The sequence below is a fragment of the Lepisma saccharinum genome, chromosome 29 (genome assembly GCF_977018435.1).
Source record: "Lepisma saccharinum chromosome 29, izLepSacc3.1, whole genome shotgun sequence".
NCBI classification, from domain to species: domain Eukaryota; kingdom Metazoa; phylum Arthropoda; class Insecta; order Zygentoma; family Lepismatidae; genus Lepisma; species Lepisma saccharinum.
In genome coordinates, this window is record NC_139257.1 from 24674857 (window position 1) to 24746945 (window position 72089).

General features: G+C 36.9%; 1 long non-coding RNA gene across 1 annotated transcript; it reads left to right on the forward strand.

Annotated features, from left to right (window-relative positions):
• The first annotated feature begins 1489 nt into the window (after positions 1-1489).
• On the forward strand, positions 1490-33834 carry LOC145981225 (uncharacterized). Its single transcript, XR_014440939.1, has 8 exons — positions 1490-1535; positions 3262-3277; positions 7593-7616; positions 8251-8286; positions 11749-11766; positions 15825-15855; positions 29695-29717; positions 33812-33834. It is a non-coding gene; the product is annotated as an uncharacterized LOC145981225 (long non-coding RNA).
• Positions 33835-72089: the final 38255 nt, after the last annotated feature.

Below are 72089 nucleotides of genomic sequence, written 5' to 3' on the forward strand. Positions count from 1 at the left end.
AGTAAAGTACTTAAAACCAAATCGGGAATGCCCTCCAATTCAGCGAATTCCTCTTTACCCTCAAACGAAACTCAAATGCGGTTGCCTCTTAAGAATTTTGCTAGAGAGTGTGACAGACATCGCATATCTGACAGAAGTGCAGCTAACATTGCTAGTGCAGTTCTTCAAGATATAGGTGTTATTAGTGATGCAGATGTTTCTAAAGTGACAGATGGGAGCAAGGTTAGAAGGGAAAGAAGTAAAGTCAGGAAAACAGCTGCTGATAGTTTGCATACTCTGACTGGATTGTATTTTGATGGCAGGAAGGACCAGAGAAGAATTAATGAGAAGAGAGGAGTGAAGAATTATGCGAAAAACAACCTCTTGTGCAATTCTATCCAATAAATGTTCCTTCTTCTTGTCAGGTTGTTGGGAATGTTAACTTTGAAGACTTAATTACTGATCAGCGGTATCTCTATAATTGGTGTATTTGTGTAACAAATGGACATTGCAATTATGAGATGAATTAGCGAATCTCAAACCAGGCCCATTAAACCATTCTAGGTGGCTAACAACAGCTGCAAGACTGCTAAGGTTGTATGTATCGACTGATAAACCCTCAAATAATTTTACAACTCGTGTGACCTTTGTTGTGATGGTATATACTCCAATTCAAAGAGATGGGTTTATCTTTTCAACTATCAAGTCAAGAGCACTGATGAAACATTTCACACTAAGAAAGATTATAAGTTGTAAAAGTAATTAGCAATACGATATTGGGCTATATGTAAATGTAAAAGTTTAACATTATTACAAATTTTGGGTACTAATGGGTACTTGGGTAGTTTATTATATGTATTTCGGTAGCACAACTTTATGGTTGTATTCAAATATCTATTTAGTGCACTTGTTTACTTAGGAAACAGGATATTCTGTGTTTCAGTTCAGGAAAATAAATAAAAAGTTATAATTTTCGGTGAGTAAATGCTGATTTTCAATATGAAATCTTCAGTGACTTTGGGGCACCACTAACAATCATTTTTTTCTGAAATAGTTAGGGTTAATTAAATGTATAATAACACAGCTTTTCACACTACAGGCATCTTAATTTTTTGAAAAAAATATTGCCCTATATTTTCACTTCACCTTAATATACACATCATATTTTGTCTATATGTGTGTGTGTGTGTGTGTGTGTGTGTGTGTGTATGTGCATACACACATGTATTTACACATATACGTTTTGTAATCCTACTCTTCATTTCAGGGTACTGAAAATACCACAGAAGATCTGGTTATCTAAAATATTCATCAGGGATGACTAATATGCCGGTTCGCTTTTGAATACGATTTTGACATTATTTAATTAGACCAATAAATAATTGAAAAACATATACTAAAGAATAATAAGACAAGTTTAAATCAACCTCATACTTAAACTCCATTACGTGTTATACTATAGAGATATTCATAAGTAAACTTGTACTGATCCAACATTATCAAATATTGTAAATTCTAATGTGTTACTTTCAGATGAGAAAGAGTATTATGATAAAGTGAGTATTGTAAGACACAGTACATTCTAAGTGTGAACATGGAACAGTATGTACAGCAAAATATTAAATATTTATTAAGGAAATAAATTATTTTGAATGGTCTCTGAATACCGGAATTCAAAAACAAGGTTCCTTCTTAGTAAGTTAAGAGTAAGCTTCTAGCATAAGAAACTGTATAACCTCTTAGAGCTGACTGAAAAAAAACTTCGAAAAGTGTTGGTGGGGTATTCTGGGAAGGTGTTCTTAATGATGAACATGACATTGATGGCGATGTTGCCTAACACTGATGATAGGCCGACACGTCATAACAGTCCATATACAAAGAATTGTAATATTTCTTCAAAATGATTGTTAATAAAATTGTACCAAGTTTGATTCCGTTAGTAATTATTAGTTACTGTAAGACATGTTGGACGATATGCTTATTTCGTCGGTAGCATCAATGTATCAATGGTATGCTAGAGGAATCTATGTAAAAATTTATTATTTTTGAAATATTAAGCAGAAGATTTATTTTTAGAAAAGCAAAATATTATTTTTAAAGGGGTTATATAATCAGTTAGATTATACTACTCCTTAATGTTGCTAAGAATGTATATGTATAGCAGAAAATTATTTCAAATAAGATCTGGAAACAATTGGTTTGTTCGTAATTGAAGACAGTGAGCTTCGTGTCTTAAACGTTCCTTCATAAACATTTTTTTCATCCGTGCAAAACTGCATAAGCTAAAGTTAATACCTGTGTTTATATAGTAAAAAAAATGCATTAATGGTCTGTTCACCATAGGCTGTCACTAGTATTTTTCCTCACCGTGTATATTCCTAGGTGAGCTATTTGTACAGTTTTGTTTGAATATTACATTAATTCACAGCAAATCCGTTGCAAATTCCCAACGAAAATAAATATAGAAAAAGTTAAATACATAGCAAATATGCAAAACCCGACATGACTAGCAAACAAACAAGAGCTGATATAGTTGAGGTTGACAAATTGATAAAATGGCGTTGCTAGTACAGGAGGAGTTGGTGGTTTGCTTACCGCTTCCCTTTGCTTTTTAGCATGTGGTTCACAGCTTTTCTGAATGAACGCCAAATGCTGGCAAATATGTCAAAATATAGGACTGACTATTCGAAGAAAATCCCACTCCTTTACTGTTACGTGTTAATTGCATAACTGGGCTTAGAAAAGTCCTTGTAAGCGCTTCCTTCACCAAAAATGGTAGTCACAGGGCACTGACAGGATCACAACCTTGTGCATGTGCAACGACTCCTGTAAAAGGTTCTGCGATGAATCAGTGACAAACCTGCTCAGTTGTCCCTAAATTGATATGCCATCTAAATACCTAATATTTTCAACAAATTACCATCTCTATCATTGCTATTTTTTGTAAAGATTATAATACACAGTGGGCACACATCAATTAAGTATACTAGTGATAAATATTGCACGCAAGAATGGTTTAAAATATAATTTACTACATCGAAACGTTACATGTGTTCTTTCTTGCAGAAAATCAGTTTGATATAAATGAATCTACAAATTGACTAACAGCAAATAACGTATTATTGTTGACTAGAAGTCAAGACTAAAAAATGCTTTACATATAACACTTGTTTCAAAGAAGTTGATACAGTACATATGTATTGTAATCGTAATTTCACTTCCATTTAATTTAAAATATACAAGAAATTGAAAATCCAAAACATTCTCAAATTTTTGTTTCAGCTAGTGAATCGTACGAGTAAGATATTTTATTTACACTACCTCTCAACTGCTATTTTCTGTGCTATCCGTACATGTAATTGCTAAATCTGTAGAAAATATCATTATAAGTTACAATTTTGGTAAACTATTTTTCAATATTTTTTTTCTACCATCATAAAATGTACAGATTTAAGGATTAGGTCCATGCTGGTAATACGAATCGTGCTTAAAAAACTGTGGCAGGTATAAGCTCTGCTCTACACTTGTCACCCGCAATAGTAGCTGGTATTTTTTTTACGAACGCTGTAACACCAATGAGTCAATTAGTAATTTTTCCAGCTTCATTGTAATATTTTTTTATTAAACAAATATTTTGGGTAATATGATTTAAGCAGAGATATTTTCGAAATTTTGGTACTTCTTCTGGCATTTTTAATGCATATTTTGCTTTTCTGCGACATATACTTTCTGTATCCAATAATTTATTTAATTTTCTGTGAAAGTCATATGTATTATTCACATTTGATTAGCGGAACATTATTTTCATGTTTCCTATAACCTGCTTATAACCACTGTTTATATATCACCTCCGAAATAACTCGATATTACGTACTACTGTCTGGTGTGAAACAGTTGCTTTAAAACTTGACTTAAGTTTTCGGTACATTTCATTACAAGATGTTTCCGTATGCAGCTGCTCCCAAAATAAAAAAAGTTAGTTAATTGAACTGCATGAAATAGATTGGGGAAGAATCATTAAATTAATGAGAATTATCTTTGGAGAAATGCTGAATCTAAATATTATAAAACTATCTCTTCCAAGAACAATTATTTTCTTCTTAAGTACGTTTATATTTAAACTATATATGTGTAACTTATCCATAATTAACCAGTTTCCCGCTAGTGTCTGCATCTAGTTAACATAGTGTGTGTGTAGTGTGTTTGGTACTATTACTGGGACGGGAAATGATGAGCCCCCCTCAGGCAGATTTGGCTACACATAAAACTAACTCAAGATGTGCATATGAGCTTATTGCTCAAGTGTGGTACTCTGTCTAACCCAAGATTTTTGTAAAAATGCCCTCGGGAATTTCCCGTGAAATGAAGAGCCCCCTCAGATTGATTTGCCTACACTTACAAAAGCCACATCTGTGAGATTGTTGTCCATAAGCTTGTCAGAAATATGCCCCTCTTGATATTTTTTTTGGCTACACCTAAAACTAAGCCAAGATGCTCATAAAACCCACACCCACCCACACACACCCACACACACACATACACACACACATACACACACACACATGTTTACTTCTGGTTTATTTCTCTTGCATCATGTTGTGCAACAAATTATTACCCAATATTATGCAACAAATTATAAGGAAAGAGCTCTTGCTCTTAATCTTACAAAGATTAATTTAAAAAAATCATAAACTTGAAGTAAATAAGGAAATAATAATCAAATTTGTCGTACGTGCAGGTGATCAAAAGAAAGTCGCCCTCTTGTGACACTGTAGATATTCTCTCGTGTGTGTGTGTGTGTGTGTGTGTTTGTATATATATATAGACACACATTGTCATGGGATGGCGAACAATCCAAAGTTTAACTCAAGAACACTGACCCAGCGACAATAACAAAATTCCTCAGGCTAGAGATAATCCAGCTTGCAACTACAGAATTGCTCTTCCTGATCGAGAGAGGGAAGTAGTGGCACGGTAGGTTGCAAGCTCGTCAGAAACACAGCACGAGGCGAATCGGATAAGTAACCCGGTTCTTTGGAAACATCAAGAGGGTGCAAAGGTTCCCGTGGCCGCCGTTCAGTTGCTGACAAAACGGCTCCATGGAACTTGCGCCGGTGTAACTTCCGCCGACAAGAAAAACTGCGGAAACACCGTGATGAATGGCGAAGTTGCGCCGAAGACTCATTGTTGCCAACCTGAAATCGTATACCCCAAATCGTCGAATGCGATCATATTTGTTGCTTATATTTCCAAGTTACGTACCTTAGAAATCTTAATTGTTAACATAATTTCGTTGCATAACATTGATCATTAGTGATTCGACAATTACAGAAAGTACATTACATTCTACCTTATACAGAAAGTACATTATGAAACATATCACAAACATTATCCAACTCTTTCAACATACCCCAAGCTTCGAAGGCATCTCCTCAAGTCCTCTGATTTTTCATAATCCTGTAGAATGTTCCTTATCCTTTGATGAAAACTGACGGCACAATTTCATCTCTTTCCTCGAACTCCTCCTAACTAAATGTCCTTTAGTAAAGTCGTCTGATGGCATGCATCTTTTTTCAACTTACCAAGCAAAATAAAAAAGGTAGGCTGTCTCCTACCAATGGAAGAATTTAATTTTCGATGCCATTCCTTAACACTGTTGTTAGTTCTGTGGCGTTGTTTGTGGCAATTCGACAGAGAATTTTTTTGTTTGTCAAGCCATGTATCAACTAAATAATCGTTGAACTGTGTAATCTTGTGGTTTTGCGGCGAATCCTCCATGATTGCAACGAACCCAGCATCGACATCAGTAACTGGGAGATATGCCTATGGAGCGCACATCTTGACATGTCGTCTAATATCTTCGTTCTCTGTGTACTCTCCGCTTACACCCACTCTCTGAACTGTCCCCCACAGCGCTTGGTTCAGGTGGAAATTACATCCCTTTATATCCACTGCAGGCCAAGCATCCTGTGCTGCGGAAAATGCTGCAGATTCAAACTCCATCATTATGATCTTGGGATTAAACCCCGGACACCACTCTTTGCTAAATTAAAAGGTCTTGCATAAGTGCAACCTTTCGTATCTGGCAGAAGAGCGTACACTGCTGGTATAACACAAGTCACCTCGTCAGTACTCCCTGCATCTACGTGAATAGTGTACAACTGAGTGAACTGTTTTGAAGAACTGTCGAAAGTTCCGCCGTCAAAGGCACAAATGGTATTTTCCATAAAATTCCTTACGTCCTCTGTAACAAACATGAGAATTCTGGAGCCACCAATGGAATCAACCAGCAGAAAACTTCATTTGTTCTTCCGGGATGAAAATGTCCTCTGCCTTCTCGGGTTCATGCCTGACACCCAGAGAGGCTTTCAGTAGCTTCTTCAAGCCCGACTTTACCGACGAATGCAGGGGAAGTTCGGTAACCATTTCGTAACTGCTTTCATTTCTTGCGAGAACACTTCTGGAACAGGTACACCTACATCTTCCGGTACTCTCTTCCTACAAACAGTCAGTGCCTTCCTTACTTCAGCTGCTGCTATATTTGGTACATAGGTATGGTCCTTCTGCAAAATAATTTTTTCTCCATTTGTTGATATTGTCGCCGAACAACCCCTCTTCTCGATCAGGCAGGCCTGAAATAACATAAAAAATGCTTTTATGATGTACGGTTTCTATTAATTAATTATTAATTATATTAATTACAACTAAACAAGAAAAAGATTATTATTACAATTTTTAAAGAGATTTACCCATAGCCATGATGAGAAGAACAAGTAAAGGAGTGTAAGTGTGATTGGCAACACTTAACGCAAAATCCATCCCGGCGCAAATTCTACGTGGCGCAAATTCCACCGGCGCAAAATCCCCGCACCCGACACAACCGACGCCTGCTATTCGGGTTGGTTGCCTTGCTCGTGCCGTGGTCGTCACCAGAGTCCGAGACGTCAGAGGGGTTGCTGCCCGATTAGGTGAGTCTGCTTTGCTCGTCCGCCTTCCTTACCTCTTCACCGAGTCAAGGAGGGCTACCCACAACCTTTAAAAACCAGCTGAACATTGTTTTACTGCTACGTCCCTAAGTAACATCCTTCGTATATCGTCTAACTATTGGCACACAACAAAAAATTATCCCGTTCGCCCTTCCGCAAAGATTTTTACATATTTCCCCCTGTTAGGAAAATATTGAAAATTAAATCAATTCAGATTTGAAGATTTGAAGTTCGCCTTCTTTTAGAAGAAGTGAATGTCTTTCTATGTAAAATTATCTCCACTTTCTTAACTTTCTTGTCTCGTTTTACATTAAAATACATCGTTTCAGTTTGACTGAATTTTCCTGCCTTTTTAAATACTTTTTTATGGATGTTGCATGTCACTATTATGGAGATTTGCGAAAGTACTCTTCTAATGTTTATGTGAACATTGATGTGTTCTTTACATAGAGAGAGCTTGTGCTGCACTTAATTCCCATTTCCACTTTCTTTTCGTACTTCGCTCTAAGTAAAGTTGTACAATACCCGATGCACCACCCTGGATAAGGAATGCATTGTAGTTGCAAAAATATGCAGAAATAACATGAAAGGTATCTAACAATATTATTTCTTCGTTTTCTTTAATAGTAATCGTGGATATTTTGGACTTAGGTAAGTTGTAACATATTTCTTCTTTTAAGATGTACTTGTTAATGTTGATTAGTTTCTTTAATATTCTAATTTCAGATATTAAAATTAGTGAGATATGAAATGTGATTTAACGGGAGAGGGAGGGACGCTATGGAAAGGCCCCAAACAAACCTAAACGTCAATGGAAACAGAGGTAGATTTGTGCAAGGTTATTAAAATTCCATAAGGTTGAGTCGTTTCCTTGTGTATTCAAAAATGCATACAATATGATGACGTAAAGTTGGCTCATATGAACATAACGTACGTAAATTCATATGGGAATGTTGCTGTTGTTGTTGAGTTGCTGTTTTAAGTCCACTTTATGCACAGATTCGGAATCATTTGTTGCAAAATGAAGCAATAATTGGTGAATATATAACAGCGGGACAGTGAACCCTGTCAAAAATTATAATATCTTCTGAACGGTAAATAAGATACAAAAATGTTCAAGTTCACTACATGGAAATTCATAGGTCGAATCGAATGTTTGTGTATCGAAAATGCATTGTTTTCACAGGTGTTTCAATCCAAAAAAGGTCTCCCACTTGACAATAAGACGCCATAACTGCTGTATCGTGGATAGAAATAACAAAGCATATATTTTATTTTATTTCAGACATTAAAACCTACAGCGGATGTACGGAATTTTGTAGTAAGTAAATATTGATTTGTAGCTTCAACATCTTGTTAAGTACATTGTTATGTCATCTGCTTTACCCGAACAGTCGCAATGTTTATTCTTGTGTTAACATTGTATATTGCATAGTTCATATTTAACATAGTAATCATGTTGTTTGCTGTCGCGAGTGCTTATTATTCTTATTACCGATAATCCAGAAAGAGTCTTGAGTCAGATATTCCATCAACTATATACTTAACATCTTTCAACCTACGGCATTTGAGTAAGATATATTGGGTAATTCTATCTACATAGGTAGGTATGACTTGTGTGGTTCGATATGGTGTATAGTTGTCTATAGGGTACTAATACGCTGGGATTGGTGTATTTAAGTTAGGTTATATCTCTTGTGTCAATAATCTGCATCTCAGAACTACAAATACTAAATTTGGTTGACATCTAGGAATTCAGAGCAAAACATTAAGTCGTAAGACATAACAATAGATCAAAAGTGACTTGTCTGCATTTCGGAAATTAACTAATGCAAACGTCTAACATTTTTCGAAATATACGTAGCATAATTTATGTCGCACAAATTATTTCCATTAGCCTATCCATCTGTCTAGTGCAGTGAAATAATAGAGAGTTAACAAGTGATCTACTTTTAATAAGGCGATATCTACGAAACTACTTTGGTTAGAACCTGGTGAGTTGTGAGACCAACGAACTATCAGCTTGATGGGATATGCATATTCTCACACGCGATTTTCTGATTCCTCTATTAGTTTGCAGCCCTTGTGACACGTACTGATTCCTCGAAAACGTACACAGAATGAGGAACTACGTGTTTGTTTCTGATTAGTACCAGTGGTGAACAAACAGTAGCTCTATATTGTCCTTATATTATGTGATTGTAAATGTTACATAATTTTGTACAAATCAATGTATCCTCTTAGATCGTCACTGACATTCATAGAGCATGAATTGTGCGCTTCCTACACATTCTTCCACATAGATAGAGACGTCAGGTATTATCGAGACATAAATAAATCAACATCTTTACAACATGACGTTATGAAAAGAACTATCTTTCAAACGGCGTAATTTCGTACAGATTTTGGCATATTCTAATGTGCCCTGCAAAATCCGTGGCGAGTGACAACACGAAAATTATACGTAAGGAACACTTTGTTCTTTATAAATGTACTGATGGAATACCAAAGAAATTCTAAAATATTAGGGGGGAGCAAATACATCAGCATATTAGTGACGAAGTTACCCCAGGAAATGGGGTAACTTCGTCATCTCTGCTTACGTTCCTAGCAGGTCGAAATTACCCCCCTGAAGAGCTAAGATTGTCGGTCACGCTTCCGCGACCGTTTCTCCCTTTCCGATCAGTCGTAAACCCTCCTGCACCTGATCGGAGGTATAGTTCTGATATTTCCGACCACAAACTACCCTCGTATATGTTCTTGGCATTGTGCACGAGAAATTGCTGCAAACAGCGCCAAAGCACAATGCACTTGTTGCACACAACACACTTCCTCCCTTGATGTCCGCTCCACAACTGCACGTGTGTGGCTTCACACGCCCTTTGTTCCACCAGCATGTTGATTGATTGATTTGATTGATTTAGTTTTATTTTACTTCGCGTTTTAAGCCTCTTGGCTAATTTGCGAAGATGGGGATGAGTGATGAAATGATGAAATTGATGAATGGACATTCACAAACAACCAAGCCCGACCGGGATTCGAACCAGGGACCCTTGGCGTCGCAGCGCGATGTGCTAACCACTCGGCCACAGGGTCGGGCTCCACCAGCATGTGACTCCTTCTAACATCTATCGGTCTCATCAGAAAGTTACCCTCCAAGACGAAGTTATCCCGTTTGACGGCATTTATTGAAATGAATGAGAGTTCGAAGAAAATGAAATAGCCGTACAAAACTTGTGATCTTTGGAAGATTATCATCTTTTTATTGTCTTTCTATTCCAAGACAAAAACAATTGGTATTTAATGGGAGACATTGTCCAGACTAGGTGACATTTACAGCACCTAACAAGGGGGCTTTAGTGAATACGAAAATATGTGACAAGAATCTGAAAACGATAGGTGCCCAAGATTGTGGTCATGGAAAATGGCGACCGACATTTAACACAATTTATCTCGAATTTGATTAATCAGATTTCGATCTTTGAAACAAATGTGGAAAGATAAAACTTTCATTTTAATTAAAAATTACCTTCTTGAATAATCAGAACTTACCTGCCTCAATTTTCATCTCGATCATCAATTATGGAGCCTCATTTTGGGCTAAATCCCTTAGAAAGATAACATGTGCAGGAGCTCTACGGTCATCAAAAAGAGAGGTAATCAATTCTGAGAGCCACGAAAGCCTTTGGAACTAATCCAAAGCTAGCTCTGCTAATCATAACAGACCTTCTACCAATAGATTATCAAGTTAACCTGACTGAATTATATTGAATTAACAGGAAATTTCTTCCCAGAAATAAGAAAAGCTACATCAACCGGAATGGAATGAGTTAAAGAGGGGTTGGAGGCTCTATCAAATTTAATCCTAATATATAGGAATATATAATGCAAGCAAACTTTCAACGAATGTCAATCCAGCCGGTGGAGTTTTTAGAAAACACAATTAATCCCATAACTCCATTCTGTAGAGCAAATAAACCACCTCTCATAATGAATTTGTGCAACTTCTTTTATATCACGATAGTATAACACATTTCGGAAAATGATATAAAAAATAATGCCTTAAGATTCAAAACAGTGGCCTTTATCTACTAAATGGAGGATATAAATTCTATGATGGCCATTGTGGACAGTCATCTACATCTTCAAGGACGCTGAATTAAATAGGACCAGCTAAAATGTTTAGTTTTTATTATTCTTGTGTGTGAAAATATATTATTGTATTCAGTGGTGTACAAGTGCTGTTGGGGAATTTTCTCTCTTGGGTATGAGGGTAGGAAACTCTATTATACATGCATAATATGCAAATTTCTAGGTAGGAATCTGTTGGATTAAGTAGTCTAGAAAGCAAAACAATGGCTAATATGAGTACGAGGAGTCCAATATTTATCTATCTGCAGTGTAGATTTGCTTGCTATAATGTATATAAATTGGCTCCTTGCGTCTAAATATCATCTATGCGATTGACAAAAACTGCATTATGTTTCTTAGAAATTCAATGTTAAAATGAACGCAGTGTACAACAATTTTCCAAGAGGAAAAGTAGGAGTGTATTCATAAGTCGAGCCATTAATTAAATAATAAATATTTTTATTTTATTTTACGTTTGTATTAACTGTCAAAAAATATTCAAAAATACGTCAATGGATAAAGTTTCAAAATGCAGAAGCGTTATGTGAATATGTCGAACAACTTTAATTTTAGACGGACTTATTATGGTTGTGCGGTTTGTGAAACACCGTAAAACCTTATATCAAATTCTCATGTTCTATGTTTCCTCTAGATAGGCAATCTAAGCGCAGTAAGTAAACTTTCAGTCGTAGTTTTGATATTCTGGTAATATATTTTATTGTGAATTTTCCCATCGTTTTCTATAAGAGTTTAATTGATGAAATACATATATCGAAGATGCGTTGGAGCAAATGAAAGAAATAATTTCCCCTAAATAAGTGTGGAAGCAAACTCATCAAGAGGAAGTTGATGCAAAGTTATGCGCTAATAAATATGTGAATTTTAGTGGAACCACAAAGCCACAACGACGCCAAGAGAGATTAATTAGATACTAAATTCCAAAACTTTTTTTACAATTTATTTGATTTTATGATTTACGATTTAGTTTTACTTATTGTACCTAGTTTATAAGTTTAACAATTTTAATAACATTTTTTGTTTTCATTATGTCATATTTACGACATATAATCAAGTTATTTATTATATGAAGTTTTGTGTTTCAAGTTGTGTATTTAATTAGGAGTTTTAGGCCTGAATCCTTTTCATAAAACATTCTCAAATTTAGAAACATTTTAGTTGTTACTTGTTTACTCTCAAAAAGGCTTATTTTGTTAAGATCTGTCATGAAAGTACGGAAAAATTCATTAAGAATTGCGTTTGTTCCATTGTAATACGTCAAGTAGTTCTCAAGTAATTGTAACCTGTAGTTGACGCTTGAAACAAACATTCTTACAAGTTGATTCGCATGTCGTAACTTGCATATCCCCATTTTGACGCCATTCGTGTATCGTAACAAACATGTTACTCTTCTGCATACTATGCGTTGTCCTTAGGAAAGTTGTTACGTTCCAACAACTGCGGCTTACAATAAAGGGTGTTGTTTGTACATGAGTAAGTTTTGACAAATTATCTAAAAGGTTTTCCGATACATCTTTCTGAGTTAACAAATATTTGTTAATTAAAAAGTATAAATTTTAAACATTCCGCCATCAGTTACATACATTAACATCTTTCAAATTGATTTTTAATTGGCGTTCATTCATTTACGTATATACATATATACATATATATATATATACATATATATATATATGTATATATATATATATATACCTATTATAATGTATTATGGTGGTCCAAATTATTTAGTAAAAGGCTGAAGTAGCTCAAAAAATTCTCTCAGGAAATATTCCCAAGTTATTGTGAAAAAACGAAGTAATTTAAAACATTTTTACACACAGGTTATTTTTATTCTCTAGTGCCGACTAACTTCATGAATTCTTGGAGCTCGCACTTAAATAAACATCTCTACGACGCCACATGTCTTAATTCTAAAATCCCAGCATGAGCATGGGTGTTATTCGTGACTGTCCCTTCATTAATTTCATCATATCATCACCCATCGTCATCTTCCATCCCCCTCGACGTCTGCAGATCACAGGTGAAGTGGACAATCCGAAGTTAGCGAAGCAAATCACAGAAGAAAGTTTCCAATTCCATCAGAAGCAAATTTAATGACTTATGTTCCTTAATGTGCAGCTCTTAATTAAGATGTACAACTTAATTATATAAAAGTGTATATTGGGGCGGCCTAACCTCCAAATATTGTTTGTTTGAAGATAAATTTGGAATGTTTTTAAATATCCATGTGAAGAGAAGAAACTCGTGTATTTGTGGACCGCTCTAATACATATATGTATACATATACATACATTAATACACACACACATATATACACACACCTACTCACTAAAGTTGAGACTAAATATACAGACAATAAGTTGATTAGGCATATGGGTAGGACCAAATGAATGGTAGTTGCAGTTTTATGCATTGAACACAGGACAAGTTTGGAGCTTAAAAAAGAAATAATAAACACTAGAATGACAAATCATTTTTGTAATGAATCTCAAATTGTTTTGTATCATAGAATGCCTGGTCCATTAACCAAAGTTGTAATGTTTTAAACATTTCAGGGAACTCATGTTATGCAGTCACTAGGACCTTTGTCTGTGGGTGACGGCATGCTGACACGAAGGTGTGAAAAAATCGATTATCATCTTGACATTCTCGGTGCGACAAAAGAAGCACACACAGAAGTGTACTGAATCAAGACATGAAGTATATAATTTTATTTCGAAAGTTCGTTGGCGCTTATATGTTCTTGTGAACCTAACCGAACAATTTGAAATTCATCACATATTTCGTATCACAACCTGCAGCTTTACATGCAAGTAGTAGGTACCTACAACAATCGGCAGGCGCACTTCTCTGTACCGTGGCAAGGATCCTACCAATAAATTTCTAGAGACGATCGTACAACTCTTGAGACTATTAACTCACACTGTATGTGGACATTCCAATTACACCACCTACACCATAAGAGCAACAAAACTAAAAGAGAGATCGAGAAACACGAGAAATTTGTTTCTCGGATAATGCCTATTGAGTATACTATCTTAACCACAACACAGTAGTGGAGCTCTCGGCGCAATAAGTGCCATTTCCAGATTCGAAACTCAGAACAGATCCCTGTGTTCATCTACGATCTTGAAGGGTATGATGCCTGTTTCATCATCAATGAACGTGGATGAGATGAAAATCTCGTTGATCATCTTACACGCAACCAGGAAAAATACATTTCGTTGAGGAATTTGATGTACATCAAGGGAAGTCGTCCAATAAAATCCGATCATTCGATCTATACAATTTCCAATCGCAAAGCTTAGCCAAAATCACAGACCAACTTGCAGATGGAGATCTTTACGCGACCAACATTGGCAATATTTTGACAACGAAAACCCATTCTTGTTAAGACGCCCTATAGTATATGGACGATTTAGCCAACTTCAGCATCACCGCTTTTTCCACGAGAATCATTAACATCCGGCTTACGGATAGGGATTGCTCTGAGGAGAATTATCAACAATCTAAAAATGTTCCAAAAAACCTTCAACTTTAACACCATGAGTGACTACCACAATCTCCACCTAAAGCTGGATGTGACGCTGTTGGCTTCTGTAGTCATAGCAAGCAATACTAAAGATCAGTCGACCTGAATTGGATGTTCTCACTAACATCGACCATTTACTTTTCAAATAGATAGCTATTTTAGTTGATATTGTTCAATATCCTTTGCGTTTTGTCAAAGCAAACAAGTAAACGGCTAACGAATATGATCCCAGTAAGCACACTTCTTACATAGCATACTAGGACATGAACAATGCGACTTCACAATACTAAACCCACTAATGGTTCTTGCTGGATGACGTGGGAATATCGTAATAACAAAGAGAGTTTCAAGTGCTACCATGAGAGGCGGAGTTATGTGGAAGTGTACTTGTTATGTTCTTCAGAGGCTCACAATATCCACGATAGCTCCTGTTCTTGAGTCATCCCCCGAAGCTCGTATTTGTAATTGACGATTATGTATTTGAGGCGACGGCAAATTATGCAGCACCCTACAGAATCCTCTAATTTTACTTGCGACACAGTTCGAAACTCAAACATGTTCATCACGTTTTAAATTTTAGACAGTGCAAGTAGTTCAAGCCTCACCTCAGCCCAAAGAGCAGGTCGTCACTTGGATATTGTTCCAAATAATGTGAAGCGATTTTCCACAACCGATATCACTTGTTGTTTCCTTTCTGCTGGCGATACTGCTCTTTTCCTTTCTCTGTTGGGAAGGAGAAAACTAAGATCACTTTCGATTCCAAATATCATCGTCTGCTCATAATCAGTATGCGCTACAAGACAGGAAGGCGGTAAACGGGTTGTTATTTGATCATGATGTTCATTCTTGAGTAGTGATTACCCGTTGACATTTCACAACTAATAATGATATTTTTGTGACGGATAACGTCAACACAGCAGTAATTGTACCGCACTCCGCACATTGGCGAGTATAGATTGCATTTATTTGCATGTAAAGATTACCCAATACAGTGACATCATTTCCAACACTTATTGTACCCAAGTCACATTACTCTCATGGTGCGTTTCCCGTGGATACAATTTTAAACTTAATGCACTCTATTTTATATTGTTTAAATACGGTTTAGAGTATATGCAAGGGAGACAATGTGAGATTATAGTTTCAACAATTTTAACAATTTTTTTTTGTTGCAGATACGAAACCAAGGAAGTAGCAAGGAGTGGAGTAAGTTATCATGTTTCCTTTCATTATTCCTAGAATAAAATTACTACTTATTTATTATCATAAAGTCGGTATATACGTCCATGTGTGTGTGGTGGGAGGGGTGTACACGCGTGTGTGTGAGAGGGAAGGATAGGAAAAGAGAGTGGAGAGGGAGTGAGCAAATGAAGGAGAGAAAAAGATAATAATTATTGCCATACATCCTACAAATTCTTCTTCTTTCGAGGCAGGTTAAAGGATGATGTAGATGGAAAAAAGTACTTTATTCAGTGCATAATCATAATGTTCTTCCAATGTGTGGAAAATTCGAGTTTCTTTCAAGTAAATCTTATGCGCAGATAGGTTAATGTGGACTCGATCTACAGATTAAAGAAAGAACCAAAACACTACGTGCCTCCACGTATATCAAACCAAGAACTACTTGATTTCAAAGCGACGACGCTGACACTACTCCCTCAGGAAGGCCTTCCTAAAAACTTGAGTTTGACTCTAACTGTATAGTGATTAATAGAGCTGTGATGAAATTTTAAATTACGTAATTATTCTGACTTTTTGCATATTAGGCAGTCCAGTCGTTGAATTGAGGCATTACACTGAAGCCCAAAGCTAAATTAATATTTGGTCAAGACAATAGACAATATCAATGTGGTAACTAACTTCTAATTATCTGGAATGCCTGGCATTGCCACTGACTATAATTCTTTATTACGTGGCTTATATAATTATAATTTTGGGCCATCCTAGAATTAATTTTCTCCAGTTAGCACTACCCCGAAACATTTCAAGATCATTTCTACTCGAAGACAGAGGAAACTTTAGAAATACTTGGGTCATTCCACGTCAATTCATCCAGGCCATGTCACCCACCATCCTCGATTTTGATGAAATTCGGTATGCTTATAGAACTTTTAATGCTGATTACGCCTCCGCCAGTGGTGATGTTTGATGTGGTGGCCAGAAGCTCGAGCTATCTGTTTGCATCGCAGTTTCCACTGCAGCAAGCTGATGCGAAGTACAGTGACATCCAGTATCTTCAACTCCTTCCGGCAGGCTTTCCAGAGACCGTCCACGGTTCGCGGTCATCTGCATCCAAGGGAATTTTTTCAATAACTGAAATGCACAGAAATCCATTGGCGATGAATCAGGTGATTTAACAGGGATGTCGCTGTAAGATATAGAATGCATTCTTGTTTCTCTCTTAATATCCTCCAAGAATTGACGGGTTGTAGCAAACGTATGGCTTGAAGCGTTATCCTGATGCAGTCAGACCTTAGTGTAATCTGCACCATAGGGGGCTGGAATTTCTGTGTGAATACTGGGGAGCAGGAGAGATGGAGTTGACTTTCACATTTGTAGCTACACGGTGAAGTGGTTACCGTTGTAGCTATATCCTACGATGACCATGAAACCCTTGGAGAAACTTTCCTTCGTCTCTCTATACCATCTTACAAACCCATTTCGACCACGTGGCTCGTAATATATAGCCTTTTTTTCCAGTCACTTAGATACACATATGACTCATCTAACGTGACAACAAACATCAACTTTTCACTGGCCAAGTAACGTTAGTAGTGCATATTATGCGCTTCAACTCGCTCCTTTTGGTCGTTTCCCATCCTTTTGGTCGTTTTCCATTTTCTTGGTCGAAATGAAACGCTACTTTTGTTTTTTACGATCTTTTAAGGGCTAAGTTAACCTACAAGGGTTGTTTTTGTCACCGTATTTTTTCTTATGACCTTTTACGATCTTATGTTATATAACTTAACCTATTCGCTTGTTTTTACGATCCTTCACTAGTTAGAAAACATACACATTCATTGACCTACTTGTGTAGTAGTGTGAAACGGTATGAGCTGGAGACATCCTTTGACCTAATTCTGTAGTAGGTGAAATGCTTCTTGCTGTATGCACCCTTTGACCTACTTTTGATTTTACGACCTTTTACGTGTGAAGCTAACCTATAAAGAGAAAAAATATACGGCCAAACCTTTTTCACCTCTTGCAAACTTGCACCATGTTTCTTCTTAAGCTTAACCCTCCTTTTGACCTATTTCTGTTTTTACGATCTTTTACGAACTAAACTAACATACATGACCTAGTCCTTGTTAATTCAGAAACAGATTTTGACCAAATGTAACCGTTTCCGAGATCCGGTTGTAATTATGAAGGGAGACGATGCTAACGCAGAAAAACCCATGTTTCTACGAAAGTTATGACATAAAAAAAAGGTGTGGACCAAAACCCACTCCCCCTTGAACTTAGGTGTCCCAAATTTTGTACCCGTACTCTGCATCATGAAAATCGACAAGCAAAATTTTTCGCCCTATCTCTCACCGTTTTCGAGATATACGCAATTATAAGAATTTTAAAATTTTATTGCGATTTTGTTTCTAGAAATGATATAAATTAAACATTTCTACGTAGTTAGTTTTTAAAACTGTTCCGTGACCCTCTGGTACTTGACATCTTGGACAAACAACTTCTCTGCCACCAGGATGACGCTGCACACGGTGTCGTCGGGGAGTGAATTGTGAAATTAGCACACTATTTTGATGTTGGTGCGATCGTTGACAACAACGAACATGGGTGTGTGAGCCTTGAATTCGCTTGGAGTGTAGTATACATCTATTTTTTCCGTTGGTCACTCTTTTGTAAGCTGAGTACGCTTCGTATAATTTAAGAAATTCATCTTGTGCTATGTCGAGGTTGTAATTTTCGCGCGGGAAAACTTCGTTCCTTCCGTTCTTGAGGTATGCGTTCTTGATCTTGTAGTTGTCAAATTTGCTGGAATCTTTCTCCGGCTCGTTGTCTCTCCCGGTTTGGACGAGGACTGTAACGAAATGTGGCATGTCGAACTGTATGTTGTTGAATTGCGTCGTGAACTCGAATTCGTAATGGTTACCGGAAGCGAGTTTCTGTTAGCATTGGGGTACCCACTGAATGGGTACCTGTGGATTTTTCAAAATATCCGCTTTGTAATTGAGAGCGTGGTTGGTTTCGTATTCCACCACTGGGATTCTCAACTTCTTGGTTCGAACGATGCATTTTGCTGCTTTGGGCAGGGTGTTTGGAGCGGAGTGATTCCGTTCGGACCCAAGTTACTGTATCGCATCAAAACATTGTTGTCGTTCGAGGATCTGCAAAAAGAGATTCTCAAACCTTCTTTCCACGTGATTTTCTTGTAGTCTGTGGAAAAATCCGGATAGTACAGTGTGACTTTTGGTTGATATTTTCGTCCCTGCTTCGAATCCTCCTGCTTGGTAGTAAGCGGCATCTGTTTTTGAAAGTTTCAACGTTCCCAATACCGTGGTAGTGATTCCTGGATAATCGACTCTATCGATGACCGTTCCGTGATTTATAACTTCAACCTGCAAGAACAAGTAGGGAACGAAGTTGCGCACGAGTTTCTAATTTGCGTTTGGCTGGAATACTTCTCAGTTTTATTTTTTCACCACTTCGAATTTAACATACAGGTCTAATCTGTAAGATTGCAATTCGTAACTCTCGATTTGCTCCATGATTTTTTATTTATTATATGTTGATCTCCACGATGGCCGTGGAAGTTGCTCCTGCGACATCCACAACCTCATCTTTTTCGTTGATAAGCACTAATTCCATTTGGTCGATATGGGAAAGTAGATCGGTTCCATGAATTCCGAATTTGGTTTGAAAGTCGCTATGATTCCCGATTGTTTGTGACAGCCGATATTGTCTGCTTTTGTGATCATGCCTTCCGCCACGTTGCAGTGAACGTTCAGAGTCTCGATGGCCAGAAATTTTGGAATGTTTGAGCCGAAATGTTTTCATTCCAAGTTCGAGTTTTGTGTTGTTATCAAAACCCAAAAGTTCTCGGATCGTACCCAGGTACACGGTTTCTGTTGCGGACACCAACTCAACTCTGTGGGTCACGGAATTTTGAGAGAGAAGTACACCTCTAGGAAATTGGGCTTACAAAGTGGACAAGTTGTACTATCCCGGCATGATGCTGATTTTTTCGTTTCCTACTTTGATGGTATTATTGTGTTCGGTTACGATGGGAATCACGTACATGCTCTAGAATGCACGAATGGCGATGGATTTAGGATAGAGGATATCATCGTGCAACGTGTGTTTCAAGACCGAACTTTCGCTTGTGAGATGGAACACTCCCATGATAATGTTTCAGGTTCCACAATGCTTTCTGGGTTATTTATTCGAAACAAAAAGCGTGCATTGAAACGCAAAGATGACCGCGGTTCACTTCCTCGAAACCTTGGATTCTTTCGTCGTTGTAGTATAGGTTGGAAGCTTTGAGATATTTTACTAAACTCAACGGTGGAATACCACCAAAAGAATCGAAAACGAAAGCGTTATTGTTTCAATTTTTGAGATAACATATCCAATGCGTGCCTGGATTTTGGTAATTGTCCAAGTTGACGACTCCACACCCATTTTCTCTTACGGGAGAGGGTAAAGAATCTGACATGAAAGTTCCTCTGAAGTTTTTGATCCCCAACGGTTCGATAAGAGATTAAATGTCGCGGTTACTGAGCGGTTCTTCTTTTTTTAAACTTGTTCAAAGCGTTCTTCTTGACGCCTTTACCTTTTTTCTCCATTTCCAGGTTGTGACGTTTCTGTACTTCCAAATCCGCCTTGTTCTTTTTCTAGTCGATTACGGTTTTTGCTTTGGCGGCACTACCACCTGCTACACTTCCCACTGCTCCCAAAGCTGCTAGAATTGCTGGAATTCTGAATATAAAACCTTCCGTGTAAGATTTTTTCCTAGAACGTTGCCATATTTTCAATTGAGGAGTGCTGATTAACAATTTCATTCCGTGACCTTTGGACAAGCAAGAACGTCTCACGTTGTTTCTTGGTGAGCAACCAATCGAGGACAAACAGATTTTTGAGATTCGAGTACGGTACTTGGTAAACGACACCCTTGGGCTTCATGATGATGCTATATTATTTATATATATATTATGGGGCAAAAGACTTTTTTGTCTCACTCAACGCGATAATATTATTGTTATGTCTATGAGATTCACGTGGTATTTTTTTTTCAATAGGTTATTTATATATCGTGGGGAAAGAAGAAAAAAGTTTGTTCTTGGGACAACGCGATGAGCTGCATGATTATGCTAGCTGTTTCCACGTTGGACCTGTTCCAATCGTTGGTGTATCGTCATATTCCTTGTCTAGCCTTCTGAAGCTCGTCCAACTTATTGTTCCATTTCTTCTCCTGCAGCTTGAAACATGACGTCGAGATCTTGCAAACTCTTCGTGCCGCATATTATCCGAAGGTGGTCCATGAGAACTATCTTGCACGTTGCACGAAATTCCGACGTTATTTTGATCAAGTCGATGTTCCAATCATCTTCATCGAACGTGATCGTAAATATGTTATGCAGCAATTCGATAGGAAATTCTGTTATGTGAAGCTGCGCCATCTTTTTACTGGGTGTTATTTATAGACCCAATCACAATTTTCGTTTCGTGTTCATGGCGATGCTCGTACTCAAAACTGCAACCCGTTCTCCGAGAGAAATGTCCCTGATGATGAATCTCCCGAATGCTTCATGTTCCAATTTTCTATCTGCTTCGTGACGTGCATCTAGATTTGTTTGAGTGTTGAAAGCGATGTCGTGATCTTTTCATGCGGCATCCAACGGATTCACTCACTTCTCTTTTTTTGTGTTGTTTATTTTGATCAGGTATCGTATTCCGTTACTGTCGTTCACGATGAAGTTGGAAAGTTTGGTAATGATCATGTCCACGATTCCTACTTTCTCGTTGTAATATTTACGGTTACCTGCATTTTCTTTGCCTGTTATGACAAGTAAACTATCCCCGAGTATCCTAACATCGTCAACCCATACGAATTCCTTCGGCAACGTGTTGTAGTGTTTGACGCCGCTTCTAATTTTTATATCGTTCCAAAGAAGTTTGATGAGATTAATGTATTTCTCTTCGCCGCTGGATTTGACTCGATTCTGAGTAGCGTCGTTGTTTTGGTACAGAGCATCCGACAATATTAAAATGTCTGTGTAACTTTGATAATCTTCGTCCGTGTAATCTTTGGGATATTTTTGGTGATGAATTCCCACAATCCCACGGTACCGGGATACCTGGCCCAACTATTTTTTTTCGCTTAAAGTAACTTTTACGTCGTCTCCTTCGAATGTGACTTTCGTTTTTCCAATTTTCCAAATGACGCCTTCTTTAGTTTCCATGCTCGGATATAATCCGAATACCTCGTTCTTGTCGAATTTCCCGGTACTCAGGTAATCTCTTGCTAATGGACCCAACCAGATCTTATCCGAAGAAGATGAAATGCTTCCTATGAGTTGATGTTTCGGCGGTTGCCTGAGTTCGATAGGAATGTGTATACTAGGGAGAGGCGTTGGGGGATAATCTTCATAATTGCGAGCGGCACGAAGTACGAGTTCCGTTATGAGATCCTCGTTCTGTTCTGTGACATTTTTTATCTCCTTACCGAGACAGCTTATAGCGTCGATGATAGGTTGACCTTCTCGCTTGTTCTCTTCCTAGAATCCACGATTCTCGGATTTCCAACCTTTGAATAGCTTCGCAAGGTAATCGCAGAATTTCAAGTTGTCACCGAATTTTCGTTATGTCATTTTTTGATATGGCGTTATTTTAAACGTCGTGGTCGTGTGACGTTTCAACATTTACAAAGTCGTTGATTTGATTCTGTATTTTCCGTCGCTGGGTTTCCGTGTCATTGCGATTGTGGCGAATCCGAAATCGTCACTGTTCCAACAAGAAGAGCAGAATTTTGAAAATTGATTGTTGTTTAAATCTCCTCCTACGTAGTCATCGTAGAAATATTCGAGATTGGTGTGATCTTGACCAAACAAACAAATAAAATTAGCATTGTCGCGTAGTAACTGCTTTGAAATTTTGAAAAAGTTTGAGCTAGGTAAAAGCAATCCATTCTCCTGTGACGACCTTGAGTAAAGAAGTTGAGAATTTAATTTTGATTCTCTAAATTTACATCGTCGAACACCACGACAGAATTTTCGTGACAGCGGTTGAGTGGTTTTACTTCGGATGCGAAAGTTGCTATATCCAGTCCCTCGTACAAATTAATGAGTTGCTGGTATTTTGTTGCTCCAAACTTTTTAAAAAACCGTACAGGTGTCTGTTCTTCCAATCTAACCAATTCGGTGCAAGGAGAAAATTGTCCATCAGTAACGTGTTTTTTTCCACAATCGGAAGGCCCAACGATAAGACAACGAATGTTATCGGGTAGCAACTCGCCATTCTTTTTGTTAGCTTGACATTTAAAATCTGGTAAACGCTTCACCACGTTCCAGGTACTCATAGAATCACTTCGTTTGCATTGATCCAACTCTTTTCCGGAAGTCCCAGCCATTTGACGAACAGTTTGTTATCTTTTCTGCGCAATACTTTCTCGATGAGATACGTGTCGGGGTATTTAGTTTTAGAGAGTTCCTCTTCGTAAAACCTTCCTTTCAAAATTTCATCGCGACTATTCTTTATTATAAACGTGTGACGGTTTCCGGGTAGAACTCGAACCACGGTAAAAAGTTCCGTGCTCCAATTTTATTGTGAATCCCTTCTGGAACGTTCGTTTGAATTTGCTGATCCTCACCTGGTCTCCTAGTTTGTACTATTTAGGTTTCTTGGACGTGAGTCGATACTTTGGACAGTTTAAAGTAGAAATTAAACGCCGCTCGTCAGATTTTGTAACGTCGATGGGTTTAATGCGTATCGTGCTGTAAACTGTGTGATTGTAATCGTTTACGAGTTCCTGCAGGATGTCGATCCATTTGTAATTTCCCTGAACCGTGAACCGATTCCACATGTGTGTTTTCAAGGTTCGATTGAAACGTTCCACTATGCTGGCTTTTATGTGACTGAAAGTTGAATAATGATGAATGGTGTGTTTTTGAATTAAATGCCGAAATAAGGAAGGTGAGTTTGTTCGCAGCTGTATTTTTGCCCACTCCTTTAGCTTTCTTCGTGACGCTACTCTCTGTTCTTATCGCATACATTTTTGAACGCAAGCCAGCAAACTCAACAATAATATCACCATTGCTACCATTACCGAGAACCTTCTTGTTGTGGGAAGGAATTCCAAATTTGTTCGGTTCGGGGTAAGAAGAAGTATTAAAATAATCAAAATTGTCAGGGTGTTTCAGGTCTTCGTAGAGGTTTGGTGTTTGTATTGAATAAATAAAACTCTCTGTGTCTGTGTCCTAAAGTGGTATATTATCATTGTAGAATGGTTTCATTACGTCATAATAAAATTAAAACATGTGAAGTTTCAATACGTTTAAAACCGCAGCTCAAACGTACATCGGTTTTCTGAATTTTTTTAATTCTATTTCGAGATTAAAAAGTGCTAAATTCTCGTTGTGAATTTTTCGTGACTTGAATCTAGGATCATCCACCCACTTTCTACATTTATTTTTATCTGAAATTAATTTTATGTCTAAGCCAAGCGTCAAGCTAAGTTTGCAACGGGTTTTATGTATCAACCCGCGCAAGAACTGAGCTCAGAATCTTCCGTGCCAGTCTTGCCACAACCGCCGAGCTGCTTACATCGTAGACACTGAGAAAATCCACAGTATTGCCAACCGCACAACACATCAAAACCCGCATGCATGTCAAGCAGAAGGTATTTTTGCTTATTTTTGTCTCCTCAAACATAAAATTTTACAAGTACTTTCTGCGCATAGATTATTTAATAAATGAGGCATTACTTAATATAAATGAGACCATGTGCGTATATTTCGAGTACGCAAAAAGAAAAATAAACAAAAATAAAGGTAAACAACGATAGGCCCAACTTGAATTTAATTACAAATTATTGTTTTTGGTTTAGAAAGAAATACATTTATGAAAAACTGGGTTGCTTCGTTCGCAACACATCCGTTACTGTAAGACACACGCACTTCAAGTTATACCAGCAAAAAAAAGCATGATTTGTTATTGCTGACACTCAGGTGCATTGTCTGCTGCTATTACTCTGGTTTCAATTTATGAATCACTTCACTAAACCAGGAGTCAAATCTTGGTCTGTCCATTTCTTGCTGATAATCACCCTTTCTTTGCACGGAACAGTAAATATTCGCCTTCAACAAAGACGTCATTGCCGCCAGTGGGTGAAACAATAAGCCTCCTTCTTCCCCTCTTCTTTTCTCGTCGGTTTCTTCAGCCCTGGCGGTGGTTTTGCACGGTGGTGTTCTTCAATGTTTGGTTCAATGTATGCTCCCCGCCCCCTCCGAGTTAAAGCAGGTCTCTTAGTTGGTTGGTTGATTTAGTATTTTAAGTCCACTTTATGCACAGTAAGGCTAATCGGGACTGGACCTACAGTTTAAAGTGGAATCCGAACCACTATGTGCCTCCACCGGGTATCGAACCCGGGACCCCTTGATTACAAGGCGACAACGCTACCACTGCGCCATCGGGGAGGCCCTTAAAGCAGGTCTCGTCCAAATAATAAACATGTTTCTTATCACGGCGATATCTTTTAATAACGCGGCGATTCTTTTGTCGTCAAACAACAAACAATTGTGTTCTCTTCCTAAACTTAAACCGCAAATCATTCAGCACCCGTGATACAGTTCGTGCGCACATTGATGGCAAATCACATCACGCCCTGTTTTACTTTGATCATGTTGTCGTAAGGAGGATTATGCATTGAAAACAACAAGCTTGATTTGAAGAGCTTTTCCCTTCGGTGAAGCCCAAAATAACACTCTGGTAAAACCGCGCTCTGAACAGGAGACCTCGATTCAGCCATTCTCGCCACTGTATACCACCATTATTAATCAATCACAATAAACATAGGGTTAAAATAGTCGGATGTACAACATAAGTATTCCACGCGCTCTGCAACGTATTCAGTCTTGCTCGACTCACCCTTGATGTTCAGCGATTCTTCAGCGCAATAAAAACTCCAGTTGAAGAATCTGCACAGTGAATCTGCACTGTTTCTTCTGCACAGTGATTCCAACCGATTAAGTGTATACCTGCTAATGGATGTATTATTTGGTCTGTATTTTACAAATTAAATAACTGTTTTCTTCCAAGTATGCAGTTGTGTAGGAATAGAACCGGTCTTAGTGGAACTATATTCTGCGCGCACGTTTGGATCTACATATGCAAAAATCTGCTGCAAAGTTGACTTGACGCTTGGCTTATATACTTTCTAACATTCTCCATTGATTTTCCATATACCGCGTTATTCATCAGCTTGAAGAAATCTTTGTCTAAATATGAAGTGGCGGCGGTGCGATGTTTGGTGTTAACGTCGATATGTGGACGCAACCATGGAGAATGTTTAACTTGAGAACTCTTCGGATTTGCACTATATGAATTCCGTTTCCCATTAAATATCTCAGATTCTTGTAGTGGACGACGTATCTTTTTAGATTGAAGTGTCATCAGAAGCATCTTTTCTTTTGAGTCGGGTGGATATTTGATTTCGCTAGTCGGAGGTAAATCCGAAAACATGCAGTGAAGACGGTGGGGAATTCGAGGTTCACCTCTGCGAAGAAACCACATTCCCTATCGTCGAAATTTTGTATACCTATTGAAGTGGGATCAACCCATTGAAAACCACCGTAGGGAAGTTTCTGTATCATTGAATAACCATACAAATTATTCAAATCAAGATAAAATATGTAATTGGATGGTTAATTTGGGTCGTATTGATTCTCAGACATATGAATGTTGTTTGCCTTTGCGTGTCTCTGTGAACATTGAACCATTCCACCCCGTATCCCTCTTTCTGTGAGGAAAAGCATGTCAACGTCCGAAATAAGTTCGAGTTTGGAACAACATGGCCGACCACGCCAAACCAGGAATACTGTAAAAATGTGCAGGATCCAACTTGTATATATTCCCTGACGTTTTCCTCAATGCTTGAAAAACATCGGCGAGTATTTTTACGTCTAATTTTAAGTATGCGTTGTGATAATTACCGAGAGTATTGCATTTCAATTCATTCCACATTAATTTCGCGTGCTCATATTCTTCATCTGTAAGATCTGAACCTTTGAGTCGACTGTAGAATTCGCTTTGAGGAGGGAGAGTGTTGTCATTAAATTTAGATTCATCAGTTATACATTCATATGGATAAATCCCTTCACGTCTAATAAGTTCTATATCTACGTTGACAAACCTAGCTCTAGTTATTTTGAATTGTTCGTCTGAAAGTTTACTCGCGAGAGCGTCCAAGCTGTCAGAGAGAAATCATAAGATAAGGATTTCATGCTTAATTGATAAGTTGTACAATAAGGAGTACCAATGTGGTGAAGTTCAATTTGGAGCAATTTTTAACAACTTAAAGATTATTTTCAAGAAACAACCAAGCAATAACTGAGAGACCTTAATTAAAGAACTAAAAAATAATAACTGGTTAGTGTAAATGGAATACGAAACATATATGAAGATAAAAATGCTAAATGAGGAGTGTGTCACAATATATTATTGGAACAGTGGGCTTCCAATAACAACCACTCGAAATTTCATCGCGAAAGTTCACAAATTCTCCTAGATGTGACAAAAAGGTAACAACTATCTGCAGAGAGTTCGAAACATGTTACAGTTGCAGTTTTGTGAAGTGTAATTAAGAATTGTATCCTAAAATATTAGAAATATTAAGATTGATTGATTCATTGCTTTGGTGTTTTAAGTCAAATTTATGTACAGTAAGGCTAATCGGGACGGGACCTACAGTTTAAAGTAGGATCTGAACCCCTATGTCCCTCCACTGGGTGTCGAACCCGGGGACCTCTTCATTACAAAGCGGGGAAATAAGAAAAAAATAAATGAAAGTAATGTAGCCTTTTTGCTGCACCGTACTGTGGAAAGGAAAGGCAACTAGGGTAGCGTATATGGAACATCATTCCTTAAACATTAATTGATCAACCAATAATCTGACAAATATTGTGCTCTCAACTCAATCCTCTTCTGCTTGTTTCCCAATATGGCTATATTGGACACTTGCATTTTTTTTAACACACAATGTGACAAAGGAGGATTAAAATACGACTATTCGTTAAAGAGACTAATAGAATTACAATATTAAGGTACTATTCCGGTATAAATATTCACAAAATATACCAATAGGATGCGTTACCTGAGCGGAGAAATTAATGTGACGTTTTTGTTCTGTTCTTCGGCCTTCCCCTGTTTAAAGTGACACCAAGGAAACACAGAAGCAACTAACTTTCAGCGACTCGAATATATAAAATATGATGGCCTTGCAGGTTCTACGGCAAACCCCCAAAATATGGAGAATGGATCATATTAGGTTCACCAACCATACACATTGTTGGAGGCACATAATGGTTCGGATCTCACTTTAAACTGTAGGTCCAGTCCGGATTAGCCTTACTCTGCGTAAAGTGGGCTTAAAACATCAAATCAATCCAATCCAATTCAATCCATACATATTGTGCTAAAAGGTAGTTTCATTTTTCGACACTGCTGTTTTCAAATGCGATATGCGTGCCGCTTGTGTGAGTTTGACGTCTTCTATCAAATCTGGTTAATAGTTGATCCTGTTCCGGGAATTTCTGCAGCAAGCAAAAGAAAGCAAGTCTCTGTGCCAGTAGCACAAAGGTGCAGTGAGTACATGAAGGGAGGAAAAGAACTGCAATTACCAGCTGCTAGCAGCAGCGTGTACTGCTTCGCTCCACCCTCTCGTTTGCTCCCCTTCTCTACTCCTATCCGCCGTCTTTCTCCAATGTTTTTCCAGGGACAGAGTATAATTACAAATAAACAAACCTCTACCGTACACCTTACTAGGTCACATGCATGGTACAAAAAATGATATCCTATAATTCTAATTTCCTGGTTTATTAAAACAAAGATTTATTTGAAATTCATAGCGTAAATATGGCTGATTTTGACGAACTTCCCCAACTAGTAATTTTGTTTCATAGAATATAAAACTCATTTTTTTACAGAGACCCTCACTAAGTAACCTTTATGGTGTATGTATCAAATTACTATTAGGTCCGCACCAGAAACATTAGGGCTCAAATTTCTTTTAAAAAAACGAAAAGAAAACGAGAATTTATAACTAAAAGAGGAGATCACTAACAGAGCTGAAATATTTTCTGCTAAAACATTGGGTGTATATTTTCCCTCTCAAAAAATTTAGAGATTCAAATCTGTAACTGTGATATTCCATTTATTATTGCTAAAATGTTTATAAACTTTGATGTTTATTTCAAATAGAATATCAGATTTGGCTCAACATTTCAGCATATTCAATTAGAGATTGTAAAGAATACAGAACATAAAAAGTAGCTTGGAATGTAAAGAAAAGAATGTGATTACCCCAGATTTCTATTAATTTTTTTAGTTGAGTTTTCATAATTATCGTAACTGCCTGGAAAAGGACAAAAATAGCTGAAAACATGAAGAAAAGTGGCCGAAAATGTTAAAACAAAAGTCAATCTTTAGAGAACTAATTCTTGTTTTGGATAGGGGGTAGAACAGCAAAAATATGTTGTTGTTTTCTAAATGTTCAAGCAAACAGTTCTGGACAATTTCATGGAATGTCCCTCTATAGATCTAATCTTTATTTTACTGTAACATAAATACCACGAAAGATCTGATTCTTGTGTTTATCAGGGAAGAGCAATACGACAATTCTGTTTGGAGTATGGTCTTCACTTTCTATAAACAGACGAATGATGAAAAACATGATATGCAAATCCTGATAATAATTTATAACATTCCCGATCTTACGTTACATTACTTGTCATGATGTAGTGATATTTTTAACTGTACATGTTATATTTACTGATCCAACATTAACAAATATTGTAATTTCAAATATGTTTCTTTCAGGTACCGTCGCTTGGGAAATAGAAGTAAGTATTGTAAGAAACAATGCATTTGAAATATTCTCATTTCGTATACTCATATTTGGATGACTAATAGATACATACAAGAGTGACATTCCACAAAACACTTATAAACTGTGCAATTCCTAATCCACAGTATTTGGAATATTTCATTTGTGAACCTAACCTTACAGTTGGATATATATTGTTATCATATTTGAGAAATGTGGCATAACAATTTAGTAAGACATTTTTGTATTAACCCTCGGATGCATGTCACTTTTTTTTTACAACTTTACATATGTGGGGTCAATTTGACCCCAATGCAATTATGCATTGAAATAAGTACGACAGAGTAAATAGTTTAGCTAATGTGGTTTGTTGATCAATAATTTATCTGAATATACCATAGGAAACAATTACCCTTTTATTATTATTATTATTATTATTATTTAAGACCCCCCCAAAAAATAACAGTGTATTGGCAATTCACTGTTCTACATAATAATGGTAGTTACACTTCGCTCGCAATTATCAGAACTTCAATTGACCTGAGAAACAGTATTTTAGAGATAACACAATACAGCACTAAATATTATTTTATCTAGAACAAATAAATTTTAAAAAAATAATAAAAGAGAAATAAAAAGAAGAATGTGCCGGCCTCTCATGGCAATTAAATACACCTCACTCGCATTCTGAGCACACCACAGTCACACTGCTGTGGACCTGCACACAGGTTTCCCACATCTTCGGCAACGTTTCGTCGTCTTCCTGTCCTCTTGTCTTGTGCAGACCTGGAAATCTTACTCTTTTCTTTGAAGATCTTTCCTCCAGTCTCTGTACCTGCCTTACTTTACTATGCCGCAAAGTTTCATTGCCTCGGTTACTGGTTTCTTCATGTTCAAGCTTTGGCACCTGCCCCGCATGTGAGGAAAAATCAACTCATTCGCCAACTCGATAAGGAACATACGGCGTCTGTGACTGACGCCTGATTGGTAATCAGAATGCTGTGACAAGTAGCATGTGTATGCATTGAGAACGCCTACATTGATTACATTATAGAAGAGGGCCATTGGCCATCGAAGTGTCTTGTGTTCTGCAGGTGTACGTTTGAAGCAGTTTGTCCATGGCGTCTACTCCACTCTTTGTTTGGTTGTAAAACTTTATGATTTGTGGCTTCTCCTTAGAATCATCATCGTCAGTGTGTATGTCATGATGCATGGTGCTGAGTAGAATGACATTCTTGTTTTTCTTCGGCACGTAGCTTACCAGGGTCTCATTTTCATGGAAGGCGAATTGTGATGTGCAAGGCTGTCTTGTCTTGATATTGGATAGTGCAGGTGGGATTTCACGCTTGTTTTTCTTTACTGTTCCGACACTGGTTACATTTTGTAACAGGAGATCGTTAGCCAAGTCATGACTTGTGAAGAATTGGTCAGATGTGATATTTCTTCCAGAATTCCGCAGTGTGTAGCACAGTTTCTTCACGACGTTGCTGACGAGGTTCTTTGAACTGGCTCTCCTGGCTGTCGTCCCAAGTAGATTAGATCGTCTTTGGCGTAAAAGTTATCAGCATCGCACAACCAGAAGATCTTGATGCCTATTTGGCAGGTTTACGTGGTATGTATTGCACGAACTTGCATCTCCCACGGAAAGGCACTAACTGTTCATCAGTCGTAAGAAAGAAGCCGGGTACCATGATTCTGCGACAGTTTTTGATAAAAAGTGTCCAGATATATCGAAATGCAGCCATGTGATCAGTCTCCAGACGTGCAGCGCCAGTATGTGTCATCAGATCAGAGCAGTCTTCTGATGTCATCGAAACGATTTACTCCAAAGGTTGCTTTGTACTTCGGGTTGGAGAATTAATTGAGAAAAAGCTCACGAACAGGAACATCCCAACTTCTCTCAGTTGGCCTCGATACGCGCCAAATACATCTGCGCATGCGCACTTTGCAGTGAGTCATGGCAGGGTGGGTGGTTGACCTTGAGATGATTTAGTTTAGTTTGGCCATAATTGATCATAATATGTAGGATCAATTTTCCTTTACGAATGTTTTCCTGCTGTTTTCAGGTTGGGGTCAAAATGACCCCACACATGGAAAGGAGGGGTATTGTTAAAAAAAACGTTAAAAATATAATTTAAAATAAATTGTAAGAAATTTATTTATACATGTTCCTATAGCTGAAGTAGCATGGTAAGATGTCACAGAAAATCAGAATTTTTTATTTAGATTTTATTATAATACCAGGAAATAAACAGACTGTGGGGTCAAAATGACCCCACACATGCATCCGAGGGTTAATAATGTTTTTAAAATAATGTACAGAAGGTAACGAAAGAAATATGTACGTTTATGTACAGTGCACAGATATGGGGAAAACTGCTCAAAGCGGTAATCCCAAATAAGAGTAAGTAAAAAATAAAAACATTCCTAGCATAAGGAATTGTGTAATCTCTGAGAGCGGACTAAAAATAAAACCATCAAAAATGTTGGTTGCATGCTCTTACCGAAAGTGTTATTAGGTAACATGACACTATTCGTGATGTTGTTAAACAATTTATAGTTAGCATATTATAATCGTGAGAGCAAAAACAAGGTCAAGAGAGAGAACAACAGACAAGACAAAGTGCTTTTTATTAAAGAAATGAATAAATTCATTAAAATGTCCAAGCAAGTTATCGTCAGTTCTTGATAAATGTTTCACATAAGAAATACGACAATGATTTTTACTTATACTCTTTTCGGGTTTCCTTAGCCTGCCAGTTTGTCAACCCCTGATATGATGTATTCATTCAAATTATAATGTTAAACTAAAATTTAAAGCCAGATAAAACAGAATGTTTTAATTTTATTGTCCATAAAGATTAGCCATTTTCATCTATTTTTCTCACTTGTATTTATTACATTTTTCATACCAATCCCAAAGAACGTGAGGCCACTAAAAACCTAAGGCCCCGGGTAGTCGTTCACTTCGCCCACCCCTTCCTACGCCACTGTCTGGCGACCATCTGCAATTATCTTTGCTTACCAGGTCCGTTTAAAACACTGGAAGGAGGATGGCCGAAAGTGAAGGTGGAAGAGAGACTTGTTTTCAAAGCCTGAGACGGTTCTCTTATTGTACTTTTCATTCCGTAACTTTTTAATAAATAGAACATTGAGTTAATCTTGACGCCCACTAGCAACAGAACATCTGTTGTCTGCTTCTATTGAAAAATGGTGTAAGGTCCACTATAGGGAAAAGCACGGAACGGAAGCCGAAATTTTCGTGCCAGGTTATCTTAAGAGTTATCGACCACTGAGTGCCCGGAAGGTGGTCTGTTGAGTTAAGTTGCCGCGTTTCCGGCATCCCAGTTGACGTCAAGCTTTACATACCATGAAGTTTGTTTGCCAGGGTAACGGAAATCGTATACCTTTTCAAAATAGTTCTGCGAACCTGTTTGTGTTACAGCATTCTTTGCATCAATACTATCATGGTTAACATTTTCAACCATTGATAGTACTTGTGTTCTTCCTCAAATGACAAATCATTTCACACAAGAGCATTTCATATGTCATTTTAATTTCAATGAAGATAAAGGTGAAACTCCCCTTTATGCAGTCCTTTGGTGTGAGACTTACCTACGCTGTGAACATTTCCGTTTTTTATCACATGAAAAAATAATTACTTAGCCTCGATCAAACATTTAGCAATCGTAGTAATTTCAGAACGAAAATCATTCTTGTTTTCTGCCAGGCGATCGTAACGTATAAGATTGAAAGCTGTACTGTCATTACGGTTTGAAGGGTCAGAGGAAAAAAAACACGTAACTCAACTCATCAAACCCCAGAGAAATGAAATTTTAATTTCAAAACGTTACTGGAAATGAAAAATGAGAAGTTACAAAACTCACATGCTTTGAATAATGGAAGTGTCAAATGTGTGAAACAAAAGAACGCATGTTGTAAAGCCCAGTTCAGCATCCACATGGCACGAAATTACACCACTACTTCGCTTGGGACAGAAAATTGAAATTACCTGCCCCCCACCGACTCTTCATTTGCAATAAAATATATAATTAATATTAAAATGCAGCAAAAATGCAATGAGGCACATGTTCAAATTTTATATTTCAGGTTGGTGGAGAGCTAGAAGGTATGTATTAATCTTTTTAATTTCATAAGTTGTCAATTGCGTAGTATGGATCCATGTATACAGTACCTGAAAAAATCCCGTCTCTTAATTTACGTCTCTTTCAGTAAACATTCATTAGCGCATGGCGAACCAATTGACACTAATTTGGGCACAAATTTATCGACACCGCCTGCCAACTCCGGATTTGCTAGTGAGGCGTTGAATATATACCTGACAGAACAAAACGAAAATTCTTATATTGAAATTTGTTGAAATTAAATTGGATTCAAATACGATTTGGTTAAGTTATAAATAATACCTGAAGTATGTTGAAAAATCTATGACCAACCTAGGGAGGAATGCGCCATTGTACAAAGTAATACTCATGGAGCATTTTGCAGATACAAATTAAATATGGACATCAAATCCAATCGGTGTTACGTCCAGTGGCGGCGATTGGGTTCCAAAACCGGGTTGTGGTAAGATGCCAGATCTAGGGGTGACAAAGACAGTATATTTAACTTTGTAGGTAAGATTTAGCATAGCGTGGGGGCTAAAGTGGCGAAAATTGTGGGAGGGGCAACTGCCCCCTTCGTCCCCCTAATCGCCTCAACCATTTCGAAATGACATTCGTTTAATCTTTTGTTGCACCGTAATATTAGCTCTCCACCTCCTTCCCAATATTGTCATATTCGTTATTTCTATCAAAAAAAAAAAAACAACGTTAATGGAGGACGAGTAAAATATAAGGGCAAGTTAAAAGAGACGTAGAGCTACAATATTAGGTTTCTATGTCACTGCTATATATTTGTAAAAGATACCGACTGGATATGTAACTTATGTTCCCTTTTTTAGGTTCAACAGTTCTGCCTTGATGGTGTCACCACCAAACCAGATGCTAACATTTCGTTCCAGTTCTAGAATATGACAATCCTCAATTTTGGGAATGGGCTACATTAGGGACACCTATCAGACATATTGAATTTTAAAAACATGAGCAGACAAGAAATATACAATAGTCTGGTTGCCAAATGCCTAAAAATGAGATAATCTTGTTTGGAGGAATGAAAAAAGTTAAATCTATCCTCTCCGCATTGCGTTGTGAGGTAAAGACACATAAGAAGTATGGAGCTAAGGGACCTCAACCATTCGCTTAAGCTCTACCGCCTTTTATTAATATTGTTGTTTGATTCATACCAAATATAAATGGTAGTATTTTATGTGTTGTAGTACGCAAACGGGATGACCTTGTTAAAACTATGAAGAAAAACTGTTCGCGTTGATGTTCTGCATATTCTGTGAAAATATACTTGTTTTGAAGGATCTTATTGCTGTATATTAAAAGTTGTTACAAAAAATTAAAATAATATATTATTCACATACAAATAGCAGAATTATAATATTTGTCTTGTTTTTTTCTCTAATGATAGGTTATATGAGTAAGTAACATTTTGAATGCCTCATTTTGATAAAAAATTTGATTTGATTTGAAATATAAAAATATTGTTTTTAAATTATTCTAACAACTACGATTACACGGATATCCGAGGATTAATAAGCAATTTCTTGTGAATTTAAAAGGCTCGTACCATAAAAGTATGTATCCATGCAAAATTGCTAAGGTACACAGTAATGAGCGTCAACATGATGTCTCAAAATGTCTGTGTCACTAGTCACATCAATGTGAACATCTGCTGTCGCTTTTCCCATTGGTCCGAACGTTTCCTTACACTCATGTCGATTCCACTAAAGAAATTTTGTGTGTTTTCCTTTGCCGTTTCATGTAATCATCAGTTATCAACATCGCCGCGATGAGTTTCAAGGGGAATAAAAGTTGCAGTAAGTATCAAAATACAAATGCTTCAGTGTGTGTTTCTTTAAAAGGCTAATCGGGACTGGACCTACAGTTTAAGGTGGGATCCGAACCACTATGTGCCTCCACCGGGTATCTTGATTACAATACCAAGACGATACCAATGCGCCATCGGGGATTCCTCGAATTATTAATGAAAATCACGATAACAGCACGTGGTCTTCTGTCTAGAATGCCCGTTAATATCTTCACGATAACTGCACTAAATATCAAAGAAATTATCACATTCATAGAAATGCTTCATGTAAAAGTATCAGACATTGCAATGAAATCTCCATTTATTTTCATTTAAAGCTGACGAATTCCTCGTAGACTTTGACGACACCAGGGCCTCTAGCTGATCATAATGCAGAAGAACCGCCAGAGAGCGCAGAACCATGCCGCTTTACACACTACCTACACACAGCGCTGTAGTGTAGTATAACAAAGGTTCAACTGTATGGACTCGCGTAGGAAACGATCTTGCCTTTCCACGAACAGGCTAATCAGAATTGAATAGCATAATATACAGAACAGGATTAAGTCATTAATCAATTAAAGATACGTACTTACGGTAATGTAAGGTACCTGAACCCAACATGGCCTACCATCCAATATGGCCATTGTGCTGTTTCAAAGTTGTTACATGGTTATTTTAACAGACGACTGTAGTATGTAATTTATACTGTCCGAATGACGTTATTGAACCTGTTTGCTGTACCTATACTACAGTAACGTGAAGACAAACAACCGAAATAGCTGGGCTTTGTGTTCTTCGTAATGTAATATTGCATATGAAGAGTATCACTTACTACATCTTCCTAGTGTTAGGTGTTTATATTTCTAGTCAATAATATGATAGCTCATAATTTGTACTATACAAAAATGTACATAGTTTCGATATTAATCAAAATACTTCTTTTAAACCAAGGATACAATAGGTATACTCAATATGGCCTACACAGGGATATAGCGTGAACGACATGAGAAGAAAGGAAGTGGCCGATTGTGGAACATTTATTTTTTATTTATTTATTTTACCCTGTTTTCATGCTAATCTCCAAAGCGGAAAATATGAAAAAACTAATTTTACCATTTTTATTGTGTGAAAAATAATTATGTTTTTAATAAAGGCCAAAACACCTGAATTTTACCATTTTTTATAGTGTGAATTTCACAATTTCTATAGTCTATAGGGCAAAAAAATTGCTTCTTGATGCAAAATCACCATATTTCAAGGAAGCATTTACAATTATTGTATTTTTAAAAAGAAAACATTTGTGTACAGTATTTGCTGTGCAGTACAGCGTAGTGCAGTGAATGTGTGTATATATATATTTAAATATATATATTATTCAAAAGTGTATCTCCAATTGAAAATGTAGATACTGATAAAAGTTATTACCAGTGGCAGTATATATAATTATTTCTTCCAAATATATATATATATTCTGAAAATCATGTATGTCTGAAAAATGTACGTGTCTGTAATTTTTAAAGAAAAGCAAAATCCTATATTTATAAAAATATATATGCACCTCAGGATGTGAAGCATCTAAAAAAAATGTGTGAAGTAAATGAAGTTAATTCTTTATAAATATATATAAATATATATGTACTGAATAATAGCCAAATTGGAAGAGCAATCAAAAGTATTTCTCTTTGAAATAACAAAAGTTTTAAGTGCCAGTAATATATCAAAGTTACCTTGAAGAAGTTTTTAAGATTAAGATAATCTTGTAACAATTTACAAGTCAAGAGAGTGCATCATTTTCTCTTTAAAAATAACGAATTTAAGTAACAGTGAAAATATTAAGAATGAAATTATTTACATATTAAAAGCTACTGGCACGAAAATACTACTAAAGGAGAAAATTTTTCACAAACCAAAAGTTATTTAACTATTAGCGTTATGCTTTGCTGATAATGCAAACTAATTTGCTTTTGACGAAAGCCAAAGTTGCCCTCCCTGATAGAGGGACCTAAGTGCTGATGCCTCGAACAGCAGCTATCCCTATATAATGTTTTAAGATGCAATATTAGCATTGGCGAGCTTGTAGCTTACAACTACTTACATAAAAATGGTCTAACCGAGGAACCATATGTGTTTGTTTATATATTCACAGCTCTATGAAATGACGGGATGTAACTGTGTTACTATTGGCTGCTGTTGCCCGCATTAAAGGAAGGGACTTTCCCATCACAGTGGTGACGAACTTTTTTGACGCAATGTGCTTGGATTACTGAGAATCAGTTAACAGAAAGTTAACAGAATATTAAAAGACAATGTCTAAAATCAATACGCATTACATGCAAAGTCACTATTCATGTACGGGATAGAGGAAGAAATATACCTCCATTATTCTATAGCATGTGTAGATCAGATAAGAGAATACAACGAAACACAGAATTGGTGTCAGATCAGATAGGAGAATTTCCAAACATGTAAAGGGTTATTATTTATTCATCTATCCGACACGAAACGGAGAAATATATGTTGTATTCTCTTATCTCATCTTCACATGATATGGAATGAGTTGGATACTTCGATTTTTGCTTTTCCCATCCGAAATTTAACTGCGAACTATTTAAATACGAAAATCTCGAGAACGAATTATCATAGAATGATAGGGTTTATTGCATTCATTTCATCTTGAAATTCTCTTTCATTGGACACTTGACTCGACATAGGTCATCATAAAAGAAGATAAAAATTTTATTTTTTATCTCAAGAATTAAAATGCCGGGTTTGATACCTGGTGGGGATCTCATTTTAAACTGTAGACGCAGTCTCGATTAGCCTTTCTGTGTATAAAGTGTAAAAAATCAACCAACAAACCAATCAAGAATTAATAAAACTATATATATTAAAATGATATAAATATCCAAAAGAAAGAAAAAATGCCAATGAATGTATTTGGCTATAAAAAAGAATATATTTCCCAAATAGCAATAAGTTCAGACAGCAGCATGCAAGTGATTTCCGATCTTCATCGTAAATTGAGAGAGTTGGTCATTATTCAACTTAATAGTATATGGTTCCAGGTAGACGAAAAAACTGGAAAGCAACTATATGTTTTTAACAACAACCTACCGTCATATGAGATCCCTGTGACAGAAAAGATCCAAATAATTATCTCTCCTCCAAATGCTGATGTTGTTCATGTAGGAAAAAATCTGTATAGGAGTATGCGCAATAATATGTTTCCTAACATACCATACGAGGTGGAAATTGGTCATTTCGTTTATGCGAAAATAATTGGCGATTATGATAAACTAATTCCTCTCTTCATCAAAATAAGAATAATATACCTCTCATGAATATACAAAATACCTAAACAAAAAAAGTAAATAAAAATAAAACATAAATAAATAAAACAAGAATGGACATATTTGGAAATCGAAGAAGACAGGAAATACCAGATAATTCCAGCGACATTGCCAGATTAGACGAACGTCTTAAGAAACTTAAATCTGATTTATTAATATTACAAAATTCTTTGAGTGTAAGCTTACATGCTGAAATTACTAATCTACAGTATGAATTAATTAATCCCATAGTGAAAATTGATGGCAAACTACAATCTCTACTCCAAACATATACTAACTTAGCTCCTATCGATAATGTTGCGTAATGTTTAAAAGAGAATATAGCTAAATTAAAAAATGATCTTGAGAAATTCCGTCAAATTCAAACAACTACTTCGGAACATCTAAAGCAAGAACTAAATAACCAAGCGAATACTATTCGAACCGAACTACTTTCCTTAATTGAAACTATCAAGACTCAAGATCAATATGAACTGCTCAATGCAAGTATTCTTGAATTACGGGACCAATTTTTTATTTTTTCAAATTCCCTCACTAGAATATATTAAATCCGAACCGCAAACAGACTAATTACATGCAGCCATTCCAGAAGTTCAATCCAAACTACAAACATTACAAGACTTTATTAATAATTTAATTCCATCTTCCGAATTAAATGCCATCGCACGCAGTGTTGCCAGTATCAAATTACAGTTAGAAACTTATAAAGATTTTGGAAAGATACAGAGTACCATAGCTCATATTGAAGACACTTTGACAACCATGAGAAAGGTATTGACAAATGTACAGGAAAACCTGGAATTCAAGATGCCAAGCATAACCGAATCTTTAAACATTATCCAACAACAAATTACCAAGCTGGAGAATCTTAATACTGAATCTGAATTATCCCATGTTCATCATCTCATAGATGACATACAGAATAAATTGCAAATATTACAGCAATCTACGCCTACACAAGATGACATACAACAACTTAAAGATGCCTTGAGCAATGTTGCAGGTGCTACGGAATTAAATACTGTCAAGCAAGCTTTAACCTCACTTCAAAATACCGTAGCTAATTTACCCACTTCCCAGGAGATAAGATCTGTAAAAAGAACTCTAAATCGAATACTCAGGTCAGAGGACATCAAAAACATTCAAGCGGAAATTGATGTAATTCAAGATACCATCGCTACTTTGCCTACCAACCAGATAGACGAAATAGTTTGTATTGTTTGAAGAAATCAGAAGTCAGCCAAAGTACCAAATTGAAACAAAGTACCAAATTGTAGAAAATTTACAGGAGATTATTTCTAACATTAACCTACAAATCAGTACTCGAGACAAGTCAAGAATCTGCTTTGACAGGTTTTACCTCACAACTTCATGATCTCAAAGAACAATTTAAACATTTGTATGTCGATGTGAAAATCAAACCCAGCTACGATGAAGTGGTACGCATCATCAACGAATATCAAGAATCGACATTACGCAGATTAGATGATCTTGAATTACGTCAATTTTTCACTGTTGAGATAGATAGACTTGAGAATGTAGCAAATGTACGAGGGCACTGGACTTACGTTAATGCAGGTATTGTTTACAAATTGTATCCTTACACTCAGTCTCATGGGTTTTTCCTTGAAAGTAATATTAATTTTTTTAAATTTGGCTATGTAAAGAAAGGGAAACATATAGAAGTACCAAATTTCACCATTCAGAGAAATGATGGGGTGTACAGAGCACTTCAAATACCTATTGCATATTGGGATGAATCTGGAAAGAAATATAAAATACATTAGGATCATGAATTATCTGTTTTCCCTGTGCAAGCTAAGGAACAATTAGTATTTGAAGTGAAACAATTATACCCCGAGGATAACCCATTTTATGTTACATTTTCATTTCAAACTATTACACAATTACAATGAATGAATTACACAAACCAGCCCGTCGCAATTACAAGCGATTAAGTGTGGTAACGAAAGGTGTGAATGAATTCTTCCTGGCTGATCTGATTGAGATGGCTACAGGAACTTTAAAAAATTTTGATAAGATGAATCATGGTTACAAATATATGCTTACAGATATTGATACATTTAGCAAATAAACATGGGCTGTTTCCCTAAAATCCAAGACGGGTACTTGTGCTACCGAGACTTTTAAGTCGATATTTACTGAGGGAAGGATACCAAAATATTTACAGACAGACAGAGGGAAAGAATTTTACAATTCTACATTTGCAAAGTTAATGCAACAACATAATATTAAACATTATTCTACATACAGTGATCTGAAAGCTAGTATAGTGGAATGATTCAACAGGACATTATAAAATCGCATGTGGAGACAATTTACTCTACAGGGCAGTTATAAGTGGATGCAAATTTCACCCGAGCTTGTTCATAATTACAATAATAGAGTACACAGTACTATTCACATGAAACCAGCTGAGGTAACCATGTCTGATGAGCAACGATTGATTTCTACTGTTTATTGTATAAAATATTCATACACTACGAAGAAGCCAAAAAACAAAATAGGAGAACAGGTAAGAGTCAGTAAATTTAAACTGTTATTCGAAAAGGGATTCACTAAAAATTGGAGTATGGAGTTATTCACTGAAGTTCAAGTTTTACTAGGGAATAGAAATGCACATATCATAAAAGATAATCATACGGACCCTTTAAACATTTTCGATCTTTATATTTGCTAATTCATAACATATGCGTTGATATGACATGATATTTGTTATTTAGCTGTGCATTTATGCCATTTTTGGTTAATCAAAACAACGAGGATGATATGATGAACGGACACATCTCAGTGAACACTCATGTCCATGCCTGGATTCCAACCCGGGATCCCTGGCGTCGTAACACGCTGTGCTAACCAATCCGCTACGGAGGTCCACGATTCAAAGCATAACGTATCTACAGGTCACGTTTTATCGAATGGTGTCTCTCATAGTCAGACACACTGGCCGACTGAATTAGATTATATTACAGAGAGTTTTAATTTGATAGGTGAGCCTAATTTGGTTTTTGCGTTGTTAGAGTTTCTGAAATGCCAATAACTAACATGGACGCACAGACAGATAGACACGAATGTTGTATAAGTTTATATTTTCAGCTACCGATATTAAAATTAGGTATATTAGTTGTAAAATTTTTATAGTGTAAATTAATGATATCTCAACAACATTATATCTTATCGCTATTGATGCACGACAAAATTGGTGTTTACCAATTTATATTTTATTTTTAGATTGCACAGTTATTTGCCAAAATATTTGTTAGTATGGATCAGCTCTCTCCTTTCATAAGTACCGCTCCTTTAGCAGACTGTATAGAATTGAGATTTTGTGTTGCCATTAAGATATATTGACTTAGTGTTACAAGAAAATTAATCTGATATTAGGATATACTATATGGAGCACAATATAGTAATTCTAAGTCAAGTTATTGATTTATTTTTATTTTATTTTTTTATTTTCAGACTTCAACACCAAAGTGAGGTGGACATGAATTATAAATAATTACGTGCACTACAGATTTTATCGTTTTAGTTGTATTATTTCCTGTCACCGATTCAATGTATTAACATTATAATAAAATAACTAGCAATTTAAAAAATCGTGTTCGATTATTTTCCTTCTAAACCAAAGATTATAATTCAGCACACTACAAAATGTAGTTTGTGTAAAGAAAATTTTATAGTTATTTACGATACCTTGATACGTTCTTGAAATTAGACGCGTCGTATTATTATACTATTAATATTAACTTAATAATACTCAGCGGTGAACGATGAGACTCGGTGAAGTACACAGACTCCTCTCAGGTACAGGGATAGTGTTAGGTAAAGACAATATTCACAGCACAGAGAAATAAAACCACATTACTGCAGTATGTGTAAACTGAAAGGTTTTATTCTTTATTTATTGCAATTATAATGCAAATATACTTCAGACGAAGTCGAAAATTTCGCTTTGTCTATGAATTGACTAAACTAAAATGCATAAACTCAATGCGTGGCTATCGGCAAGCCTATGATCACAAAAACCTAGGTTGCGCCCCGAACTACAACACCAAGATGTATGCACAACACCGAGGAGTTCTTTTTAATTTTAAAAGCTTCGTCGATCCGTGGCAAAAAAGTGTGATATTTCTTAGGCGATATCCTCGCTTTTATACTATTTCGAGAACACAGATTCAAGTACAGATGAATCACCCACTATTTACAAAAAGATTTTACCTACAAAACTGACAACTATGTATGTTTATAAATACAAATTCGTATAGTGCACTCTCTCAAACAAAGATACATTAAATTACCCATAATGTAGCATAAAATACAATAAACAATAAACAAAAGATACATTACAAACAAGGTTCATTATTACATATAATAGCAAAGAAATTCCGCTTTCCTTCACAAAAATGAATACATTAGTGACATATTTTCTACTGGTAACGCCACATAAAAATGTGGATCATATCATCTGCCCCTTCCTTTCGGAAACTAAGTTTCAGGAAGGAAGTCATCTACCTGGAGGAAACTTAGTATTAAAGTACAAACTCTTTCTTTTTATCCTCCGAAAAACGTACCAGTTTTAGGTTATCCAAGTTAAGTCCTTGGAATTAGCAATGTCACAACATTATTTTCCACTTTGTTTACTAGATAACGTCCTATCCACAACATAAATAACTTTTGAATGGTCCTATCTAGTGAGGATGTTAAGGAATGGTTTTTAACCATCACGAAGTCTCCAACTGTCAATGTCTTGGCGTTTCCCTTCTGTTTTATATTCTTCGACAGTTTTTTCTTCTCCCTGACTTGGGCTAAGAATACTTTGGACTTCCAATCCGGTTGGTCTTCTTCCCGTTCGGGCCAATTGAAATGTGTTAGGATCTCTCTGGGTATAGGATGATTGAAGAATAGTTCAGCAGGTGAATATCCAGTAGTCTCAGAAATGGAATAATTAATTAACGAAACAACTTTTGATATGTATCGAGACCAAGTCTGATGTTCTCGATAACAAAATAAACGAAGTAATCTGACTATCTCTTGATTTGCTCGTTCTACCATGTTCCCTTTTGGATTGTAAGCGGTTGTGCAAACATGATGGATACCACGGCTTTTGGTAAATACGTGCCACTGCTTAGAGGTAAACTGAGCTCCTCTGTCGCTCAGGGTAAACGTAACGTTTGGATAGTGAGCAAAATATCCTCTCTGAAGCGTGATTATCATTTCCGTGGTGCTGGCAGTCTGTAAAGCATAAGGGGAGACAAAACGTGTACCCACATCAATAAGGCTCAAGATGTATTGGTATCCGTTAGACCGAGGAAGCTTCCCAATCAAGTCCAGAGAAAGCATCTCGTGAGGTTGCTTGGGACTGATTTGAAGGGTCTCTTTGAGTATCCCTACTTTGTCTGGTTTACTCTGGGCACAAATTTCAAAATCTCGGATGTCCTGTATTACGTCATCCTTCATGCCCTTCTAGAAATAACGTACTACAAGTCGCCTCAATGTCTTGGATACTCCAAAATGTCCAGCTTCATCATGAATTACTTTCAAGAGAGGTTGCTTCATTACCACCGGAACACACAATTTCCAAAGGGACTGCTTGTCTGATCCTCTCTTAAATAAAATTCCTTCTTGAATGCGATAGGAACGATGCAATCTGAGGTTAGGTTTTTGCGAATTTTTAGATTTGAGTCAACTTTTGCAGAATTCATCTTTAGATTGCGCCTCTCTCCACTTTTCAATATCATCAATTTCTTCTCTTTCGGCCCACAAGTAGTTTATTCAGAATGTCTGTTAAATATTTTCAGGATGAATCTGGGTTATATCATCGGCAGGATACAGAGATAAAATATCTGCCAGATACTAAAGTTGAAATTGATCTTATTAATAATATTAACCAGTTCATGTTTGTTGAATCTGCTAAACGTGGTGGTATAGCGCAGTGTCCTTTAAGATATGCAAGAGCAAACAATAAATATTTACCTAACTAGGATCCTAGCAAACCATCTAAATACATATTTTATGTTGATATGAACAATTTATATGGTTATGCGATGACTCAATCACTGCCAATTGGTAATTACAAATGGATGAGTGAAGAAGAACATAAAAACAACGATTTGTCAGAATGGCCTAAAGATCAACCAAAAGGTTGTCTACTGGAAGTTGATTTGAAATGTCCATCTGATCTCCATAAACATCACCATGGATTAGTTATGGCACCAGTTTCTCAGAAAGTCCCAGGTACAGAGGAATCAAAATTGCTGTCATCTTTCGAAACTAAAAATAAAATATGTACTTCACTATCGACTGTTGCAATATTACTTGGAGCAAGGTATGGAACTTACTAAAATCCATAAGGGGTTAAAATTTGAGCAAGAAAAATGGTTAAAATCTTATATTGTGGAAAATACAAAGAATCGAATACAAAAAAATTATAAAGATGAAAAGGACCTTTTTAAATTAATAATTAATGCAATATATGGAAAATGTACAGAGAACAAAAGAAATCGAGTAAGATGTAATTTGGTATGCGATCCAAAAAAAGCATAGAAAACTTATTGCTGATCCCAAATACAAAGGTTTCACAAGAATTACAGATAATCTGACTCTTATTGAAAGATCCAGTAACAAAGTAAAATGTGATGCACCAATAGCTGTGTAATTCTCGAATTAGCTAAATTAGGAATGTATAAATTTCATTATGATAATATGAAACCTATATACGAAGATAAAATTGAAATAGCATACATGGATACTGATAGTTTTGTGTATGTGATAGAAACACACGATTTGTATAGTGATTTGCTAGATATGAAAGAATATTTTGACTTTAGTAATTATCCAGAAAATAATCCATTACACAGTCTTGAAAATCAGATGATCCCTGGGAAAATGAAAGATGAGCCAGCAGGGTCTATAATAACAGAATTTGCTGGTCTAAGACCAAAAATGTATTGCCTAAATATGCATGGCTAAGAAGAAATTAGAAGAGCCATGGCTGTACGTCGACCATGTACAAGATAACTTACAATGAAAGATTTTAAAGAATGCTTATTTGAAAAGAAAACAAAAAATACATCTTCACAACATCTCACTAGCAAATTGGATGGTGAGCATACTACATTTAAAAATAAAAGAAACTCTTGATGGCAATGATAATAAATTGCAAACGTTAGATATACTAGAGTATATGGACACGAAAATACAAGTAAACATTCTGATATATGTAAGTTGAGCATGAACAAGAAAACTTACAATAAAATATATAAAAAATATATTTATTTAACTAGCAAATTAGCTGGTGTCTATACTACAAAAATAAAGTACTTCTTGATAGTAATGATAATAAATTGTAAAATTTTAGAATGCAATGTCTATACTAAAGAACATGCACACTATAAAACAACTAAACATTGTAATAAATTTTGTATAATATTTTTCTTATTTATTGTAATATCTATTTGAGTTAGGTGGTGGTAGAGTAGCCCTAAGGCTAAATTTTTGCTTTTTTTCCTTTTCCTGATTGTCATCTCTCCTTGTCTGAAACAACACAGCTACAAACTCTGGCATGTCGTATTGTAAAGATTGAAACGGATTAGTAATGTCGTCTATGGGATGGTGAAAATCAGATAGTTCAGATTCAGTGTTGAGATTCTCTAATTTTGTGATCTGTAGTTAAATAACATTTAAAGATTCGTTTATGCTTGGCAACTTAAATTCAAGAGTTTCGTGTATATTCGTCAATTCGTTTCTCATGGTTCTCAAAGTATCTTCTATATGAGCTATGGTACCCTGTATCTCTCCAAAATCTTCGTAAGTTTCTAATTGCAGTTTGATACTGGCAACACTGCGAGCGATGGCATTTAATTCGGAAGATGAAGGTAAATTATTGATAAAGTCTTCTAATGTTTGTAGTTTGGATTGAACTTCTGTTATGTCTGCATGTAATTGGTCTGTTTGCAGTTCGGATTTAAAATATTCCAGTGAGGGAATTTCAAAAGATAAAAATTGGTCCCGTAATTCAAGAATGCTTGCATTAAGCAGTTCATATTGCTCTTGAGTCTTGATAGTTTGATTTATGGAAAGTAGTTTGGTACGAGTAGTATTCGCTTGGTTATTTAGATCTTGCTTTAGATGTTCCGAAGTATTTGTTTGAATTTGACGGAATTTCTCAAGATCACTTTTTAATTTAGCTAAAATCTCTTTTAAATTAGTACATTTTTGAAGTAAAGACTTGTTCCCCATCAATTTTTACTATGGGATTAATTAATTCAGATTGTAGATTGGTAATTTCAGCATGTAGGCTCACATTCAAAGAATTTTGTATTATTAATAAATCAGATTTAAGTTTCTTAAGACGTTCGTCTAATCTGGCAATGTCGCTGGAATTATCTGGTATTTCTTGCCTTCTTCTGTTTCCAAATATGTCCATTTTGTTTTGTTTATTTTTTAATGTTTTATTTTTATTTATTTATTTTTATTTTTGTTTCGGTATTTATATATTCATAAGAAGATAAATTATTCTTATTTCGATAAAGAGGGGAATAATTTATCATAATCGCCAATTATTTCAGCATAGAGGAAATCGGCTGCTTCCACATCACATACTGTGTTGGGAATCATATTATTGTGTTTAATCCTGTACAAATTTCGACCTATGTGTACAACTGCTGAATTGGGTGGAGAGATACTTATTTGAAATTTCCCTTTGACAGGAATTTTATAAGATGTTTGGTTATTATTAAATATATGTAATTGTTTACTCGTATCCTCATCTACTTGATACCAGATACTATTAAGATGGATGATATTCAGACCTCTTAGTTTGCAATGAAAATCTCTAATAATATCCATATTTAATGGAGTTCTCTCTATTGAAATAATCTTTTTAAAACCAAACACATTCATGGGCATTATTTCTTTTTGGGTATTTTATTATCGAGTTTGGTCTCAAATTAAAGAGAACGTCAAAACAAAACGAATGCAAAAAACCGCACCTTTCTATGTCGCTTGGTTCTTGAGATAAAAGCTTTATAATAATTTGGAAATATTCAGAGGAAAATAATCAAAAGGGGGAAAAAGGGGGAGGGGGAATCCATTCATATTCTGGTTCTCATGCTATGAATGGGAAAGAGTAACAATCCTTTCATGTCTACTCATTCCCCCAATGCTCAAAATTATCTCTTTGCATGTCATACACGAACAATGCTCTATTTCCAGTGACGAGTATTGATTAGAATATATAAGTTACTGACGCATGCCATAAAGTTGGTTGACCTTAGTAAGGAAATGTATTGACGTTAGAAGCTTGCACAACATTGAGTAATAAATACGTATGTATTCCACGCTCTGCATGATGTCATCTTTGATCAATAGGTGAGTTTTCTTAAACCGGTGTTTCCCCGTATTTACATTTTTTATTGCATTCGTAAAGTATAAAAGTGATTGCATGAGAATACTCGGGTTTTTCGTTGTAGTAGGGGGTAGTGAACAGACACGCTTGCTACAACTAAAAGATATGTGTTAAAAATATATATATATAGAGAGAGAGAGGCACAGTTCAGGGCTTCAGTGACTTGCATCCTTCAGAATTTTATATACTCTACATAGCAATTCAGCACTCATAACTAAGAATATACACACATTTAAGAAATAATTATATTCGCAGCACTGAACAGTGCTATACAGCATCACACATGTATATTTTCAGAAGTAAAAATTAATCAGAATATATTATACATTTAAAAAATAATTTTACATACTCTACATAGCACTGCAGCACTCATAACTTAGAATATACACACATTTAAGAAATAATTATATACGCAGCACTGTACAGTGCTATCCAGCATTGTAAAATAACTCAAAATCACTATCAATATATATATTTATCTTAAAAAATATAATAATTGTAAATATATGCTTAAAATATACTAATATAGGCTCAAAAGTAAATTTTGTCCCCTATGAGTTGAGCTTTGATAAAAATAACATAATTATTTTTTATACTATAAAAATGGCAAAAATTGGATTTTTTAAAAAATCTTTCTCCCATTAGAAAATTAGCTGAAATCAGGGTAAAATAAATAAATAGCAAATAAATGTTTGCAAACGTATGATGACATCTATTCTTATCATTTTCCCTTTAGGTCCATCTCAACGTTATCCCTCCATCTTCGTGTTGGATTTCCTATTGGTTCCTTATCATCAGGTTTCCTAATAAGAATCTTGTAAATTTTTATTTCCTCTCCCATTCGTGCCATATGATCTGCCCACCTACTTTTTCGTGATTTAATCAATCTAATAATATTTTGATATGAATATGAATTATGTACTTTTAAATTATGTAACCTTTCCATTCACATGTTTCCTCATCCTTTTTAGGACGAAATATTTTCCTAAGGATCTTATTTTCCTCTTTCAATGTTAGGGATCAAGTTATTTACGTTTGTTTCATTTAAATCCTGCAAAATATCGAATCTATTTTATTCATATTTTTGGAGGTACGCAGAATGGAAAAATGTACAATTGTATGTGTTGAAGTTGATTATGTGGGAATAAGTTTCATTAATTTTTTAAAGTTCTTTTTATGTCAAGGATTGTATTTTTTATAGTTTTTAAGTGGCATGTGCTTTCATTAGATATTGAATTTAGGATTTTTTAATTAAACGAAACAGGTTTGTTTAAAAAATGGTCGTTAGTTCATATGATAATATTTCTTGTGATGCGTGTGTGTTGTCCGTGTTGATGTTTTTTTTGTTTGTTTTAACAGTATTCGAATTCTTGAAGGGACGGAGGGGGTTGAGTTTTTCGAGAATATCACGCATTTCATCTTTATAAGTAATTATATTTTCAATAGGAAACCCATCCTTTATAAATGTTTCATGAGATTTGGTCGCCAATTAATTTTGATGATGGTGAAGGGTGTCCATGTTCGAGATCCGTCTTTCTTTAATTTCCACCGATTTGTAAAAAGCGCCCTATTCATACGAAGCAACAGAAAAAAATATTGTGTGTGTGCAAGGTGAAGGGGGGTGAATAGTTTTTTTTACCGTTGTTGGTGTAAAAAGCAGAAAATATATTCCGTCAAATTTTGTGTTCCGTGTTAGAAATGTTAATAATCGTTATTTGTAAAATAGATTGTTTCGTTCGTGATAATTTTTTAAAAATGGATTTTCTTCTTTAAATTTTTTTACAATATTTCATGTAGCAATTTCACATATCATTTTTTTTCGATGATGGTATGTTGTAGTTTTATTGGAAAAGATAAAAAATATATTTTCACACGCCGTAGTTTCCAGTCATGTCTCTTAATGTTTGTGAGAGTAAGCGAAAGTGTGTTTTCGAATTATACTCTTGACGTGATGAAGCACGGAAGTAGATTGTTAGCGTGGAGGGCTGAAAAAAAGGAGACTGAGAGTGAAAACTACAAATTTGCATCCTTGAACTTGATGAATTGATAGATTTATTCGGAACATGCAGTTTTTATAGTGACGTGCACCTGGTATCGAAGATTCTAATGTATTTTTTGTTTTGGGTTATAAGTGTGTTATTCGATACAAAACTGGATGCCTTTTCTCTTCAATCTAAAATTTTTGAACTCCACATTATTTGTACTCCAACGGATGATTGAAAGGGTGATAATGGAAATGGGTGACATGATAGCAAAGAATAAAATGTTGCAAAAGTTGATCCGTTTATCTCCTTGTTTATATCACGATAGGGAACTCAAGAAGCAAAATTTTCATTATCCTCCGCTTATCTCTTTTCTCACGATATATATCTTGATCTATTATCTCCCTACCTCTTAGAAACATGTTCTCTACCTTTTTTAAAATGTACAACAAAGGCTGTGGAGTTTTGTTCGTCGCAGCAAGGGAATAATATTGTTCAAGGAGTGGCGTGATGGTTCAATTGTTGCGGTTTAACACATACTCACAAAAACCAATCGTAAAATGCCACAGTGTGTCAGTTTTCAAATTCAAGTACAAACAAATGAAAAAACTGATAATAAGCAGGATTAATTCGGAAATGTGTGTTACTTTTCTCCGTCTTCTGAAAGTTAAAATACAAACAAAGTAATAATTTTGTCCATAGATGCAAAAATCTTTGTCTCTTTCATTGAAAGTGTGTTTAAAAAATAGAATCCTGTTGCATTGATAAAAAAAAAAACAACGTTGTTGCTTGTAGAATTGTTAATAAAATATATGAAACAAGATGAGAGAGAAATAGTTAGTCAATGTAAAATGGAAGAATGAATAAGATAATATATGTATAATATGACAAACTAAAATTCTTATATTATAAATAGATAAAATCCTAAGACGTTGGAAGATAGATCAAAGAAATTTGTGTCTCCTAACAGATATAAATGATAAGACAATAATATAACAAACTAATAGATACACATTGTCTGAATCCTATTACCTTGCATGAATGCACATGACACACATAAGGATCGAAAATGGGCGAGTTTTTCACTGTCTATATTGTCCAAAGTGAGATTCTCTTGCAAGAGAAAAATATGTAATTAAAAAAATGTTCAAAAGCTAGCGGATAGAATCAACAGAGGAAAAGATTTCCGACAAGACTCCCACTCTCGTCATAGTTCATGGTTTTAACTGATAACATCAAAAAATCCTTGACAAGTACTTTTTCTGATTTTGTTTAATTCACAATACGAAAAATCAGGTTAGTATTTCATGGAGAAATGTTCTCCACTTTACATCGCAACGACGAGGATGAACAATGATGGTCAATTCCAATGTGGTTGGGCGATCGCACTATTTTTTTTCAGATGACGAAATTAACTTTTTTCCCCTTTTATCACACTAGACAAAACTTTAGTTACAACATATTTTATTCATACAAAGAAAATAATCGAACACGATTTTATAAATTGCTAGTTATTTTATTGTAATATTAATACATTGAATCGGTGACAGAAAATAATACAACTAAAACGATAAAATCTGTAGTGCACATGATTATTCATATTTCATCTCCATCTCACTTTGGTGTCGAAGTCTGAAAGTAAAAAATAAAATAATAAGTATATGAATAACTTGACTTAGAATTACTATATTGTGCTCCATGTAGTATATCCTAATATCAGATTAATTTTCTTGTAACATGAAGTCAATATATCTTAATAAAAAAAGGTAAAGTGCTCCCCTGTGCATAGCACCACATATAGCAACACAGAATCACAATTCTATACAGTCTGCTAAAAGACTTATGAAAGGAGAGAGCTGATCCATACTAACAAATATTTTGGCATTTAACTGTACAATCTAAAGACAAAATATAAATTCGTAAACACCAATTTTGTCGTGCATCAATAGCGATAAGATATAGTGTTGTCGAGATATCATTAATTTACACTATACAAATTTTACAACTAATATACTTAACTTAAATATCGGTAGCTGAAAATATAAACTTATAAAATATTGATGTCTATCTGTCTGTACCTCCATGTTAGTTATTGGTATTTCAGAAACTCTAACAATGCAAAATCCAAATTTGGCTTACCTATCAAATAAAAACTCTCTGTAATATAAACTAATTCAGTCGGCCACTGTGTCTGGCTGTGAGAGACATCATTTGATAAAACGTGACCTGTTGATACGTTATGCTTTGAATCGTAAACCTCCGTAGCGGATTGGTTAGCACAGCGTGTTACGACGCCAGGGGTCTCGGGTTCGAATCCAGGCATGGACATGAGTGTTGTTTGAGATTTGTCCGTTCGTCATATCATCCTCATCCTCTCGATTAGCCAAATATGGCATAATTGCAAAGCTAAATAACAAATATCATATCATATCATATCATATGTTATGTATTAGCAAATATAAAGATCGAACATTTTTAAAGGGTCTGTGCCTGTGTGGTTAGACAACAATCTAATTAAATTTCTATTAATAATTTTCCAGAAAGTACTAAAAATTAAAACAAAACTATATGGAGAGAGTATCTAGCTCGTATTAAACTTAATGATCTGATTGTGCATGCGTTAGAGTCCATAAAAGCATTGAAAATGTTAAATACAAATAACTCCAAATCCCAGACATCACTTTTGCAGACAGGAAATATCTAAAAATATCTGAGGAATGCCTTATTGAGACATTGCCAAGCTTCCCTGATCGCCATCGTTGTAAACATGTGTAAATAATCGCAATCAAGGAAGAGACTGCAGGTAACTGACTCTGCATTATTGAGTAAATTCTATTGGAATAAATGACTGGGAGAAATTTGGTCAGTTGGCAGTGAGTTACGAGCATTAGAGAGAGAGGGGCAGGAGGGCGATTTGGGCTAGTCGCAAGTCAGACTCTTTGCACAGTCAGGACCATAACAATGCTTCGAAGAACTTCAGCTACTGTAACAGAGACAGATATACCATTTTCCATTAATCATGCTGATCCAGTCTTTGTGGGCTTAAAACTCAAGTGTTGTGTATTGCCATTCATATGTGTGTAAGTTAGTAACTAAGGCACCTTACCATCAAGCTTACCATGAACAGAGAGTATGTCATTTGGCGAGGTTGAACGATGACAGAGCTACACCCAATAGAATCGATCCCACATACCGAAGGGTATGTTACGTAGTGGAGATGCTGGGCAATGTCTGAATAATTCATTCCTGAGAAGTTTCGAAATATTTCCTGTCTGGAAAAGTAATGGGTAAATGTCTGACATTTGGTGTTCTCTGTACTTAATATGTTCAATGATTTTATGGACTGCTACGTATGCTCCACGGAATTTACTTTTAGAACCAAGAACAATTTGGCAAATGGAGATAAAATGGGGAAATTAGGTCTGAAAAATAGTGGATTTTGGGGTAAGAACTCGTAGTTGGTATAACGGGAATGTTGTGAAATTGTTGGAGTGTGTGCGAAATAGTGAATGCTTTCTGCATTTACTTCTACGTTTAGATTTCTGTACAGATAATTTATTTATCTGTGCAATGCAACAATTTCTGTTTACTTGCATAAAAATATTCTAATAATTATTGTTGTCTGCCTTAGTAGATAGATTTTTTCACTGAACGCTACGCACGATTTGGAATCTACCCCCCTCATGCCAGGGTAGGATCCACTAGTATTAATACTGTAAATTGATACCTTATTCTTCTTCGGATCCATATCCAATTAACCACTATTTCCAGTGCGTCTTCAACAGTAAGTTCCTTCCCAGCTACTTTATTTTTCTTTTCTTGGGCACTTTCACCATCTTCTTCCAACACAGTTTCCTTTCTTACTTTTCCTGTTCCTTTCACACTCTCCATTCCTCACCATACCTACTTCTCTAAAATTTCTAGTCGCTTTTCCTTACTCATTTAAAGCATCCACACAAAACATTTTATTAGCTAATTTCTTAGTTGTTTGTTCATAGGCCCACAAGGAACACTTCTGCTTCGGTTAAATAGTATAATATTAATAAAATTATATTTCAATATTTAAAGGCATTACGTACCGTACTGGTAGAGTCCTAAAATCGTGATAGATAGAAAAATTAAAGTACATGATTTCATTGATACAAGGAAAAATTAACACCCTCCATATACAGGGTAAGTCACCTAAAATTACCATCTGAAATATTTCGTGAACAACAATAAATATTGAAAAACTTCTACTTATTTTCTACACAAATCAAACCAGAGATTATTTTCAGAAAGACGTTGTATTATTACACTGTTCTGAGCCTGAAAAGCTTATTAATTCTGAGACAATGGGATGAAAGCTTGATTTTTCGAGAAATTCGCTTCCATCACAGTAGTTATGTATCCCCGTTGAGTCCGATAAATCAATTGATTGGAAAAGATCGATCAAAGATCAATTGATGATGTAGGTGTGTGGGCAAGCAAGTGTGGTGGTTTTGAGCGTTTTGATTGGCTGTTGGGAAAAAGTGGGCGGGGCTTAATGATATGGACTTCCTGTTACTGAGGAGAGTGATAAGTGTTTCCGGTCGGGAGTTGATTAGGATTTGGATTGGTTGTTGGGGAGGAAAAGTAGTGGATTCCTGTGACGGTTGGTTTTCTCGGAATTGGAGTACGTGTTTCCGGTGTCTGAGGAAAGATGGCGTTGATGAGTTTGAAATTCTGGGAATCGTGATACGTGTTTCCGTTGTTTGAGGAGAGATGGCGTCTAAAACTGTACTAGGAGTTGAAGTAATAAAACCGTTTGTACATACAAGTAAATGTTATTATTGTATCGAAATAAATAGATGTAATATACGTACAAAATTCTCTCCCTCCACCAATACAACACTGTACCAGTCGAGGCGTTACGGCAGAATGAAAAATCTGCAGTGATGGTCACAACACATGCATATCAGTTCTGTGTAGGGTTTGGTCATTAGCGGAACGGATGCAACTTCTTTGCTGATTATGCATGCCAAAGATAACCAACCACAACTTCCGCGTTGAGTCTGCGGGCAACGGGAAGTTTGCGGTTTGAGCCCGTTGTGTGTGGCGTCGATGATTTTGAAATTCTGAGAATTGGGAGGGGTGAATAAGATAAGAATATGCGTTTAATTAAGGAGATAGGATGTTGATGAAATTGTGGTGAGGGAGGAAATCCGGCGACGGTTGGTTGCTTGGTATTATCATTTTGTTGGTCGTTAATTGAAAAGGACGGGAAGGAGTGTGGCGTGTTTGTTGTGGTGGAGATATGGGGTTTCCGGTTGTTATGAAATTCGTGGAACTCTTGAGTAATATGTGTGGTGTGTTTGTCGGGCTGGAGATATGGGTTTCCGGCTGATAATGAGTCTGTTGATTAAGGGAGAAGGTTAGGAAACTTTCGGCAGAGTGCTATGTGCGGTGGTCCGGAAATGCTGAGATAAGAAATCGTGGAAGGCGTATGATAAGAATTCTTGTGGTGTAGAATAAAAGGAGATAGGAGTTTTTGTCGGATAGCATGTGATGGAGGAAGAGCAAAAGGAAAGAAAGAAGTCTGAGAATCAGGATGTAAAGAAAAAAAATAGAGCAAAAAGAGTAGGTTTCTCGGGAGAGGTGACTGTGTATAGTGTACCAGGACAGGAAGAAGATAGGAGAGGCACGTGGGCGTTGGACGCTCTGCGCGAACGAATGCGCACGGAATGTATTGATAACGTAGATCGGAAGGAAGGTATATAAGGGGCTAGTGGATTGTGTTGTTACCAGAATCACTATCTCTATTGTAGAATCAATCAGCAGAGTCGCTTTTCACCAGGAGCAGCAGATATTGGAACACCGTCGAAAGATCATCAGAGTCGTTGCTATCTGTCTGAAATCCGAGCAGGTATCGAAGGTGACCCTAAGGTAAGTAAAAAATGGGCGTAGTATCGTGGCTGTTAGGATTTGCGAGTGGTGTGTTTGGTATGAAGTCTTCGCAGCAGGTTGAGGCAGTACAGGGTTCCCGTCCACTGCCGTCTCCTCCTCTGTCACCACGACCGCCGATAGTGTCTGAATCGCTTAGGGAAGAAGAAGTGAAAGGAAAACCGTATGTAAGTGTTCCGAAATACCTGACGGAACGACAATTTCGTAAGGTGTGGGAAGAAAAAAATGCTGCACAGCATCAGTATGAAGAAGTGAATTGTGGCAGAAAAGACACTATCGGCGGCGGGGTTGAAACGTCGAGGAAACGGAAACAGAGTTTTGACAGGAAAGCGGAGTGTAATCCTCTGTATGACTATACAGAGCGTTTTCCCGAAAGGACAACGTGTCTCGCATACCCTGCAACGATTTCCGGATCAAAAAAGATGAAAGACTGCAAAAGGAAAAAAATTCAGAGAGCAAATTCAAAATTGTTGATATTCGACGTCCCAGTAAGATACAGGGAATCATTTTTGGTGACATATTACGATAGAAATGTGCCGGAGGAAACTTGCATGCAGATTGAGAGTCAAGGTTATCCGATCAGCATGTATTGTATTAATAATCGAAGAAGGGGTTTATGCGAGACGCATTATCAGTTCGAGAGAGCGCCTGTGTACGGTCATCTGCCGTACCGTGTTTGGAGTGGGCGTGTAGCCGGTGAGGTAGCGACACGAGGTTATCATGCAGGACCTTTTATTGTAGTGTCCGGAATTTCCCCGGTGGATTGTATGTGCATGGAATCTGAATCTGAATTAAATGCGGAACATGTAGATATAACATATCTGCATGTTCCTCCACGCTGTTCGGCAAAAAAATACATAATGATGGTTGACGAGAGAATGATCACGGATGTGACGGGGTTGGAAATGAAAAGATATGAGAATGTGGATGAGTTGTTGAATAGGGAAATTCCATGTCTGTACCGGATCGGGTGTCACAAGAAATATATGATAGTTGAGGAGGGTGATGTTGCAACACTCATGCACGAATTCCGGAAAGCTTATACGGAATGCGTGTTGAAAATGTCCGAGGTGTTGCAATGGTTCAGATGTGGCACGAATTTGGAGGAAAAACTGAACGAGACACTAGGAATAAAAAGTCCTGAATTAGATCTGGAAGAGATGGTCGGATATTCCGACCGTCCTTCAATTCACAAGAATCTTAAACAAAAATATTTGTTTCTTTCCAGCATCGGCAAAGTGGAAGAGCAGTTCGGCAACAGAAACCCGCATCGTGAATTCCCGGATATCATAGAGGATACCGACACATCGGAAGCAGAAAACGATACAACTTGAAAGGTGAGAAAATAAAAAATATTACCTATGGCAGTAGTGGTTTATTTTGAAATTCAGAAGATACAGCCTAGGGTGCGGGGTTTGGCTCTTCCCGGTCCTCTCCTCCAGCTGGAGGTAATGGAGGCGTAACATGTCCCTCCTCCTCCTCCTCGTGTTGCACTAAATGGACCTCCACCTCTTCCGGAGCAGGAGAAGGAGGACGAACATACCCCCTGAGGACCGCAGGAGGTATCAGTAGAAGCAGGTTGGCAGCTCTACGATTATTGCGTCGATCCATTCTGAAAAACAATATATAATAATTAAAAAAATATATTGTATTCCATGTAGATATCGGCTATAAAAAAAAGTGTTATTGTCGGACTATGTTAAAATATACAATGTTATGAGAAATAAATTGAAAAATAATTACCTTTGGCGATATTGATGAAAAATGTCTTGCATCCTTTGCCGATTTCGGTTACGCCGAACCGAGAATACGGCAAAGGTGTATTCATATTGCCGATTTATTTCAGCCTGCTCCTCCAAACATCTTCTAACATCCCTGGCTAGCTCTGCGAATTGCTCTTGTTCTTCTACTCCTATTTGATAGTGAAGAAAACCATTTCGCAGAGCCTCTCCTCGCTGCATGTTACGTTCCTGAAAATATGTGTGAATTAATATATATAACAGTGATTACAGTTTGTGTAATATATATATATATATATATATATATATATATAACTAATATATTTTCTGTCTATTTTCAGATGACTACACTTCCACTAGGGTTCAGTCTACTGTATGGTGACGTAAAAGAGGAGACGGGGACTACAACAGAAGAGAGAAGAAATTTGTGGAGCAAAGTTCACGCACGCCAAGTAGAAAAGCATGTAGTCAGCTACGTCAATTTCTGCGAAGAAAACGGGTTGGCCGAAGATTTATTGCGCCGACTAGAAGAAACGTGTAAAGATTTTGAAGTGAAGGTGGACACATTGGTGAAAATATTCAGCTTTATTATTGAAAAAAAAAGAAACGCGGCAGTGTTTAGTGATTTTGTAGAAAACATACAGAGAGTCCAATATGTACCCTCGCATTTATCGTTAAGAATCTGTTTCGAGTTAATGGAACTATTTAAAAGTGTGAGGAATGAAAGAGCAGAAAATAAGAAAACAGGAGGAACGGGGAAAGAGCTAGAGGAACGGATGGTGGAGATGTTAAAAAAGAGAAAACTGAACGAATAAACTAACAATCACTAATACATTAACACCTGTTTGTTCAGTTTTCTGACCGGTCACGGACATTTTAGGCTTGTAACACTTGTATAACCAAGTTGTTGCAAGTCGAAAATGTCCGTGACTGTAGATATTGTGGGGTCCTGCTGGATAACCGAAACTGTTTAATTATTGTAGAAAATGAGATGTGTGCTCCAAAATAAAATCCCCCCCCCCTTATTTTGCCCCTCACTATGCTAAACCTTATTTACCAATGAAAAGTAAACTGTTAATATTGTAGAAAATGGAATGTGTTCCAAAATAAAAATGTTATATATCAGACCCCCCCCCCTATTTCTGCCCCGCACTATGCTAAACCTTATTTACGAGGGAAAAATGAACTGCTTTTGGAACGTAATCGCCGCCACTGCGATAAACCTATACTAAAGTACCAGTATTTTAACAAAATGTAAAAAATATATATGAAAAACATGTACTATGAGTTGAAGTAATAAAACATTTGTAAATACAAGTAAATGTTATTATTGTATCGAAATAAATAGATGTAATATACTTACAAAATTCTCGCCTTCCATTAATACACCACCGTACTTGTAAAGAGTGTATAGAAGAATGAAAACTTTCCACTGAAGGCCCCAACACATGCATATCAGACTGCAACTTCCTTGCTGATTATGTATGCCCGCGATAACCGACTTCTTTGTTCGATGGAGACTAATTAGTAGCGGCTATCGTTATCATATAACTCTTTCCGCCTGGAATGCGATAGAGAACCTATTCATAGAAACACTATTTCCTTGTTACATCCTGTCACAAATTCCCCAGCGTCAAACACTTATAACCGACTTTTTTGTTCGATGGAGACTAATTAGTAGCGGCTATCGTTATCATATAACGATTTCCGCCTGGAATGCGATAGAGAACCTATTCATAGAAACACTATTTCCTTGTTACATCCTGTCACAATTTCCCCAGCGTTAAACACTTATAACTGGAAATGGAGAACATGCCTGTGAAAGGGGTTTATATGCAGTATGTTTTACTGGGGGGTCAAACAGGACCGGAACTGGGTTTTTTTGAAACGGGGCCTACAGTTTTAAAAGTGGGGATGTGTAGATTTCGAATATACAATTAGTTTTACTCTTAGGCAAACATGCCCGTAAATGAGGGCCCTTTGAAACATGAGGTCCGGGGCCAAACAGGGCCAGTAACTGAGGGCCCCTTGAAACTTGAGGTCTGGCGACAACAGGGCCGTAACTAAGGACCCTTTGATGCATGAGGTTTGGGACAAAGAGGATTGTGACTTAGGGTATTTTATTTCAACTTTTTTCAAAATTTTCAATTTTTAAAAACAAATTTTGAACTTTTTTCGATTATTTTTTCGATTATTTTTTCGATGAATTTTTCGATTATTTTTTCGATTATTTTTTTCGATTATTTTTTCGATTATTTTTCGATTATTTTTCGATTATTTTTCGATTATTTTTTCGATTATTTTTTTCGATTATTTTTTTTCGATTATTTTTTTCGATTATTTTTTCGATTATTTTTTCGATTATTTTTTCGATTATTTTTTCGATTATTTTTCGATTATTTTTTCGATTATTTTTTCGATTATTTTTTCGATTATTTTTTCGAAAATTTCAAATCGATATATCTCCGTCCCTAATTGAACTAGAAGGATGATCGATAGCTTTTCGGACTCGGAATGAAGTCCTTTTTCCGAAGAACTAGGTTTCAGCGTTCTAGGTTCGGCTGTTTTCTATTTTCTTTATTTTCAATAGTAGATTCCCTTCCAGCGCTTTACTGATAGGTCTCGACATCCAACGCTCTACTGATAGGTCTCGACATACATATTCCGCATCTACATTTTTCCTTTATTTGCCTATGCTAGTTCGTATACGTAATCTCTTTGATATGAGCCAGGAAAACATGTGGTGAAGACGGTTAACCATTTCCGGAAAATTACATAGGCTTCATATTAGTTATAGATAAACATCAGAAGACTGTTACAAATTTCCGGGAAGTTTACAGATTAGACGGTAGAACCGTTAGGAACGGAAATAACTGCTTCGGCATGCTTGCGTATATAAAGAAAGGAGTTGTCTCCACAAGACAGTCTTCGTGAAATAGTCATCCTACTATCATGGACGTACAGTTATCCGCTGACGATCTGTTAGTGCTATATCGTGATGGATATTACACAACACCTAGACAGTTGCGGGAAGTGTTGGTGAACATTGCGCAGAAAATCATCGCGGGAGAAAGTATCTCCTTGGTCGAGGAGTATGACCACTTACTACGGACAGTGACAACATCCGTACTCGATCTTTCCGGAGAAGGATGGACAGGTATTTCCGAACAGTCCCCAGGCATGTCGTCGACACCCGATCCTGCGTCACCAGTCACCAAGGAGAAGCAGATAGCCGTCGCATCCGACTACGTTACATCATCAGGAACTTCTACGAACGCTGCATCCGGATCACACCCGGAGCCTTTGCCAGGACCGTCATGGAGACCGGACCCCTTACCACCAGCAGAACAGCCATCCCAGAATGTTTCTGTATCAGATGGGAAAGGTAAGAAAAGAAAACGTGCTTCAGTGTCTCGTGAACAGATAGGGAATATAATATTACACAACATTCAAGAACGCGAATATCCTAAATTCCGTTCCAAGGGACGACGTGTTGAATTCAGTTTCTCACACCCTCCAGAGAATGTCGATCCTCACACTTGGATTCGCGAAGGTGTTGAAAATCTTCTCACCTACGTTAAAAAGGACACCAAGGATGAAGACAAAATAGGTTTAACTCTGTCTAACATATCTGACCCAACTGTGAAAGATATTTATATCGGGTGGCATAGATGTGATCAGTTACATAGTGATATGGTGTGGAATATTATGTATAAAATATTGCAGAGTGCGAAAACTTTCACTGCTACAGATCGCTTAATTTTACGAGCGGACCATGTCAATATACCTGTTGGAGGTGGGGGTAAGCGAACCTATTGTTTACCTAATTACATGTTAAGCACGCAAAAAAGAAGTATCGTCGGTGTGCCAAATAGAAAAAAACCACTCTGTTTAGCTGAAGCTTTGGTCATAGGGAAAGCCAATGCTGATAACGACCCGTCCTATACTCAATATAGAAAAAATAGAAATCTTCTTAAACCAGTTTTCGAACTGATGCGAAAAGCAGATGTAGATCTGACAGACAATACGTGTGCCGGAAGTGGGATTCCGGAACTGAGAAAATTTCAGCAAGTTCTCCCAGAATATAAGATTATTGTATACAACAATCTTCGTGATGTTAAAGATGTTTTGTTTGAAGGACTGGTTGAAAACGCTTCCAAATTTATATACCTTCTCTATGATAATACCAGACAGCATTATGATGTGATAGTGAACCGTGTTGGAGCATTTGCGGCAAAACAAGAATGTCGCGGGTGTAACGAACTCATATTTCAAAAAGCTCATAACCATCTGTGTAAACAATTGTGTTGTATGTGCCGTTCAACTCCACCGTGTGTACCTGAACAGGGGGTTCGCAGAATATGCCAGACATGTCACAGAATTTTCAAAAATGAAAACTGCTTCACGAATCACGTTTCTACACCATTCCGAAACGGTACAGTCTGTAGTGAAATACAACAGTGTCCCCGATGTTTCAGAATTATTCTAACTCACAATACATATGAAAAAGTGCATAAATGTAACATGAAGTACTGTACTGTATGTAACTGTGTGAAGCCTATCAATCATTTCTGTCACATGGCTATACCGAAACCTAAATTGAATTCAAAATTTCTATATATATTTTACGATTTTGAATGTTATACAGATATTCCTTACTCTGAGAAAGAAAAAACTTTTCTGCATGTTCCGAATCTTATTGTAGTGCAGACAGCCTGTCACGCATGTTACAAAAAAGAGGATTTAACGGTTCCATGTTCTGTCTGTGGAACAAGAGAGTTTGTATTCTGGGATGATCCTGTAGACACATTTCTGTCCTATCTCGAATTGCAACATAAGTTTACCAACATAACCATCTGTGCACACAATGCACGAGGTTATGATTGCACATTTCTATTAAGGAGAATGTTGGAAAGAGAAATGAAACCTCGTGTCATCTTAGATGGAACCAAAATCATTAGTATGACATACCAAAATCTTCATTTTGTGGACAGTCTCAACTACGTTCAGACAAATCTTGCAGGATTTTCCAAACTTTTTGGTTTGCCTGTGCAGAAAGGATATTATCCGCATTTGTGGAACACCTACAAGAATAGAAATTACATAGGGCCAATGCCTCCTCCTTCTGCATACGGATATGAATATATGAAAACAGTTGAAGATCAACACCGTTTTATGTCTTGGTATGACATTGAATGCAATAAGAATATACCTTTCAACAACAAAAACCAACTTCTCCAATACTGCATCAAGGATGTTGTCTTGTTGAGACAAGGATGTTTGAAGTTAAGACAGAATTTTCTAGATATATGCAAAATAGATATTTTCAAGGATTTCATCACAATAGCATCTGCCTGTTCCCTGATTTACAGAGGGAAATTTATGCCGGCTAATACTATAGGGATAATTCCTAAAGGAGGTTACCATCATGCAGATCAGATGTCCAAGTTTGCATTGAAATGGCTAACCTACGTTGAAGAACAGAATCATGTAATACTTCTTCACGGTGGACGTACTCGTGAAAAATATGTCATAGGAGGACGTTACAGAGTGGACGGATATCACGAGGAGACGCAGACAGTGTATGAGGCGCTTGGATGCTACTGGCATGGTTGTCAACGCTGCATATCAATTAACAGGGATATGTATCCGAAAAATGACGATGAAGATGAAACCGATCAGGATAGTAGCAGTCAGAAACACAGTGACATGTTGAACACTGCAGCCTTCAGATACGAAACAACATGCCGTAAACTTGCTGCTTTACGTTCGGAAGGATACCATGTCGTCACAATGTGGGAATGCGATTTCAACAAAATATTGAAAGCAGATCCTGAACTCGATAGATATCTATCGACACATCCTATTGTTTGCTGCATTCCTTTAAATCCACGAGACGCCTTATATGGAGGAAGAGTTGAAAGTGTCAGGACTTACTACAAGATCAAAGAGAATGAGAAATTACAGTACAATGATTTCACAAGTTTGTACCCTTATGTGAACAAATATTGTGCTTATCCTGTCGGACATCCTACCATATTTCTAGGAAATTCTATTCCGTCGGTAAATGAGGTTCTGAACATGGAGGGCCTCATCAAATGTACTATTCTGCCGCCAAAAACTCTTTTACATCCTGTCTTGCCTACAAAAATGCATGGAAAACTCATGTTTGTATTGTGTAAGGAGTGTGCTATCAAATTGAAATGTGAAGGTACATGCCAGCATTCCGATGAACAACGCGCACTTTCGGGAACTTGGGTCATTGCCGAGGTACGTAAAGCCTGCAGTTTAGGTTACGAAGTGTTGTCGATGTCGGAAGTGTGGAAATATGAAACATCCATGTACAACCCTGTCACAAAAACTGGAGGACTTTTTGCAGGATATGTCAACACCTTCTTGAAAATAAAACAGGAAGCGAGCGGTTGGCCTTCATGGTGTCAGAACGATGAGGATAAGAAGAAGTACATACAGGAATATTTTGATAGGGAGGGTATTCTATTGGAAGAAAACAGTATAGAAGTTAATCCTGGAAAACGTACTCTGGCTAAACTCTGCCTTAATTCTTTATGGGGCAAATTCTGTCAACGGGACAATCTTTCCCAAACAACCATCATCAAGGAATCGAAAGATTTTCTCGATAAAATGACTGACCCAAATATAATGATCGGAGGAGTTGTGTTCATCAATCAGGATACTGTTTTAGTGAACTGGAAGTATGTTGAAGAGGCTGTCAGTCTGAACAGGAAAGTAAATGTTCCTATTGCAGCCTTCACGACATGCCATGCTCGCCTCAAATTGTATGAACTTCTCGAAAAGTTGGGTGACAGAATATGTTATTGTGATACAGATTCTGTCATTTACATAGATAGCCCTGAAATAGAATATCACCCCCAGACAGGTGACGCATTAGGAGAACTCACCAATGAATTGACCGATTTCGGCCCCGATGCAGTTTGTGAACAGTTTGTTTCAACGGGACCGAAAAGTTACAGCATGAAAATAACTAAACCATTCTCCGAATCACGGTATATCTGTAAAGTGAAAGGGATTACATTGAATACCACCACATCGGAATTGGTTAATTTTGATACTATGTGCGACATGATAAATAATGAGAAACCTGAAGTTATAGTGGAAAATATTTTCAGAATTAGAAGAACAAAACAGTTCCAGGTTATCAGTACAAATGAAAGAAAGCTGTTTCAACCAGTATTGCTGAAACGACGATTCGACCATGAACATTTATCGTTTCCTTTCGGATACTGCACAGACTAAAATATGTATGTAGTGGTCCAGAGTTCGAACCCTTCTTCGGACGGTCAGTATATAAAATGTGTTTACAGACTGGCAGATCTTCATTTTTCTTCAGAACCTGTAAGACGTTTCTTCAGCATAAAACATGTTTCCTAAACTTTCCCATCCTTTCACCATGATGGTTTGCGGAGCATCAGGAAGTGGAAAAACTACTTTTGTGACAAACATAGTCGACTCCATTGTTCATCTCGTCGAAGGATCCGTGAAGAAAATCATATGGTGTTACGATCAGGAAAACAGTCTTCCGCAAAATCTTCGAGATGTGCAATATCATAAAGGTATCGTCGATTGGCAGTCGTGGAACGGAAAAACCCCCACTCTCATAATCCTGGACGATCTTATGATGGCTGCTCAGGGAGAAAAAGTCGCCGACCTTTTCACAAAAGGTAGCCATCACAAAAACATTTCGGTGGTGTTCATAACACAGAATCTTTTTCATCAAGGAAAAAATTGCAGGGATATTTCGTTGAACGTGAAGCATTTTGTTATTTTTAAAAATCCACGAGATATGAACCAATTTACTGTTTTTGCACGACAACTTCATCCTCACCGCATGAAGGAACTCGAAAAAGTATATATAGATGCTACGACGCAACCTTTCAGTTATTTGTATATTGATCTTTCACAGTCAACACCGGATCCTTTACGTTATCAGACAGACATTTTTAACCAGAATTACTCAACTGCATATCTTCCTCAGGAATGTTTAAAACATCGAGATGAGGAAAACGAGGAAGATACGTACCAACTCACGTTCTAACAGGAATAGGCATTCGACTTCTTTCAAGAAACATTCACCTTTCTTGCACGTGTTGAAAAATTCACCTACCAAAATCCGTAAATCATTATTGAAAAGTGCTCCGAAAAAGACAATACGTTTCATCAATGAATGCTGCTTGAACGTTTTAAAAGGAAACGTGAAAATTAAACCATCTGCAAAACGCCGTCTGACACCTTACAAGTCGGTCATACGCAATCTTGTGAAACCGAAAGTGAACATCGAGAAACGCAGAAAGCTTCTTGTTCAGAAAGGAGGATTTCTACCATTACTTCTAGGCTCCTTGTTATCTGGTCTTCTCGGTACTCTCATTCCTCATTGAGAAATGACATCTTCTTACAAAAAAATGATCGTCCTTTCACCGGAACAGTTAGCACGTATTCGTGGTTCCGAATTGTCTGTAACTCAAAAATTATCCGTTCTAGATAAGAAGATGAATGATATTCTAAAAATGAAAAATATATCAGACGATCAAAAATGGCGTCTTTACAGAAAAGAACTGGACGAGTATTTATGGCTGAGTCGAAAATCCAAAGAACCATTACAGATTCCCATTGTTCAAGATAACGACGGTTCTTCTACTATTTCACCAGAATCGACGTATTTTCCTCAGAACCTGGCAGAGACGTTACCCCGTAATACACGTCATCAGTTACAGAATATCATCGATGAGTACCAATCTACGGCACAACATTTGATAGACGAACGTCAGGAAAAAACACTTCCGGATCCGAAAACGTTGAACTTCTCATCGTCGCCAACGGAAAGCCCTGGACCGTCTCGTCGACAGAAACAGAAAAAAAAGAAGAAAGTGACCGTCCGTGTTTCCAGAAAAACTACACCTTTTCTGAGAACACCTGACGCTTACAAACTGGTTCCTCTGAGAAAAAGCCGTAGACAGAGAGATCGGTCATGGGAGTCCCTAAGTTGAAACACAATAAAATTCTCACCAAAATATATTACGATCCCCGACACAACGCTTCATTCTCATCTGTAGATCGTCTGTGGAAAGCGGTACGGGATAAAAATATATCCCGCGATACGGTGAAAAAATGGCTGATGCATCAGGAAACCTACACTCTCCACAAACCGGCGAGAAAAAGGTTCCCTCGAAATCGTTACAATGTGTGGAACATAGACATGCTTTGGGAAGCTGATCTCAACGACATGGCATCGATACAAAAACATAACGACGGGTACAAATATCTTCTGACAGTGATCGACGTATTTTCAAAATATGCCTTTGCATTACCGCTAAAAAATAAAACAAGCAATTCGGTAACCGAAGCTTTCAAAACTATTTTCGAGCAAAACAAACGGAAACCTGTAACACTGCAGACCGATCAAGGAACGGAATTTACAAATTCTACATTCCAGAAATTTTTAAAAAATGAACATGTACAATTTTCGACAGCTACAAATTATCCTGTGAAAGCTAGTGTAGTGGAACGTTTCAACAGAACATTAAAAGAACGGATGTGGAAATATTTCACCTCAAAACAAACAAGACGTTATGTAGATATTTTACCGCAACTTCTCGAAGGTTATAATACGGCAATCCATAGTTCCATAGGAATGGCCCCTCGAGATGTCAACGAGACAAATGTTTACATTGTGTGGAAAAAACTCAACAAACCTGACAAACATGTCTCGCAACCATCTTCAGATCTGAATGTTGGTGATATCGTACGAATTTCTGTAGTCAAAGGACATTTCGAGAAAGGATACGAACAATCGTGGTCACGAGAACTTTTCAAAATCCATTCCCTTGTTCAGCGAACACCTGTACCTGTATACATATTAGACGACTTAAATGAAGAACCAGTAAAAGGTACATTTTACAAACATGAACTGCAGAAAGTTTATTCGGATCCTGAAGAAGAGTATAAAATTGATAAGATTTTGAACACCCGGGGAAAAGGTAAAAATTTGGAATACCTGGTTCGTTGGCTCGGATATCCACCTAGTTTCGATTCGTGGATCGAGGCATCTTCCGTAAAACAGTTGTCGGAAAAATAACATATTTATATCAAAATATAACGTTACTGCGATCCAGTGAGTTCTCTGTGTTCGGCGAGAATGGACGATAATTTCTATGTATACCTCCTATCATCTGCATCGGAGGAATACTTTCCAAGCAACACCCTCACCCATTTCACCGTAAAACTTGCTAAACGGATCGATCTGTCTCCAGAATTGTGGGAAGTCGGATTGGCAGAACTACATTATTCAACTCTATACGACAATATTTTGGAAACTGATTCTGGAATGTTAACTTTTCCTGTTCGGACATATGCAAGTGCTGAGGACCTGATCTCTACCATCACAGAATCTCTCCCCGACGACCTGGAAATAAGGAGATCCGTTCTCGAGAAATTCTGGCATTTTTTGACGGAACCGCAATGGGGAACATTTGGATCTACAGTTTGTCCGGATAACACACTCTATATTAACGAACAACCATTTTATTTTCCTGCAACAACATATACGATAGAGGATCTGATTTATTTCCTGAAAACAGACCCTGCGAATGTAGCTGTTCCTACTCATCTCAGATTTTTCTTCAAAGAGGCCGTGTACAAACATCTATCCGTGATAGGGGTTCCTAAGCCTGAACCTGACGATGCTCCAACAAATACCGTTACACCCATAAACGAAACTGATGACTATGCTAAATTTCGATATGACATATTGAAATCTATTTATTCTACGCACGCAATGTCCAATAGCATTGTGGATAAAAACCCGTATATATTCATTTACTCCGATCTGGTGAAACAACAATTGGTCGGGGGAGAAATGGTACGTCTGTTGCGTCTTACCCGAAAACAGTGTTCGGACACAAATACATCTTGCACACTACCCGTAGCCCATCATACATTCGACCCGATTCATTACGTTCCTCTGGATAAAGCCTCTTTCGAAACAATAGAAATTGCGTTGTACGATAGAAAAGGAAATCTCCTACCTTTGAGAACTGGGTCCGTACCCACAATCGCTGTTTTACATTTTCGTAGAAAAGCAAAGTCCTTTTAAAAAACAGTAGACAGCTATTTCTCTCAGTCTTTGTCGAAAAGCGAATGAATCACCATGAATTCACAGACCGAATATTATAGTAACCAAATCCGTGGAGGAATTGGACCCATCTACCGTTCAACTAGAAATCAAAAAGGGAGAGGATTGGGGTCACTTTTCGCAGGACTCTTTAGAATGGTGAAACCTCTACTCTGGAGCGGTGCAAAAACAATCGGAAGAGAAGCTTTAAAAACAGGAGCTAATATTATCACCGATATTGCAACAACACAACAAACTCCGAAAACTATTGTTCGTCAACGGGTACGTGAAGCGGGTCAAAATCTTCAAAGTAAAGCACAACGGAAAATCGACTCTCTGGTAGGTTCCGGTATAAGAACAAAACCTGCAACAAGAATTGATCAGTTGATGTTAAAACGTTCAGCCACCCGTATTAGAACATCTACGATCCGTAAAAAACGAGCATCCAAAAAACGAAGGAAAACATCCACTAAATCTAGGAGAACACGTAAAAGAAAAATCAAACAGAAAGTCGCAGGAAAAGATATTTTTGGATAATGATGGAGGATAACATGTGCATGATCTCGCAGTTCGACCTCTTCCGGAAAAAACCTATTCAGCAAAATGTGGAAAAAACGTACACAGCCACCTACAAACCTATCGCTTCCATCGATAATCAGAATATAATTCAGTTTGTCATACCGGGGGCAGGAACTGATTTTCTCGATCTTTCATCTGCCTATCTCCGTCTGCAAACGCAAATGGTTAAACAGGATGGAAGTCCCATGAGTGCTTCCGAAACCGAAAACGCCCTCACAAAAAACTGCGGGGTCGTGAATTATCTTCTCCATTCACTCTTTTCCCAATGTACAGTGACTCTCAACGGCATTGCTGTAACAACCGCCGATAACAATTACGCATATAAAGCGATCTTCGAAGCAGCTATCAATTACGGAAGCGATGCCGCAAACACGCATCTCACGAATGCCCTGTGGTATTTGGACACACCTGAACATCAAGATGAAATCACTGCCGACAACACAGGTTTCACCACAAGGAAAAAATTTTTCCAGTATGTTCTGACGACAGGCAATCCTACTGAAGTTACAGCCGTGGTCGAACTTATGGGAAAACTTCACATAGATTTCTTCCACCAGTCTAAATACCTGATCAACGGTGTTGAAGTACGCATCGATCTAGCTAGATCACGTGACGCTTTTTACATCTGGGGAGACCAGACATCACCTACCACCAGAATAAAAATTTTAAAGGCTGTTCTCGAAATAAATCATATCATTCCTACTCCTACCACCAGTTTGGCCATAGACAGAGCACTCACTTACGCTCCTGCTCATTATCCGTTCACCAGAAGCGTCATCAAAGCTTATTCTTACGTCGCCGGAACGCAGCAGATTTCGATCGATAATGCTTTTCAAGGTCCTTTTCCGAATGTTGTTCTTTTTGCTATGGTATCCACCGCCAGCTTTCTCGGAGACAGTAAGAAAAATCCGTTCGACTTTAGAAGTTATAACCTATCTTCTTTCCATCTTGTGAAAAATGGAGAACTCGTACCTTCCGAACCTTTACGGATCACCACAGGAGGAAACAGCGGATTGATAACACGTGCCTATCAAACTCTATTTTCCGGTACAGGCATTCATCATGCCAATTACGGACACCAGATCACACGGAAAATGTTCGAGAACGGATTCTTTTTCCTGATTTACGACATAACGCCAGACTCTTCAGGAAACGACACGCACACCAGTCTCCAGGAACAAGGTATCATCGGAGCCGAGATGCAGTTTTCTCCTCAGCTGTCGGAAAATATAACATGCCTTTTGTATGCTGAATTTGAATCTGCAGTAGATATACCTAAAGATAGAAGTGTCATCGTCCATCAGTGAGACCGAATTTTCCATAAATATGTCTGCCTGTGTTTCTGACTCACAGTGTTATCGAAACAGCTCCGATGTAAACATTATACTGCTTGTGATGGAAAAACCTATCAAAGTGATAACACGTACTATTAAGCATAGTAGCGTTTCGTCGAAAGTGACAACTTCAAAACCTGTGAACACACAATTGTTTCCCGAACTACTTGACAGCAGATTTTACCCTGCGAGCATAGAAATGACCAAAAACAGACATATTATTATACATTATTGAAAACATAAGCAGCATGAACACGTCGCAGATCAGACAGATTCTATCTCGTAACTGTTCCACCAGAAAAATTTTCTACGGTGTTTACCCGAGAGATCTTTTACCTCGGACGTTTTCTACCCCCGCCTTGATCATCGCAAACACTGACAAGTCCGACTCCCGGGGTACACACTGGGTGGCCTTCTATTTCGACAAAAACAATGTGGCCGAGTATTTCGATTCATACGGATTTCATCCTTTCTATCAAGAATTCGTAACGTTCCTGAATCGTCATTCCTCGGTTTGGACTTACAACAGCATTCCCTTACAGGGAGTATTGGCCACAACATGCGGACATTACTGTTGCGTGTATGCTTATTACAAAGCGCGCCATGTTACAACCAAGGATTTCATTCAGGCATTTCCACCAGGCATCAGTAAAGATGGATATATCCTACGCCGTTTCCGTCAGATCTTCAAATGTTTACCACATTCCACGTGTGCCAGAGGGGAACAAGGGTGTTGTTCTATCCACGCGACCCGGTGTTGTGCCATGAAAAAAGCTATATAAAATGGGTGCTGCCGTATGTTTCTCTCAGTGTCATCGAGACAGCTCCAGCTAACACATCATGGAACCCGCTGTGGATTCTACAGTGGAAAAACACGATAAACTTGTGAAACGTATGACCCGTCAGGATGAGGCTTCCAAACGTAAAACTCGCAAACGTATGCAACCCGTTAAATTCGAGACTGTC